Source organism: Ptychodera flava, chromosome 10, assembly GCF_041260155.1.
Source record: "Ptychodera flava strain L36383 chromosome 10, AS_Pfla_20210202, whole genome shotgun sequence".
NCBI lineage: Eukaryota > Metazoa > Hemichordata > Enteropneusta > Ptychoderidae > Ptychodera > Ptychodera flava.
In genome coordinates, this window is record NC_091937.1 from 10,236,683 (window position 1) to 10,308,771 (window position 72,089).

A 72,089-nucleotide genomic window follows, 5' to 3' on the forward strand; every position below is an offset into this window, starting at 1 on the left:
CATACAGTTATGGAATTCATTTCTTAAAGCTGTTCATCTTAACAAAAAGCACTTGTAAAAGTTATGTGACTTGACCACCCCCCAATTTAAAATCGCCCTGACCACTTCTGCGTGTAATAATTCAGTCAATGCCAAAAATTAGTGAAACCATGTGGCGCCATTCATGTTGATTTGTTTACTGGATCGCCCACTAGAAACATAATAACTTGCAACAATTACAGGCTTCACGACTGGGCACTCCACGTCTGGCTTGTGTACATGTAGTGTAAGCAGCTGTTTGTAAATCGTTAGCTCATGTCTCGTTATTATCTAAATCCCTCAGGCTGGCAAAGATCATCAAATTTGATGCAGTCATTTCTGAGATAAAGTTATCAAACTTGAGGCAGCCATTACAGATAACAAGACAGAATTTTAAAGTTCATTACAAATGCAAATTTCCAGTAGCTTAACATGAAATACCAATGAGCTTATGCATTTAAACTTACTGTACCTATATGGTGGTTTAAGCAACATCTGTACAAACTTCATAAAGCTTGATGTGGTTTCAACTTACAAATATCTTAAATTGTAAAATATTATAATTGAACTTGAAAATTGGCAATTAGCTGCCATAGAACTGCTAGGGGCCTTTCACCAAGTTATATCAAGTATTTTATTATATGTGACGAGTTTCATTGCTTTTCGCGGTCATGCAAAGTATGCATCCCTGAATGCAAATTAGCAATAGCATTGACATGAATCTGCTAAACGACACAGAAAACTATAACATGTTTAAATTTGTATAACTGATATGTAAGCAGGTGCATCTGAAGCAGTTTTCCGAGATTATTATTGGGCAAATTAACATAAATTATGCAACTACACCAACGAAAAGCTGATCAGTTATTACCATGTATGAGCAATATCTATATGCTAATTTGATTCTAACCTGATCGGTCATTCTTGACATAAGGATGACAATGGCAGAGACATACAGACCAATACACAAACACAGACAGACAGACAGACATGAATCTGTTTGACTTTATCTCCCCGTGTGAACACGGGCGCTAAAATGGGATGTACACATCAACTCTGTTCTAAAGGCAACCATGAAAACGATTCAATATGAAAGTTTCTTTGTTCAATTTTAAGAACAATGACACTGAGACAGTCTTCCACGTTTTCTCCATATTTTGCTGCCAGCTCCATTCCTGGGCAAATTACATGTAGTTAGCGATTATCAATATGTGACCAGCCATCTCTTGATAACAAGATATAACCGACGGAGTCTAAGGCGAATTTTGTAGTTGAAGATCAATTGAAATTTTAGTTTTGAAGGTTTTGAAAAGGTGTACAGACGAGTATTAAAACAAAGGAGCAAGTACCGTGTATTTTGCCTTTTATTTCTTCTTGTGGATTTTGAACAGTGTCAACTCAAGATTGAAACATGTCGTGAAAATGTTTGGGGTCTATTGCGCTCGTGGATTTACTGTCATTTGTTCTTTCCACTAAAAATTAAAAGTACAACTTTGACCTATAACATAAAGATAAAATCATTAAGATGTCTAAGCCGAGTACACTGAAAGGTAACATCCTGGTCGGAAAACAGAAACTTACCCCCATCTGAGTGCATGTGTGTGCAGTCTTCATAATGATAAGTGTGGCTAGGTTCACCAGGAGCCCAGTTTTTATAGCCATTGACTGACCCATCTGTCCAGAAAAATTCCCCTTCCTGCAATTGATGATTGAAGGGTGTTGGTTGTCATAAGAAATGCACATGTGCTGTCGGCCCTCCACCAAGCAGGCAATGGCTATGCGTGGACAACAGATACACAGAAGTGGCCAATGGCGGATGTGCGCGGTCAGCGCAGTTAACAGGACAAGTTAAAACTGGTATGAACCAGTTTGAATCCACCAGAAGTCTCAGAGTAGCACTTTTCCTTCTACTGTAAGGAATTGAATTGTGGGGATATGGAAGAAATGCAACATCACCAATGGTAGTAAACTGTTGTGGAGATTGTCTGCAGCAGCATCAAACAGAATAAAATTGATCTTGTTTGAATGAAAATCATTATCTCGTTTGATAATGACATAAATTGAGAAGATTTTCCTCTCTGCTCAACATATCGTATTACAATGGACTAGTTGCTCGCACTTGAAATAGCGGCAGACAAGATCGACAGCTCGATTATACTATTACTTTAGTATAAATTTCATATGTGGTATACGTCAGACTCTTCTTACCTTTGCTAGATCATCAAACCCGATCCAAGTATCCTCTGTCACCATTGAGAAGATAAAAGCGTTCTCTTCGTTCGACTGAATAGAAGTTAAATGGCCGCCAAAAACGTTGGTTCGACAGTTATGGTCACGCGTCACCATAATTCGATTTGGTCGTAAATACGTTATAGCAATAACCGTTCCATTCCTGGTATCCAAATGGACAGCCTGTAATTTACAGATTGTTTCAACCTTTTCATACTTACCGAAACGATATTTTGATATTTTGTATCATAACACTTACACATGCATACACTTAAACACTGGCGGATATTACATGCTATATATGCTAACAACCTGAAACCTTTGGGATATTAATTCATTGCACACCTAAAGTATGAGCAGATTACGATTTTTACCTAGGAATACAAGTAGAGTGACTGTAATAGTCACTTTGAGTAGCTGATGGCAATATATTTTTTCATTATAAACAATGTCCGTGTATAGCTGGTTAACACAGACAAATATTCTAGGCTAATTTATGTATCATGAGTAAATATCATAGCACCGTTATCAAGAAATTCTTTACTAGAAAAAATATCTTACTGACAGTATCAAGAAAAGGGATACCAAAGCAAACACATCAATAAAAGTATTTTAATCACATATGATCGATACACTACAGTTCTCAACTCCACTCCATTTTATAGGCACAACGCAAGATCAAGGGTTGAGGAAAAACTTTTAAGAGGTACAAACGCCAACTTAAGGCATTTATAGGTTGCCAAGTTGTAAAAGTTGCTCAAGTCTATCGTATTTATACGTGACACGATTGACAAATTTGTATTTCAATATCTGGCTGCACCTTCGATGTGATACAACGAGTGCTGATGGCATTGTTACCTACAAACTGTTTGAATATCTCGCATCTGGAAACAATTCTGCACTTACACATCGTACATGTGACTTATAAACACTTTAAAAATAAAATTCCTACCATTTTGGGCTTGCACGGAATATACTACACCAAGTATACCAAGAATGATCCAAATCATTTTGTCAACCTGGGATAGAAGACAAACCTTAATTAAGAGCATAGTAAGTCATTTTGGACTTTTTGGCATAATTGAAGATTGGTTTCAATAAATTTACATTATAGGTGAATATAAATGAAATAATGTGAAAGTATTACTAACCTTTTCACTTACAGTGTGCTTTGGATACGACGATGCCTTGGAAGGTGGATATTGGTGTCTGTTAATCACACGATACCGCAGATGAACATTCACCGCATACATCAGCATATATGTATTTATAGGCGTGAGAACGATACACCTGAAATTTTATCACACACTAGAATTTTATCTAGTACAAACATGCATATTTTATCTACTCGAATGTATAGCCTGCCTCTGAATTCATACCAGAAACAATGGCTGGAAATACACATATTTCAATGCGCGTTTGTGCACGTGGTCTTGTTTGTACCGCCCTTATTTTGAATTCCGGATTTCGTCCACTTATCTGATAGTTCCTATGCTTCACGATGCTTAGTTTGTGTGCGATGTTTGATAGTGTGTGTACGAGCGTGTGTGCTTCACGAACTCTACATCGTGTGGAGAGGGCGCAGTCAGAATTGTAACATTTTAGCTTGGTTATTGGACAAATCTTTTTGAGATTGGGGATGTGGCTTCTCCGCTAGGTGATTGGGTACCGTACGTTGTGAGTTCGAAACCCGTTGAAACCATCGTATTCAAAACAGTCGCTCGGTAAACAAGTTTAATTATCCTGTTAGGTCATTTTAAAAGTTTATAAGGAGGCACTAAAACAAGATTTCAATGAAAGATATTTCCAAGAAAAAATTAAATGACCACTAAGGATCACACCAGTGGTTCTTAAATACAGACTTTTAACCTGTTACAATAAATACATTCCCTCCAAATGTATAAGGCTAGGGAGTATTATTCTTTCGGTTTCAAAATTGCTGTTTTCAGAAGAAAAAAACTGTATTAAATTTTATGCAAAATATGAAAAAAGATCAAATTTCACAGCGAGCAGAAACTCAAGTTCCCGTAACACTGATTCTCACAATTTAACGTACAAACATGATATTATTTCATCATTTCAAGGATTTCGAACTTGAAATTAGTTTTACCCGTTTTTCAGTCCTTTAATCTATCTGCGTCATAAAAACTCATCTGTTTTATATGCATCAGTACATTATTTATCGGTCTGTATCAAAATATGGCCGAGCTCATACTTGTCTATACTAATAATTAATATTAACGGCCACTATTCAGTTCTACCCTGGCTATCAATTATTATTTTCAGCATTGTAACGACAATCATATCGAGTCGACAGTTACCTGCTGACGTTTCATAAACTGGAGCCGAGACTGTAATGCACGTCATTGGGCAACATAAATTATGTCAGGCAACGTTTTTTAAAGATTTTATCAACATATTTAAACAAAACAAAAACCAGAAATACTTTCAAATTAAACGCTCTTCTTCGCTCATCAGCTTTCTCTGCTCGCAACCCAGGACGAATATACTTTGCCAAGGAATTTTCCCATGCGTTAACTCAAATGCTTTGACAAAGACTCATTCAAGAACGAAAAAGAGTGTCGATGGCATTTTGACTTTTCGGGTGCTCAATGTATGGTAATGCTCGGGAGGAAATTTAGCGGCTGTTTATTTGATAACATGAGCATGCACTATGTACACAAATATAGCTTCAATGTGACAATAGCACATCTTCACAATATATTACACATGTTATTTTGCACGTATATCATTACATTCCATACGTTTACATTATAACTTTTTGTTTTCAATTTTCCAGTGAGCCATGACCTCATTTCAAGTATTTTTCCGATTGAAAATAGCCGTATGTTGTTTTACCATTGTTATTCATACCTTCTAATGTATATGGTAATTTAAACCAGACGATCATTTGTAAAATAAACACTATTTTAACACATGATTACCAATTTGTTGACAGCGAAAAGAGGTTGTTATTTTTACAGAGAAAATATAGTCCCTCAATTTTTTTGCATTTATTTCTAAAAAATTTGTCACATTTTAGATTGAGCTAATCGTCTCAGCTTTAAAATATTTTATTAATTGCTCTCTATCATGTTTCACGTGTTTTGCCAACTAAAAGCATTTTGCAAAAGATCACATGCCATTAAATAATGTTTACATAGAAAGCCATGCTTAAGAAATTATTTAACGCTAAATTATGCAAATAAGTTATTATCAGGTGCTATCCTCTTGTTGGTAAATATTGTTGCTTGCACGTGAACAACAATTAATATTGAAGCGTTGGGGTATTGTTTTTCAGGTACAAGCGACAATGTTTACCAACAGTACCCGATAATAACTAATTTGCATGATTTAGAGTAAAATAATTTCTGTAGTGAAACAATATTAATATTTGCAGAACTGTATTCATTTTGAACATTTGGAATCAGAATTTTAGTATCAAAGCGATTCTAATATCTGAACGTGGACAGAACAGAAATCAGTGACTACGATGGAAATCTACTGTAAGGTAAAGCCGTCGATCTTTGCAAGATTTGCTGCAGTCTCGACCAAGTCGACGCTCCAGTCAGGTTGCAAGAAAACAATACACCGTTATGAAAACGCACCGCGAAATTGCTGTTTTCGACGACTGGCGTCGGAAAATGACAACTAGATGGAAATATAATGACACTGTGACTGTACTTAGAGGATAAACTCTGCATCAATATATTTGCATATGAATAGAAAGTTTCCTTTTGTCAGTCAGTAAGCTCACAGCTGATGCAAAGGTCATTCACATCATATCAATGCGAATTATACAGAATCTATATGTAATATGTAATATGTAATATATAATCTAACTGTTTCTTTAAAGATAGATCGACAAATTTTGGGAATATGTATAATAATACCGGAACGCTATGACCTCGGAGGGCTTTCTGTGGCGTTCCGAAGTTATTCCATAAGGGATACAGTGTATTCTGCCGCCATTACTTTCCGAGCGAAGCTAGGAAAAGAAGATGTGGCAGAATACTACGTATCCTCGGGAAATACCTCTGGCACGCCATAGACCGCACTCCGATGTCATGGGGTTCTGAGATATTACTGTATAAACATATGCATATTTAACTTATGCTAATCAAGCAAAGTAAATTTCTTATAAGCTTAGTAAACGGTGTTCGAGTGCAACGTGTTGTGAGAAAAGTTACCGTTAAAAAGCGAGCGTTTATGATTTATTACATGCCATTGTAAACCTAGTGAATAAAAATGTAAATACTCGAAAGCGTTGATTATAGTCTTTCATTATAAAGATATACATCTGCATGTGCTCCCGCAAGCGGAACGGACACACTTTTTCAGACGTTGGTTTTCTCAAACAACAATAATGTCAAGTTGGATTGAATCTTAAGCTTCAACTAGTGACAAACAGCGCGGCCAGCATTATATCTTTAATTTCTAAGTACAGAAAATGGTTCACAATATCTTTATGCCCAACAGTTGGAAGATCATGCGCATCCGGTTGCATTTTGATATGTGCGACATCATTTGCACTGGGCATTTTACGGATTAATATAGTAGTTATTCAACATAAAGTCTATTCCATGAAGGCCTTTGACTGGTTATCTCTTTTTGCTACAGAAGGTAGGAAGTGTTAATTTCAATGCTTCTTCAGCTCACTTTTAACCTGCCAAAACAGATGACTGATGACATCCTTAATCTTACAAAAGTCAAATTACTGAGGGTCAATATATCTTGATCAAAACACAAACTCTAAACTATAAAACTCAATCAATGAGAAGAAACAAAAGCAAAAAAGGCACATTATTGAAGGCAAGAACTCACAAACAAACAAATGATCAGCAACGACACAGTGACAGCGTCTCCGTCACAGGCTTGAGCAAGTCAAAACATAAACATTCTAAAAACACTGTTAGAAGAACACAGCCATCAAATATGAACCTAGAATCAGGTAAAGTCAGGCGACTGATGGTCAACATATCTTGATCGAAAACACGAATTCTAAGATTACAAAACTCGATCAATGAGAAGAAACAACAACATTTAAGATACATTTACGACGGCAAGGCTTCACAAACAAACAAACGAACACCAAGGACGCGATGACAGCATCTTCAACGCAAGAAGAAAAAATTGAAAGAAAGACATTCTAACAATACTTTTAGAAAATAAAACACACAAACCAAATACAACATAAACTCAAGCGACTGATGAAGAAACATCTCAGGGTTCCGAAACAAAAACGACAAGGATCATTTTGTCTCAGACATAACCGATGCAGCTTCTTCTTGCCATTGCACGCTCCATACAATGATTACCAAAACACTATATACAATAGAACACAAACAAACAAAAAATAAACCTAAAAACTTGCATAGAAAACGGTACACGCCAAACATCATGCAACAAAGAAAAGACACTTAAGGTGAAGTACTACGAATTACGTCAAAATTAGGTTGTGGTGTCATTTTCTTGAAACTTTGCACAAATATTCTTGGAAGTTTTGCAAGTGCAAAATGAAATAAAAAATGGGGGCCACCACGCTCATTTCCATGGAAACGGACGTTAAAATGGCGTCGTTAGAAATATATAAAAATGATATAATTCACTTAAACTAAAGAAAGCAATTATAAACGCTTAGAAAAGGAGTTAATTTTAATAAATACCAAGACTTAAGATCATATCTATCGAATGTATAGTTTTCATGATGTTTGTAAAGAAATTTTAACATAAGTATCGATTACAAAATGACGATGTCGAAATTATATCACTACATAATTTTCGAACTTTCTTCCTGTCGCTTTGAATGGTGTCATTTTGACCAAACTTGGCGAATAAACTCCTGACATAATACCATTTAGTTTACACTTTTAATAAAAGGGTGTCACCACGCTCCTTTTTACAATATCTCCAGGTGAATGGGTAATATGCGCCATGTAAATCGGAGAGAAATGTTAATTTTTCGCTCATATTAAATAAAAACCAGCTTCCAAGGGGGTCAAAATATGACAAGGTCATAGGTCACATGTATTTTAAGAGACTGGGTCAAAAAATTAGGTAAAAATGCAATTTCAAAAATGACAGGTGATGTTAAATACATGCGCTACAAAATAACCCATTTGCGGCAGGCTGGAAATAAATCTGCGCAGAAACGTTCTAAAGAATGTGCGCGTCCAAATTCGGTGCACTTTACCTTAAAACTAAACACAATCAAGTACTTGATATGTGAAGCCATTTTCCCTGCACTTTCTTTTTCATTAACAACACGGTCCCATTTTGCTAACCAACCATTCAACCCAACTAGATACATGTATGTCCCATCTTTTTCAATCACTTCCTTGACAATTCCTTTGGTCCACCAGTTACCATCGTCAAGAGCCTCTACTTTAAAACCAACCAAGAAATTTTCCATGACGTCTCAAACGATGCTATGCAGTTGTAATACTTGTCAGTTTTGTGTAACTGAGACCATAGACATAAAAATACACGTCCGGGCCATAATCCAAAAGTGGCCAATTTTGTGTGGGTGCAGGGCTGGAATGATTGTGTTGACATTATTATTTCGTTCTTTTATTTACATAAATAATGAATAAATGAAATAAAATTAGAAACAGAATTAAAATGGAAACAATTGAAACATAATGAAAAAAAATGCAAATGAAACAAATGAAAAAGAAAAAATGTAAAATTAAATGTCATTTTTGCTCACGTGTTCACACATGGGCTTATGTCATAGCGATGTCTGTCTGTGTGTGTATGTGTACGTCTGTCTGTCTGTCTATTTACACTTGCAAAAACGGATTAGATTTTGGTTAGTGTGGCTGGCATGTTAATGAAGTTATGCAATGTCATTTTTTCCGTACAATGGTTTCCCTATGGAGGCGGTAATGACAGTGTCGACATATATCAAGTTAATACATAGCTCATTTGCATATTCTATGAAGTTTTATCATTAGTCATATAACTCTGATATAACTGCACTAAATTTGATGAAGTCTGCTGCAGATACTGATCTGAATGATATCTAACTGTGGTGTAAAGCACTTAGCAGTGTCAAATTAATTAAAAGTTCATTTGCATATTTAATGAACTTTATCATAAGATATATAACTCTGAAATTACGGCACCCAATTCAGTGAAACCTGCTTCAGATATTGCTCTGATGAATATCTAGTTGTATTGAAAGCATTGGGCAGTCTCAAGTTAATAAATAGCTCATTTGCATATTTTATGAAGTTTTGTAACTAGTCATCTAACTCCGAAATAACTGCAAAAAATTTGATGAAATCTGCTGCAGATACTGATCCGACAGATATCTGACTGTGTTGTAAAGCATTTAGTTATGTGGAGTTAATTTAGGGTTCACTTGCATATTTAATGAACTCTGTAATTAGTGATATTACTCCAAAATTACAGCATTGGAAATGTTTGTTTAAGTTAAAAACATGTGATTTTGGGTTTTTCACTTAAAAAAATATAAGTAAGAATTGGCAGCACCCCTAAGTGATTTGTTAACGGCACTACACAGCTGGATATACAGGGGGAAAAATCGTGTTTTGGATTTTTGAAATTCGCTTTTGTTTCTGCAAAGTGAGCCTTCGAAGTGTGAACTGTCGGATTTTTGCATATATTATCGGCTTTTTATCACGTTTGTCAAGTTATTGTCACTTCCGGGGGGGTTATCAAAAATCTAAAACACGGTTTTTCAGGTCTTATCATGAAGTGTTAGCATGTGAAGAATTTGGGAAATCCTCCCAATGTCCCATTTTTCACACAAAATCGCCGAAAAAGTCAGATTTTTATGTCTTTAAAAAAATTCATTCGATCTGGGTCTAGGTTAAATATGGGCATCAGATTGGAGGATTTCTGACAAGTCCTGAACACTAGTTCGGCTAAGATGATGAAAATTGTGCGTAGAAACGAGAGGCTGGGCAGCGTAAGCGGTGGATACTATTTACAAGATAAACACTAAAAAGATAATTCAGGGCATAATCTGTTTATCAAATACGTATCTAGCTTATTATTATATTAACTGTACACTGTTTGGTAACGGTTAGAGTCTTGTTACAAGACCAGAAAAGTCTACTGTCTATGGTCATATTTGGCGAGATCATATGGCATAGCGCAAGACAGCAGTGGATATGAAGGAAAGCCCCGGCTTCTTTCAGAGTCGTTATAACCGTTGTTTTTACAGTCTGGAGTATACTCTTTCTACCATTTCGCTGACATAGATGGCATTGCTGATGACCGTGAACCTAGTCTGTGGTAAAATTTCCTTAAGGTAAGGGAAGTTTCGGCGATCGTTTCTGTGTACTGTGTTTTCGATCGGATGGATGATTGTAGTCCTACGGACCGGCGCTACTCAGCCAACACGACAGAAAAAGCCGGCGCACGGTCCGCGGGCTACTATTGATATGGCCTGCGACCTTGAAATTTTGCACAAAGGAGCTTTGACGTATGGTTTACGAATGTTTTTAAACAGAACACAGCTGTACGACAGGACGTTGGAAGAAGGCCATCGGAAACTGACTTTGAAAAACCTTGTGAAAATCTTTCCCAAGAAGAGACCAGAATTTTTTATAAAATTCACAAGGTATGCCATCAACACCAGGTGTTTTGATTTGCAATGTTCTTGAGTGCAAAGGTGTACTCATCAAGACTAATGGGTTCATAAAGTTGAGTAACTTTGTCAGCAGGGAATTGAGGGAGATCATAAAGCAAAGTATTTTGTGCTTCAGGTGAAACAGGCTCAGCAGTAAAAAAGGTTTTAAAATGGCGAGTAGGCTGACGAATTTCTCTCTGATTTTCTGTAATTATATGATTTTCACGTTGGTGATGAGTAATGGATTTACGACAGCCTTTGTTTTTTCAAGAGAAAAGAAAAAAGCATTTAGAAGCAAATCTACACTGACGATCAACTGCTCCTTTGCACCAGAGCGTTTATTTTCTGGCCTTTTACAAAAACACTTGCATAAGCGCAAACACCACTTGTATAAGCCCAAACGCATATTTACCGGTTAATTGATCCCACCAGAAACGTGCTTACATATGTAAATATGGATACCTGAAGCATCAGTCTCCTAGATAATACATCAAGGCGAGTAAAATTAGGTCGTTCACATTACCAAAGACTGTTATGATTTGAATCCTGTTCTCAGGATAAAACATTAGGTAGTTGTAAATTATCCTTCGTTGCTGTTAAATGTAACCTTTGGAGACTGCATTTTGAAATAAACAGCAGTCGAGCTTGTATTGAAATATTGCCAATAATATATCTTGGTTGCCATGGTAAGGTAGAATAAAGAATCGAGAGAGAAAAGCAGTAGTTCTTCGGAAGTGAGAAGGGAAAGAAGCAAACGAAATAGCGAAAAGGGCAACTCATACGTATACCTTTTTATTCTCTTCTAAATTTAACTTTTGTCAAACATTGATTAGAATTGTGTATCGAAACGTTGGTTATGATTTCTTGCAGGTTCCTGGCTGCAACTAATTTTATTATCGTTAATGTATTTCAAAATTGGTTCTCGAACTCGGACGACAAAACAATGGGACCAAAGTTAAATATTGTCAAAATTTTCAGTCATCAATATGCAAATCATTAACGCAATAGAATTCAAAAATGAATCGCCATACATAAATACAAACATACCTACATACCTATACATATATACCTACCTACCTACCTACCTACATATATACATACATACAGACATACAGACATACAGACATACAGACATACATACATACATACATACATACATATATACATACATACGAGCAAATGAGATGGAAATTAATGACACACGTAATAAGATAACCTCTCTTCGGTATATATAGTATTACTTATATCAAATCTAAGTTAAAAATTAATACCGGATGCCAATATTGAGAAAATTTGACACATTACCTACATGTTCATTAAATGAATTCATCACTGTTTAAGACGTACTACAATTCATTTTTGCTATAAATGAAACGTGACCACCTCTAGTATAACAGTTTCTAAGGAAAAGTTTTTAAAATATTACACAAAAAATAACTAAAATGTTTTTTAAAATGTTTGACAAGTATAAAACGTCGAAGTGTGGAGGAAAGAGTCAGTTTAACTACAGCCATTGAAGTTCTGAATGGACTTCGGGAATACGCTCTGACAATAGTAGATGTGAAGAGCAAACAGTGTGGCAGTTTAAAACGGTTTCCAATCTTCAGTAATTTTTCGGAACACCACGTTTCGGACTGACATGTCTCTTGGAATGTCAATTTGACTAACCCAGGATGACGCCACACATCCGCCTATTTGATAACCTCCGCGACGCCGACAGCAGAGCTAATAAAATCTTCTGAAATGTACTGAAGATTGGAGACCAGCTGGACAGCCTCATTCGTTACTCTACACATCTAAAATATTTTATCATTATTATACTACTTCAAAGGGGTATTGCAAGACAGCAACAGAGTAAATTTGAAAACGATTCGACGGATGACATCTGAATAAATTTCTGACAAAAACAAACGATAAAATGAGCCACCTAGATTTTTGTATTAGAAATTAGCCTCACTATAACAATATGACAAGTATGGTCATCCCGACAAAGCTAAAATCATACTTGAAAGCTGTCAGATAAACACTATGAAAGAAAAGGTTTTAATGAGTAATAGCAAAGCTACCTAAACACATTTTTGAATATGCAAAGTGGACATACTTTCAATGAAGGTTTCTAAAGAAAGTTGAGCAATATTTAATCGGACTAAAAATTCTCAAGTATATCAGTATATATTTGCAGTTTTCTGTAATAGTAGGCTGATGTCTTGTTCTGGAGCCATGCAGCTACGCTGTTACAGTTGTTAAGTTGGTTGTATAACTACCTGAATGACTGGTTTTATGCAAAAGACTTTTGTTACAGATTGTAAGTTTTAGCACAATTACAAACTGAGTAATCAAGAAGTGAAATAACTGCTGATGACTTGACATGTCAGTCCCGAAACGTGGTGTTCCGAAAAATTACTTTTTGACTGGTTTGAAGTTGTGTAAATGAATTGCACGTTGACCTGTCTCACATAGACACAAGACAAAATTCGCAAAGAGATGTTTTGCAACGTTTGTCAATCGCATAAACAGTAAACGTACGATGATTGTCTGAATCTTTTGCAAAATTTCGCACTAGACTTGCGATAGCATTTGAATAAGCAAGACAAATTCTTGAGTCATCTCAGCAATCCATTAAAGTCAAATGCGATAAAAAACACCTTAAAACGGAAGTTTGAACCAGGTCAAAAGGTTCCTGTTCTTCTTCTGATGGCTGACAAACCACTTCATGCCCGTTATTTCATTTACTATCTAGTTCATAAGTAATTGAGGGATCTAATTTAAAATTACATCTTAATAACTCCTGACTAGTTGCTAACAAAAGAATTGTGCCACATAAATATGCTTAAGCCATATTTAGATATGGCTAAACCTACTATAACACAACCTATCAGTGTAGTAAGTTCAAAGCATTATAGAGGTAGTAATAGTGAAACTGACTCAATCGGAAATTCTCTAAATTCAAAGCGGGATCGGTCAAACTCCAGAATCCAGAAAACCTGGATGTTTGGGTCTAATTTGGAAAATCTCAAGCCTTGAATACAATAACAGGTAAAAGAACTGATCAATGAATATGAACACTTGTTTTGAGATGTTCAAATGAACACAAACATCATTTATAATGATGTTGTTGTCAGCGACAGTAAGCCTGCGAAACAACATCCATATAGACTGAATCAAATAAAAGCAAAGTACCTCCAGGAAGAAGTCAAAGATCTGCTGGACAATGAATTTATTGAACTCAGTAACAGTAACTTGAGTTCACCATGTTACTATGTGAGAAAAAACTGAAGTCAGCAATTTTCTTGGAAATGTATTACAAAACTAAAACTAATCACTAAGTTAAGGGATAAAGTACAAACTATAAAAGTTTACAGGCTAAGTCTCTCATTTAAGACAGCACAAAGCTCCAGAGTTGAATCAGACAGACCGATGAGTCAATAGTTCTTTGGCTTGAAGGCTTGAGGGTGGTCTATACAAAGTCCACAGTATAACTCATGCGTGGCTGTGAAGGTCATAAAAGTCTTGAAATTAACACTGCTGGAGTGATCTCAAAATCTTGAAGTAAACACGTCTGTGACGCGTTGCCAAGTTTCTTTCTCAAAAACAGTTTATACTCAATGATTCTATCGAACAATCTATAAGTTCCATTGATATGCTAATTACTGTTCTAAAAATCTTCACTTGCAGTAAATACGACATTGAATTTCCAGAAAATTCTAAACATGACTGATTGAATTCAAGATCATGGAGGAGGATGACCTCTAAAGTGTTCTGAAGTAATTAAACTCAGGTCATGAGTGGAAAAAGACCTACATAACAATGCATACTTGTGCCAAAACTGATCGACGTGTTTATCTGTGTACTGACTACAGAAAAGCGAACACGCTCACAAAGACAGACACTTTCCCAATCCCGAGCATTGATGACTGCGTCGATCAAGTGGAAAAGCAAAGTATCTGACAAACGTTTTCTCAAAGGATTCTTGAAAGTGACACTGGTGGATCATGCTCGTGAAATATACTCCTCAGTTAACACCAGACGGATTGTTCCAGTAAAAGGTAATGCCATAAATATTTGAATGAAAACTGACAGACATTTCTTCAAATGCTTAACGACGTCATATTTGGGTTAGAAGAATGTGAAGCTTACGTTGGCAATTTTCCAGTACAGCGACACCTGGGGGGAACACACCAAGTTTTTTGAAAGACTGAGCAAAGCAATGTTGACTGTTAACCTCGCCAAATCTGACTTTGATTGCAATTAATAAATGTGACCTACCTTGGATATACCGTAGGATAGAGTGAGGCAAAACCTGTCTATGCCGAAATCAGTGCCATTTCAAGGTTTCCTATACCAAGACACAATAGATGCACTTTCTCAGTATGGATGGCTACTACCAAATGTCTCGACCATTACTGAGCCTTTGACTAACTTACTTATAATGAAAGTATTACAGTCTCTTTTGTGAGAACAATGCCAACAGACATTTGATACACCTAAAGCCATACTTCAAATTGCTCTAGTATGGTGGCCTAGAGTTGTCACTAATAAAAATACGTCTATATTATTATTGTATTTTGTTTTATGTCAAATATTATTTAAATGGCGATTTTTTACAACCGAATTCGTGCGTAATAAGTGATATCGAAACAAAAACAAAAAACTATCGCAAATAAGTCAAAATAAATTTGAAAAAAAATAATGTTTTGTTTCTTGAAAAGGAAAAAATCAAACATTAGACATTGAAAACAAAATCGTTTACATTTTCTGCCATCTAGCCATTGAATCTATGTATGTAAACATGGCCAATACCAAGGGATGAACCATCTGTTCTCCTGGGGGTCTGGAACATTGTTGAAAAAGATTATCGGCAAATGTCAATCAAACATCAGCCAGAGAAGGCTTGACAAAAAGAAAAGGTTGGAATTTGGGGAAAGTAATATTCAAAGGACTAGGTAAAAACATAATGCTACTACCTAATCAAACTTCTTGATAGCCAGGATATCAAATTGTCCACCACTGTTGTATTAGTGCACAAATTAACAGTGAAGTTTTTCTAAGTTGAAGTTGTCAAGTTAGGTCAGAATTTGGAAAGACTAGTCAAGTTCACTACAGTTAAAGTTCTTCTGTTGATCTCAATGTCACCATCCTTGTGTAATTGGTTTTGTAAGTTGTTCCAAAAGTGTTCTAAACCAGTTGTACTGAAGAAAACAATGTTTACTTTCCATGTAGAGTTTCTGAGTTAATGGTTATATGTGAAATCTCTCCATGTACCTTGTGTATGGTCAAAATGTAATGTTATGTATTTCAGTCATCGTCATCTATAGTTCATGAAGAATCAAGAAAAGTTTGATGTGTGCCATAAAAGATGACATATTTGTTATTACATAACCTGCCTTGTTGATTGATTGTCTTAAAATTATCACAGAAGTAGAAAGAGGACAAGCAACTAATGACATTGATGTAACATACTCAGCCTGAGTGCCTGTGTATTTACAGTAGTTTGCTTTGAAGTATTGACATTAGACAAACTAGACACATTGTCTAAATCAAGGTGTTGCCAACACTGTCGGTGCAAATAATAGCTAAGCGGTAACATGAGTCGATCATAAAAAATCAAACCTGCAAAAGTTGAAACATTGTCTAGCAGACGGTATGACGTAGTCTAAACAACCCCACCACATATGTCCAAGCACTATCCAAGTCTTATCACTTGCGTTCAGGTTTAGCTGTTTTGTTTCATCTGATCCAATTTTGTATTTTTATGGGAATTTTTGCCACATTTTTCAAAAATATTGTTCTTCGAAATCTGCTTGTCTGATAGTTATGATATCTGGGAGACATGTTCTTAGGGATGATCTTAATCATAGTCAAGGTCAGCCAGGAAGTGTTATCCTTCCTGCCACTCAGCCTGAGCAGAGTTTCTTGGTCTTTCATCCTAATGGGTCCCATATCTTTCTTCACCTTCATACATAGTTTAAGGCTGTGAAAGATTTCCAACTTCTTCAAACATGTGTCACAAATAGTTAAATCTGTACATAATACAGCCAGCTCTATCTGCCACTAGGTCGCTTGTTTACAGATTGTGGTGAGATTTGTATTATTGTATTTCTTGGGCAATTTTCTTCAGTTTCGAGTCAAAAATCTATTCTTTAGCACTGCTCTTTGACAGCCTTGAAATTGATTCTAGTTATTCTGTTATTCTTCATCAGCACTTTCTCACTTCACGCTCCTGTATTTTTTGAACACTTACAATACACAGTAAAACCTGTTGCAGTAGTTTATTTACTATCATGAGAAATTTTTACTCACTTTATATATATTTATCAACAATCATTATTATTATCAGCACGTATGGATTGTCAAGTCATATCTGATTACCTTAATTGTACAACCTTGTGAAGAATGTTCATTTTGTCAATAATAATCGTAATAATACTAAGGGCATTTTTCTGCGTTATCTCCTTGACAGGTTACCACTTTAGCCATCACCCTTTCAGTGGATAAAATACCATTCAATTGGAGCCTCTTTACTGTCTTTACAGGACTTTGCAATTTCTCAGCGTGTAGTGTACCGATATAGAATACCATATATAATATAATCAACTCCAGCTTCAAACACTCAATTTAGAAATGCTTGTGACTTTACGCCGTGAGTTTGGGCAATATCAATAAATTATTGAAATTTCTAACCTCAGTGGGTAATATTTAGCTCACGTTTGGTATATGTATATATACGAAATAGAGCTTAAATGTTGGATCGGCGGCGTGTCTGTCTGTCTGTCTGTCTGTCTGTCTGTCTGTCTGTCTGTCTGTCTGTCTGTCTGTATGTATGTATGTATGTATGTATGTATGTATGTATGTATGTATGTTTGTATGTTTGTATCTATGTATCTACGTTTGTATCTTGGTATCTATCTATCCGTCTATCTGTCTATCTATCTATCTATCTATCTATCTATCTATCTATCTATCTATCTATCTATCTATCTATCTGTGTATCTATGTGAATTTCTATAAATGCACAAGTCAAAAACATGCAAATGTTGTAAAAAAGGGAAATTCTCCAAATAGCTAAAACTCTGCAACCACAGGCTACATTCGGTTGAAACTTGGTATGAAGTTCTTTATGGTGAATTTACTTAGTTTTTTCAAATTGTCGTGAAATTTTGATGATTCTATTTTAGGGGCAATGTTTTCTGTGTTTGGTCAAAAATCTTTCTCTAAAAGCTCTTTTCCAATAGTCATGAAATTTGGTATGCATGAGCCTAGGACAAGCCGCTGTCTGATTTTTTTCAAATTGTGATGAAATTTCATTTTTCCCACATTTTGGTCAAAAGTCATTTTCTCCCAAAGTTCTTCTTGGACTGTTCTGAAACTTTATTCGCTTAATATTAGGGTTGTCTTCCGTTGGAGTTGTAAAAATTGTGGTGAAATCTCTATTAAAAGTATTTGTTTTTGGGGGCAATTTTTCGCTTTTTTGGTCAAAAATCATAAACTGAATTAACTGCTTTGATTGCTATGAAGCTTGGTATTCATGTACCTAGAGGCAGCCATAGTTGAGTGTCTTCAAATTGTACTTAAATTTTCATATATCATATTTTTTGGGCATTTTTCCCATTTTGGTCATTTTTTCTGTTAATCGCTTGTCCAATGCGTTGAAACTTGGTATGCATGTTCCCAGGGGTAAACTTGGTTACGTATAGTCACTCTGGCCTGCAATAAAACCGAATGCGAGCCAAGTGTCATCGACACTATGTTTCCGTAGGGTAGAATAGTCCACAAACCAATTTAAAACAGCACAGTAAAGTACTAATCGCCTTGACTGACTTTGTGTGTGATGTTTGAAGCAAGTTATGTGTGACTATGTAGGTCAACTCGTCTACTGAAAGGTTTTAGTGATATGAAGTTATTATTATTATTCAACTTGTCTTTGTGCTCTGATAAACACTTACATCTCTAAGGTAATCAAGCTCTGAATTCGAAGCTCCGCCAAGTCTATGATTCCTTTTCATAATGAACATAAATATTTTTCATAAAGGTTTTATTAAAAACGTGACCTCCTGTTGGCGTAACTCTTTTAATGGCATGAGTGGAGCTCCTTAAAGCATCAACCTATGTGTAACCCTGCTGAGTAAAGCCTCATTGGTGAGCTATCTCACTAAAACTTGTTTAATCTGGTCAGATCAGAACCAGATCAGTACTGCTTTAAACGAGTCAACTAATCTGGACCGATATACATCCCTTTGCCGAGTTTTGTTTCTCATCTTCTGATGTAGAGAAGCCAAGTATCGTTTTTCAAGACTCGATTATATAAACGAGGGTCATATATAAAAATTCACGGGTATGAACAATACACTTATCGTTATATTGCTATGTATAAAGCATTACCATGTGGCGTATTGGTATTAGCATTTCTGTTTATGCAGTTACTGGACTCTTGTAATAGACAAACAAACTCAAATATGCATCATTTGTATTTTATTTGATGTAACCACATTACAAGATGATCGATAGAAACTATTGACACCTACATCGGAAAGATCATAGCCCTGAACCTGTCTTTCTTTGACAAAAACGCTGATTCTTCATTTGATTAATTTAACTCCTATTTACCAGAAGATGTGCTCACTTGAACTTTACAAATGTATTGATTCTCAGTGTTACAACTTTTATCATTCCATCTCCCTGGATAACCTGCAATGACAATCAGAGTATACCTGATATTATATGGAATATTGTGCAGTTCTTTTGTAAAACTTATCGGCGTATACTGAACAGAGGCATTCTAAGGAGACATTCTACAAGCACAGGGTCGCCGTTAATGTGGCGTTACATAGCTGAATCTTCCTCTAAATCATCCTTCTAAAAATGACATTCAAGTTGTCTACGAATGTGGGGCATTAAAACATTGAATTACATACATCCTATTCCACTTCCAATGGTATATATGTGTTTAACCTGTGTTTCAATTATATTTGGATACAGGTTCAAAAAGATGCTTTGCGTATTCTGTAACTCAAAGCTGCTTTTTTTAGAGTCAAATTAGGCGAATATAATATACTCAATTCTACCGATAACCAGATATGAACCAGAATTAACTGAACTGAACCATGACTTTGTATATGCAGTTTCAGCAGTTATCTGTAAACTGTCAAGTCTGGTTTCCCTGGCAACATGCCTATGCCTTGTTATTATCTACATCACTGGCAAAGATCATCAAATTTGATACAGTCATTTAGGAGATGAAATTATCACACTTGATTCAGCCATTATAGATATGAATATAATTTTAAAATTTCATTACAACTGAGAATTATCACTTGTCTTACATGAAATAGTGATGGACAATTCCTTTCAGCTTACCTATATGACGGTATAAGTGGCATCTGTATAAAGCTTCAGAAAGCTTGATGTAGTTTCAACTTACAAATATTTTCAATTGAAAATATTATTGAACTTGAAAATTTGCCATTAGCTGACACGGAACTGCTAGGAGCCTTTTGCTGATGTAATATCAAGTATCTTAAATATATTGACGACTTTCATTGCCTTTCATGGTTATTCAAAGTATGTTTTCCTTAATGTGAAAGTCTCTTTAATATGCAAATTAGCAATATCATTGACATAAAACTGCCATACGACCTAGAAAACTGTCACATGTTTGTATAAATGATATGTAAAGCAGGAATCAGTGCATCTGCTGCAGTTTTCCGTGAACATTATTATGCAAATTAACATACAGTTATTACAAGGTCTGAACAAATCTATATACGCTAATTTGATTTTAACCTGATCGTTCTTTCTTGACACTGGCAGAGACGTACAGGCCCATATACAAACACAGACACACATGAATCTGTTTGACATTAGTTCCCTGTGTGACAACAGGCGTTTAAAACGGCATGTACACAACAACGCTATTCTAAAGGTAACGATCAAAACGGTTCAATATGAAAGTTTCTTCGTACAGACTTGGTGATGATGACATTAAGACAGTAGTCCACTTTTGCTCGACATTTTAATTGCTGCCAGGTCCATGCAAGGGCAAACTTCATATAGTTAGCGATTATCATTTTACCAGCCATCTCTTTATTACAAGATAAAACCGACGGAGTAGGGCATTTGGTAGTTGAAGATCGAGTGAAATTTTCGTTCTAGAAATTTAAGATTTGTCACTTGAAACAAGGGAGTACAGACGAGTATTACAACAAAGGAGCATTACCATGTATTTTGCCTTTTTATTTCTACGTGAAAATTTATGTGGTCTATTGCTCTAACGGGTTTTTTCCACTAAAATATTACCTACAGCATAAAGATTGGATCACTAAAATTTGTCAGCCGATGCCAAGTACACTGAATAGTAACATCCTGGTTGGAACCAGAAACTTACCCCCATGTATGAAAACGTGTGTGCAGTCTTCACCACCATAGAGTTACTTGGTTGACCAGGACCCCAGTTTTTATAGCCATTGACTGACCTATCTGTCCAAAAAAATTCTGCTTCCTGCAATTGATGATTGAAGGGTATTAGCTATCATTAGAAATGCGCAATTACAAAATATCGGGATCTCAGATGGTGACTTTTAACAGTTATAAGACTGTCTAATCGTTTCCAACTATAGCACAGGTAATATCGCAAAAGCTACAGCCAGACAAAATGTATTCTGTTGTAGTAGCTTTCACTTTTAAGGTTAGAACTTGATCAGGCGCACCCTAGAGTCACCCATGATTCTATATGTAGAGCAAAAGAGTAAGATATGATTTTTTCTGTAATCATTTTATAAAGTACTCAAACCTTTTGTGTGACCACATCGTCCAGTGACGGAATATTTATTGATGCCGCAGATAGTCTTATAACATGAAAAGTCTATAAAAACACCGACTTATTCACCTCTCTTTAAAGTTGATTTTCTAGCATTCTCTGATGACAAAGATCAAGAAAATTGTACAAGTTATCTTTATTGCCTTGGACGTTTTTACCCCTCTTGTTGTCTGGGGTCACTTGTCATGGTTTTGACTTCCATGTGATTTTACTTGAAGAATCGTAATTATCAACAGATATCATTTTGTCCATTTATGCCTGGAAAGCCCAAAGAATTGTTCATACTTTTTTGTATTTTTGTCAACAGCAAATTTAAGTTCATGTGTTTGATTGGCAAATTCTATTGACATATCAATTTAACTTGACAGTTATATTTGTGAGTTTTTTTGTGTTAGACGACATCAAATATGGTTTTACAGCTCACAATACTTTCTAAGGCAATTATATTTTCCAACTGTTTTTATTGATTTGTATGCAATTACGATTTTATATTTGTCCCAGGAGTATTAGTGCACGAATGTGATGTGAAATATTGGAACGGACTGGTTTGTGACCTTACTGCACCTATGCTAAGAAGAATTTGTATTTTACCCAATTTACCTGCATTTTAATGTGAGCCACTCATAGTTTTACTATTACCTGTTAATTTCATTGCAGAGCTAAGGGTACCATTGAGAGGTTCTGAAATCCCGAACGTAGCAGATTTTATAAGCCTGCACTAAATTGCTTTGCTGCCAACATCGTGCTCAGTAGCTGTTCTGAGCGAGAGTATTTTACCGTGTTTCTTTTAAAAGTTTGGACATTTCAATGATCTTACTTGGGATAGAGAGTTGATGCAAAAAGCCTGTTGTAGAGACTAATATTATCTACAGTTTGTGATTTGTTTGACTTCTTTGAGAAGCAGCCTGTAATCAGCCAGTATAGCATCTAGCCATGGCTCTTTCTTTGAACTACAGTCATTCATTCCAACCTCTAGGACAACTTCACTTGGATGCAAATCCCAATCTCGTTATCACGCAGGTACATGCACAGTTGCAATGATAACATCGGGTATGCATATCATCTGGGAATTAGACTTGGTCGCACTAACGTCAGGTATGATTCAGTCGCCCAGAAATATGATGTCATCTTGAACAGCAGATGGCAACGAATCAGTGATTCTGTCAGAAATAGTTGCCCGCGAACTAGATCAATTGAAATCAGTGGTTCGAAGAATTCTAGCACCTGTAAAACTACTAAGGTTTGAAACTTATGAGTGGCAAAAGGTTTGGTCATGAACACCAGCTAGTCTATCAGAAGGCAAAGAATTTTCTTGCTCGAGTAGTTGCACCTGCTTGCGAAGCGCTATGCATTCTTCCTCGAGTCTTGTACAGCTCTGTTTCAGATCAATATTTTCAGCTGTGTGACAAGGTCCGCGTTTAGTGCTTGCAGGGCAATAAAGTCAGTTTTCATGGCGGTTATTTCAGAAACAACTTTATTATAAGTAGCACTGGTATTCTGAATAGAATTACATAGCTTCTTTACAGTTAATGGCAATTCACAAGATTTGTTACAGGGCCAGAAAAAATGGTTCTTCCTCATCATTGATTTCAAGATATGATACCGGTACATACATCAGCCGCACCAAATCATATCATCACGGTCAGAATGATTATATTTACAGTTCTCAGTGCAGTAATTATGTTCTTTGAACTATGACTGGGTTGGCGTGGTATGGGAAACTCTCTTACTGTTTCTTGTTTGTTCTTTGATTTATTTTTCTTTTTTTTCTTTTATCACTGGAGCCCTTCGAATCATTCGAATCGTAGTTGTCCAAGTCATTAGACATGCTCTCAGTTGAAGGAATATCATATGTGGGAGTAGGTTCATCCGAAATATCTCGCAAGGGTGCTGCTACCAACATTGTCAACAAAGGTAACTTTGTTCCTTCTCTCCACTTGGTTTTCGATATCTGCTGATCCCAGGTGCACGATTATGTAGAGTATTTAAAATACAGTGGCACGTTGTTTTGATAGTGTCATCACTCAAGTCCCGGTGCAGTTCGGTCAGCTTCTTTTCCATTTTATGTGCATAGGACCACTTTGAGAACGATCTGAGTTTGGCATCAGGCTGGTTGTTTATGATGTTCAAATACTTCGCTTTGAGATCATTTCCCAGCAGATGAGACGAGCCTTTGTCAGTCGGCATTGAATAAATTATTCATGCCGAGACCTTGTAGTTGTCCAAGTCATTAGACATGCTCTCAGTTGAAGGAATATCATATGTGGGAGTAGGTTCATCCGAAATATCTCGCAAGGGTGTGCTGCTACCAACATAGTCAACAAAGGTAACTTGTTCCTGCTCTCCACTTGGTTTTCGATATCTGCTGATCCCAGGTGCACGATTATGTAGAGTATTTAAAATACAGTGGCACGTTGCACTTACGATTGATACAGTGGCACTTACGATTGATGATTGATCTTCCGTATCAAAAAGACCCTGTAGGACAAGAGTAACGGATTCACTGTCGCAGACGGTGAAATCGATACCCTAGCACGGTGTTGTGCCCCTGAACAAAGCACTTTGCTCCTCAGTGCAGGAGTCTATTCATTAGCGAGCTAAAGTTGGGCTTGTGTCTTTCGCAATATAAGTTCAAGACTTACGATTGATGATTGATCTTCCGTATCAGCTTGTAACCATCATATAAACTAACTGGCAAAGGGAGTGCTATGCAGCTGGTCTGCCATACCTCAAGAATGCTCTATGAAAAAAGAAATTACAGTTAACACTTTTTGATTTGGGATTTTTTTTATCTTGGTAAAAGTAAGAAATTTTGGTCCAAAATAACGTCGTTTGCAATGCAATTTTGTAAAACAATGTTACTTTTCTGAATAAAAATAATGACAAATAAACGGGGAGTTTGATTAAAAACATAATTTATGATTTTTTGCTGTATATAATACTTTCCTAATCTGTATCAGCAATGTTATCATTTTTGCTTTAGAAGAGTAGATGAATTATGCTCATTATAATACCCAAAATATCACAAGAAAAGTCCAAACTTGATTGGACTAAAACAGACTGGAGGATAAGGTGTCCTATAATTACCCCGATTTCATTTGGGTTGAGGATTGCGATGTTTTTATTCACCCTGATCTCTTCAGGATATAAAAATACATGACAACAAGAATGGACGAACGAAATTCGTTCTAATCTATTACCGTAAGGGTATTCATTCTAACATAAATCCCTTGCTTGTCTATAAGCCCCTTTCCTACTTTTATAAGCATTAGAAAGTTATGTACATAGGTATAAAAAATAGCCCTTAACCTAATTGAGCTCAAATAAGGAATTCAAATACCAACAATTCAATATATTCTGGATCGATGGGATATGTAAATTTACGGCCGATTGGCAAACTATTGCGTTCAGTGCAATATCACCAAAACGATGCGGCGATGGAAGTAGTAGCCTTGTGGCAAAGTCGAAAGAAAATAGTCATGGCCAAAGAGCAACCATACTGGATCATGCCATGAAACAATACTTTATGCATATTTAGTCACAGCGTCGAGTCTCTGTGTCAAGTTTGAAAGAAACCATTCAAGAGATGTCTAGTAATGGCTGTAGACATGAACATTGGAGACTAAATGCCAACCGCAGGCAGCAGAAGTTGCAACTGAAAAATGATCTGAGGGCAGCGCTGCACTCAGTGCAGCTATGTGGCTCCGAGGGGAGTAAACGTGCACAACATTCAATGACTTCACAAATTGTTTGAAAATAGTACCCTATGTCTGTCTAGTATGTCTGCCCTGAGGGCAGCTCATATATTGCTGCCCTCAGGGCAGATTGGTAGATATACACTGTGCAATGCTGTAAGGATAGAAAATGTGTGTCTGCCCTGAGGGCAGCTCTGATATATGCTGCCCTCATGGCAGATGAGCAGATAGGATAGGAAATTTATGTCTGCCCTGTGGGCAGCTCTGATATACACTGTGCATACTGTAAGCGTCTGCCCTGAGGGCAGCTCTGATATTTTGCTGCCCTCAGGGCAGACTGGTAGATAGGATAAGAAATGAATGTCTGCCCTGAGGGCGGCTCTGACATACACTTTGCAATGCTGTAAGGATATGAAATGTATGTCTGCCCTGAGGGCAGCTCATATATATTACTGCCCTCAGGGCAGATTAGTATAGGATAGGAAAAGTGTGTCTGCCATGAGGGCAGGTCTGATTATATTGTTGCTCTCAGAGCAGATTGGTAGATATACACTATGCAATGCTGTAAGCATAGGAAATGTACGTCTGCCCTGAGGGCAGTTCATATATTGCTGCCCTCAGGGCAGATTGGCAGATAAGAATAGGAAATATAAGTCTGCCCTGAGGGCAGCTCTGATATTGCTGCCCTCAGGGCAGATTGATAGATACACGCTATGCAATGCTGTAAAGACAGGAAATGTCTGTCTGCCCTGAGGGCAGCTCTGATATGCTTCCCTCAGGGCAGATTGATAGATACACGCTATGCAATGCTGTAAAGATAGGAAATGTCTGTCTGCCCTGAGGGCAGCTCTGATATATTGCTGCCCTCAGGGCAGATCGGTATGCGGACTGGGACTATTTTCAAATAATTTTTGATGTCATTGAATGCTGTACACATGTTTACTGATTCCGCTCTGAGCTGTCCTGAGGGGAGCGCTGCCCTCAGGTCATTTTTCAGTTGCAACTTCTGCCGCCTGCAACCTGGCTGCCATATTGGATTGTACCAAAATCAAATTGACGTTCATATGTACGCTATAGTGTGTTATCTTGTGCCAAGTTTGAAAGAAATTGAGCCGGACATGTCTTAGATATTTGTGTTGACGAACGGACGGACGGATGGACGGAGCGCAATCTATAAGTCCCCCAGACGAGACTAACTCTAGCACAAGTTAAAGCGTTGCCTGTTCTTTAAAACAATAACATCGACAAATGTGTCTTACAACAACAACTCTTAGCTTCGTAGATTAGAAATCCAATGAGACATGCTTAATATAATTCAAATGACTCCTGCCATCGCAGTGTCAAATGTTGTTATTGCGAAATCATTGGACTCATTGTCATGTGTGGGACAAGGAATATTTTTATGGGACTGCTAATAGAGGCCAGGGGCTGCTTTTGTTAAACAGTGTAACTGCGATACCCTTAGGATAATTCGGTTACATGTTTGCTCCACAGACATTGGGGGGGGGGGGCTGTTATTTGTGGTGCTGTGCAATTCCTAGTAACTTCAGGCTAGGGTTTACCACGGGATGTCAATCAAGACAATCACACAACATGTTCTCAAGTCAAAGACATTGTAGTATAAAATTTGCGGTTTGCTGGAGACTCAACCTTCATCTGAGGACGGACCCAATACATGTAGCAACTTCAGTAAAGTCAGGGGAGTTTATGTATTCGGCATTTTTGCTCACCCGGGGATAAACTGAAACCAAAAGGGGTAGGATCATTACTCGTTATAGTTACATTCAAGATGACTGCAGCTTAGTTCAGGGCAAATTGTTTCAATCGAGTTTGTACTATCACAAAATGAAGATCACGTACCAATCCTGCCAGGCGTTATGCTCTGATTAACTTTAATATATTAAAGATCTTTGAGCCCTGGATTCAAAGCAACTCAAAGTCAGTTCACTTATATATAGTATATAAATGTTTTTCATAACAGTTTCTTAAAATGTAAGTCTTTAGGAACAGCTCTTTACTAGTAGCCCTGCAGCCATGTTCAACAGATACGCAGAAATGGTTAATGACGCATGCGCAAGGTCAGCGCAGTTACCAGAACTACTTAAACAGGTATGAACTTGTTTGAACAAGATAGAAATCACAGAGTACTGGTAATACTTCTCATTGCATTGTGGTACAGAAGGGATGTAACATCATAAATATAGCTGTTGTAGAGACTGTATATGTCAGCAACGTCATCAAAATATCCGATTGCCAGAAAGAAATTGATGTTTAAATAATTTATCTCTTTTGATACTAAGATAAATTGAAAAGATTTCACTTCTGTTCTCATCACATCGTATTAATATGGATGAGTTTGCGTGCACTTTAAATAGCACGACACAAGATCGACAGCTCGATTTTACTACTACTCTGGTACAAATTTCAAGTGTGATCTACATCAGACTCTACTTACCTTTGCTAGATCATCATAACCGATCCAAGTATCCTCTGTCATCATTGAGTAGATAAAAGCGTTCTCTTCTTTTGACTTGATAGAAGCTAAATGACCACCAAAAACGTTGGTTCGACAGTTATGGTCAGCGTCCCCATAATTCGATTTGGTTGTAAATATGTTATAGCAATAGCCATTCCATTCCACGTATCCAAATGGACAGCCTGTAATTTACAGATGGTTTTTAACCTTTTCATACGAACCAATGCGATATTTTGATATTCTGTATCATAAACATTTACACATGCATACACTGAAAAGGTAATAAGGACTGGTGGATATTAAATACACTGTATACGATGTGAAAGGTAGCTCTGTTGATCTACGTAGATAATCATTTGGTTTTAGATCAACTGTAGTTGACTTTAGCATGAGCTTTCGAAGACAAGGAGACTGTTGTTTTCGAAAGGTCATGCTAAATTCAGCTACACTTAAGTTGATCTCAGGAAACTGTGTAAGCTAACAAAATGAAACCTTCGGGATATGAATGTTTGTACACGTAAAGTATGAGCAGATTAAGATTTTTTCCGGCTTTGACATAGGGAATACATGGAAAACCTCACTGTTAGAGTCACTGTAAGTAGCTGATAAAATATATATGTATATATATATATATATATACACACATATATATATATATATATATATTTATATATATATATACTTATATTTATACTTATATATATATATATATATAAAATGTGGAAACATATATATATTTATATATATACTTATATTTATACTTATATATATATATATATATATATATATATATATATATATATATATATATATATATATATATATATATATATAAAATGTGGAAACATTTGAGTAAACCACAAGCTTACATTGATGTATACCGTACTCTCTGTGCCCATGTTCAGAGGTTGCCATAAAGCCATTATGGTGATAACCGGGAGGGCACATTGTATACATTTTGTATATATATATATATATATATATATATATATATATATGTATATATAATTTCTTTCAAATTATGAATATTGTCCCTGTATAGCTGCCAAACACGGAAAAGTATTTTAGACTAGTTTGTAATGATGAGAAAATTTTTACTACTGTTAGATCAATTTCAAATGAACATATCCTTTACTAGGAAATATCTTACCGATAATATCAAGGGTTAACACTACTGGCGGACTACATACAACACTTAGAGTCATAGGGAGGGAAAGGATACCAAATCTAACACATTAAATCATTGAAAACATTTTTGATCACATGTGCACGATACACAACTGTTCTCAACCCAACTCCATTTGACGGGCATAATGACAAGTTCAAGCGACAAGGAAAAGTCTTCAAAAGGTAAAAACGCCAACATACAGCATTTACAGGTTGCCAAGTTGTGAAACTTGCAAAAAGACTATGGACTTGATACGTGAAACGATGGACGCATGTGGAAACATTTGAGTAAACCACAAGCTTACATTGATATAAACGAAGATTGCGTTTTCATGAGGTCATTATTGAATACAAACTACTGTACTTCGACTCTTGAGGACGTATGCCTATGAATGACATAGTGTTACATCACTTTTAGCAGCGGTGACGCTTGTTAAATTTTGACTGCAACATCGAGGTACTAAAAGGAGAGCAGTTTGCAATGTTTCCCAAAATCTGTTTGAAATACCTTGTATCTGGAAACAATGCTGCACTTATACATCGTACACATGATTTATAAATAGATAAAAAGGAAACTCCTACCATTTTGGGCTTGCACGGATTGCACTACACCAAGTATACCAAGAATGATCCAAATCATTTTGTCAACCTTGGATAGAAGACAAACCTTGATTAGGAGCATGATAAGTCGGTATTTTGGCATATTTGACGATTGGTTTCAATACATTTCCATTACAGAATATCTTAATGATATAATATGAAAGTATTGCTAACCTCTTAACTTACAGTGTGATTTGGATACGACGATGCCTTGGAGGGTAAATGTTGTAGTCTGTTAATCAAACGATACCGCAGATGACCCGCAAATGAACATTCACCGCACACATCAGCATATCTGTGGAACAATACACCTGAAATTTTATCACACACCTTAATTTTTATCTAGCAAACATGCATATTTATCTACGAGAATGAGTATACTGAATTAAAGCAGAAGCAATGTCTGGATATACATGTATTCAATGCGAGTTTGGGCACGTGGTTTTGTTTGTACCGCCCATCGTTTGAGTTCCGGATTTCGTCCACTTATTGACGTGTCCTACTTATCATAATGCTTCTAAACAGCTATATTGTAAAAAGGTTTAATTATCCTATTAGGTAATTTTAATGTTTAAACAAGATTCCTATGACAGGTATTTCTAAATAAAATTTAAATCACCAATAGGATCACACCTAGTAGTTTTTAAATACATACTTTTAAACTTTTGAAATTTCCATTTTCCCTTCATATGTGTTAGGTCTTGGAGAATTAGTCTTTAGGCTTCAAAATTGCTGTGTTGCAAATAGGAAAAAAACATTATTAACATACGATGTCTGACAAAATACAAAAATGATCAAATTTCGTAGCGAGCAGAAACTCAAATTTCCGTAAAACTGAGTCTCACAAATTAAATAATACACGATATTATTTTATCATTTTAAGGGCTTTCGAACTTGAAATTAGTTTTACCCGTTTTTCAGTAGTTTAATCTATCTGTATCATAAAAAAACTCACCCGTTTCAAATGCATCAGTACATTATTCATCGGTCTTTATTAAAATATGGCCGAGCTCACACTTGTCTATACTAACAGTCAATAATAATGGCCACTATTCAGTTCTACCCGGGCTATCAATTATTATTTTCAGCATTTAACGACAATCATACCGAGTCGACAGTTATCTGCTGACGTTTTATAAACTGGAGCCGAGACTGCAATGCATGTCATTGGGCAATATAAATTATGATGTCAGGCAACGTTTTCTCAGATTTATCAACATATTCAAACAAAACAAAAACCAGAAATATTTTCAAATAAAATGCATCTCTACGCTTATCAGCCTTCTCTGCCCGCAACCCAGGACGGCTTATACTTTGCATAGGAATTTTCCCATGCGTGAATTCAAATGCTTTGACTGAGACTCATTGCAGCAATAAAACAGCATCGATGGCATTTTAACTTTCGGCTGCTTAAGTATGGTTATGCCGGGGAGGAATTTAGCGGCTGTTTATTTGATAACGTACATGAGCACGCACTGTGTACCTAGTATTGATATTGTATAATTCAATGTGAGAATAGCACACCTGTACAATATATGACACATGTCATTTTGCACGCGTTTCTTTACAATACATATGTTTACATTTATAATTTGTTTTTCAATTTTCCATGAGCCATGACCTCGTTTCAATTATTTTACCAATTAGATTTATCTTGAAAATAGCTGTGTGTTGTTTTGCTGTTGTTGTTAATACTTTCTTATGCATTCCAATTTTCCTCACACAGAAACTGAACAGGCTGGACTAGTCACACCTCTCTTAATCCTACTGTTCTCGATATTTATCTCGTCAATATATCTATCGCACACTTCCTATCGCACACTTTTAGCAAATTTTCCCAGATTCTTGAACCTGGCCGTCTTGTTCATCCCTTCGAAATGGTTTGGTAGGTGACTTTGAAAGAAACATTGTAATTAAAAAGTTTAATAGCAGTTTAGTGAAACAGGAAAACATGACTAGTTGCATGTAAAATAAGGGAACGCAGCGGCACACATCGGCTATTCAATTATGCTCGGAGTAGTGTGGTTTGACGTTTTGTGATATGGTCTGATTGTGTAATTGTTCAGTGACTATTTGAATGTGGTATATTCATGCTGTGCACTGTGTTGTGTGTCGGATTTTTAATTGGTGTTAGAAACTAGCCATGTCGAAACGAAGCTGTTCGTTTGTTTGTTTGGTCTTGCCTACACTAATGTGTCTTTTTATATTTTTGTTTCATTTGTATGCGATTATTATTTGGTTAGGAAAGATTAGGGAGCGTTCAGTTATTATGGCCGGGGTGGGCCGGGAATTTCTTCCTGCACATAAGTGAAAATAAGTGAAACCCCTACCCATTGCAACAAAAAAAAATGACGACCCCTTTTAAGATGACAAAATTTCCATGACACCCCCCCCCCTCCGCATTGCTTGAGTAAAGCTGCACACATTAACATCTCTTGACGAGGGGGGCACGATAGAATCCGCAAAAAAAAGATTCTCAGATTTTTTTCAAATGATCCTCCTTACAAACTCACAAGGTGTTAATATTCAGATTTCCTCTTTGACTTGCTATAATTTTGGTAATTACCCCTCAAAAGGATTGGACAAAAATTACAGGTAGATCGCAACATTTTTGCGCAAGCGTATGTGTACAAATTTTGATATTTGGATTTAATGATAATCAGCTGTTGATAATGTTGATTCACTATACATGGTAGTCTATGAGAAACTATGTAATACTTTTTCAAAACAAAACTATATCTATGCATTTATAGATATTTTTAATTGACATAAGTGTACTTAATTGGAATGGGGTTGTTATGGACAAAAAAATGACTTAAGTATTTCTCCACAAATGTCCATCCATTATACATGGGAGTATATGATAAAATTGTGAGTAATTGTTTTCAATGAAAAACATGCTATATGCATATACAGATGTTGAATAATTGACGTAATTGTACTTGGTTAGAATACGATGGTTAAAGGTGCATATTATGTGCCCAAAATGTGATTTTGGAATTTCACTGAAAATGTTCATCCATTATACATGACAGTCTATGAGGAAACTATGAATCATTTGTTTCCAATACAAAAGTATTATTAATGTAAAAGTACTTGATTAGACTAAGATGGACACAAAGGATGTGACCGCCAGAAATTGGATTTTAGTATTTCACCGAAATGTAGATTCACTGTATATTGGAGCTATGAAGAAACTATGAATATTTTTTTCCGATACAAAATAGCTAAATCTGTGTATTTATGTACACTCGATTATTAATATTAATGTACTTGATAATACTAGGATGGTATACAAATGGACGTGTTCGCCAGAAATTGGATTTTGGAATTTCCCCAAAATATAGATTCACTGAAGAATTTATGGATAATTTTTTTTCCAATACAAAAATATAAAAATTTGTGTATTTATGTACTCTCATTATTAATATGAATGTACTTGATTAGACTCGGGTAGTTACATGGATATGTGTGCAATTAATTGGATTTTAGAATTTCACTAAAACGTTGATTCACTATACATGGTAGTCTATGAGGAAACTATGAATAATTTTTGTCCAATACAAACCTATCTAAATTTGTCTATTTATGGACGTTTGATAATTCATTTTAAAGTACATAGCTACATACCTTTTAGACACTTTCAGATTTTTATTTATTTCTCAATTGAACACGTCCCAAACCCCAATAAAGTATACATTTTCTGAAAGCCCTGATATAGAGCTATCCGACCAAGCACGGTACGCGGTCATTATTTGCATAAGAGTCACGTGACAAGCGTTTTGCTGAACCTTCCAAAAACCGGCTTTTTCCGCCTTATGCAAACACGCTGCAAGATTTCCGGTTGGAATTTCTTCATTGACAAGCCTTGACAATATCCTTCAAAACCATGTCTGCGATTTTTTCTCGGAGGCTCCATTCAAATTACATGGCGTGATAATTGAAATTCCTTGAAAAATACCTTCACCTGACACCTTTAAGAGCGCATTCAAACAAAACAAAGGCATATAAAAAATCGCAGACACGGTTTTGAAGGATATTGTCAAGGCTTGTCAATGAAGAAATTCCAACCGGAAATCTTGCAGCGTGTTCGCATAAGGCGGGAAAAACCGGTTTTTGGAAGGTTCAGCAAAACGCTTGTCACGTGACTCTTATGCAAATAATGACCGTCATTGTGCTTGGTCGGATAGCTCTATATCAGGGCTTTCAGAAAATGTATACTTTATTGGGGTTTGGGACGTGTTCAATTGAGAAAAAATAAAAATCTGAAAGTGTCTAAAAGGTATGTAGCTACCTTAATTATTCTAGGATGGTTAAAGATTGATATGTGAACAAGAAATTGGATTTTGGAATTTTACCGAAATGTTTACATGGGAGTCTATGAGGAAATTATGAAAAGCTGTTTTACAATGCTAAACTAAAGTAATTTGTGCTTTTATAGGTGTTTGATAATTAATACAATTGTACTTGATTCAAAAGGTGTATTTGAAAGTTCAGATGTAGACAGCAGTTATGATAATTGGAATTTCACCTAAAAGGATAATTTCACTACCCATGGTACTAGTAGTCTACAGGTAACTGTTAAATAATTTCCCTGACAAAACTTGCTATATCTCTAATATGTAAGTAATAGAAATCGTTCATCGCCCTCAGGGAGCTCATTTTACAATAAGACAAGCCTCAGAGTTGCAAGCTAAGATGTTCATACGACAGATAATTATACTTTTGTTCAGATTTACAGTTAAATGACTTCAGAGAATGAAATCATGCAGCGAATCATTTTATCTCCCAGAATATTTCCGAACACTAAAACTGCTTTTTGGCGGGACGGATACTTATGAAAATTAAGGTTCCAAGACAAGAAATGTGACCTTTTTAATCTAACAATTCTCAAACGGTTAATAATTCAGAACCCCGTAAAGTATGCATTTTCTTAAAGCCTACATATATGGGAACATTTTGGTAACCACAGTGTCACCATTGTTTACATAACTATCACGTGACAAGATAATTTGCATAACCTTTCAAAGTCGGTTTTCCCTCTGTTTTGTCTCAATACTTCAAAATATCTGACTCAAACTTGCTGGAATGCAAGCTGTCACAATGCTCTTTCAAAGTGTGTCTCAGATTTTCTATATCTTGCTTAGTTTTTTGGAGCACAATTTTAAAGAAATCAACTATGGTAAAATTCACTGCTCTGGAAGTTTTTCTGGCATAAAAAATGTTTAAGAAGGTTTAAAAAAATTCTGAGACACTCTTTTGAAGACCTGTAGAATAGCTTGCACTCACATGAATTTCAGCCACATATCTCAAAGCATTGAAACAAAACATAGGGAAAACCGATTTTTGAAAGGTTATGCAAATTACCTGTCACATGATAGTTATGTAAACAATGGTGACACTATGGTAACCAAAATGTTTCTCTATATCTAGGCTTTCCGAAAATATACAATTTACGGGGGTTCTGAGCTTATTAAACACTAGAGAATTGTTAGTTTAAAATGGTCAATTTCTTGTCTTGGAACCTTAAGTGATCCCCCTCTGAGCTGTTTGAAAAATACATGACTCCCTCCTTTGCAGTATTCAAATTTAAGATGACCCCCCTGGATTTTGCCGGCCCACCCCGGCGTTAATAACTGAACGCTCCCTTAGTTTCAGTATTTTATGGAATATCTTGGGCCGAATATCTTGGTATGATCTCCTCACCCACGTAGTTTTATTCAGTGAGTCAGTGAGTAATAATATTTTCTTCAAGAAGATTCTCGCTCCAGGGTCTAAGCTTACGCTGTGGTGTACTTCCGAAAAAGAAAAACGTTTACGTAAGAAAGTTCAGGTTTAATAGGTAACTTGTGGTCTTTACCAGTAACGTACCATGAGCTACTGTCAATTAGCTGATGCACCATAGTACAATGCTGTGTGGACCTCTGTGTACATGTTCGTTCACTACGTTACTCTCCACCACCGTCACAATCATCACAATGGAGGGAATCACACTGAACGAACACAAATCACCGTACACAGACTTTGGTTGCTGCAAATTTTGCCAGGACAAAAGACTACATGTAAAAAAAAAGAAGAACCTCGATGCCTGGCATCTACACGCAGGCTAGTCCGCTCTGTGCGGTAGGGCTATACGGCTTAGGCGTTGTCATAACCGAGCACTCTTGACTCATACTGCCGTGGGGCTAATAGCCTACCATCGTGCATAGGTTGATACCGTGACAGATCATTCCCTTAAGTAAATACCGTCAGTACCTCCCTGGTTTTCTGCTACCCCCATGGTTAGTCGCTTGCTACGTGTACGACCAATGAGGCAAGAGCGGAGCTAGTACCTCCATGTTCTACGGCAAGCATTGCGGAATACCTTGGTCTTTATGTGCTCACTGTGTTTCGAATGTCGTTACAAACGGTCTGCATAATTTTCCCTGTTGATGAACGTTAGTGTTGTATTTCTAGGGAATTTGTAAACCAACAAATTTGTATTGCTTTGTTCGGAACCATAACTGTCTTAAAAAGAGTAACCTTAATTGCAGACGTATGGGGTTGTCAACCTGATATCATAGCCATTGCCCAGATTTTCAATCGATATAAGTGTGTGCGTAGACAAAAAAAGTAAACTCATGAATTTTAATAGACGTGGTGGGTATGGTCGATTTGCCCCAAATAGGCCATACCCACTACGTCTAAATCTGTGTGGGGAAAAGCTGTCATGGTGTATAACAAGAATTTAATCCAGATTATCATTGACATAATAAACTATTTTAATGTATACACGTATGCATATTGAACTTGCTGCTAATCAAGCAAAGTAAAGACCTATTACTTAACAAACTTACTTATTAATTGCTTTCCAGTGTAAAATTTTGTTAGAAAAATGACTGTTAAAAAGCAAGCGTTTATCATTTATTAAATGCCATTGCCAACCTAATGAATAAACATGTAAATACTCAAAGGCATTGATTACAGTCTTTCCATATAAGATATACGATATGCATATGTTACCGAATGCAGACCGGACAAAATTTTTCAAAAATTAATTTCCCAAACACATGCCAAACCAAGCCGGCACAAACGTTGTAGGTTCATATCTCGCCTAATCCCCCAAACGGCGGTGAAAAACCGCCGTTTGCCGGATTACAGCCAAAGATGAGAACGAGTTGATCAACACAACGAACCTCCCGGAGAGAAATTTTGTCATGTACACCTTGAAAAGATAACAAAATATGGTCACACTTGACTGTGGCTAACTTATATTGTTAACACTTTATCAAGATTGACATGTTGAAAAGGATGCGCGGCACGCGTCACAGAATGATGGTATATTCTACGCGTGCCGACAAAGGAAAAAACGACACAACGATGAATGATACTCGTGAATGGATAAATTTATGTGGCAAGCAAATGCCTCAAAATACCTTAAAAACTCCACACAAACTCTCTCCGTTTTTCATCTATCGCATATAGTCTGCTTCTTGTGTGATATGTTATGCGTGGCGAATTACTTGGGTACGTTACTCAGTCCCTTGTTTTCCGATACGCGCTTGCCTGCCATGCTGCAGTAAACACCGCACACGTAAAGTTCGCGCAAGCCTGGCAGGTCAAAGGTTATGCTTTTTAAAGTTATTTTTCTCATTTTTCTATTCGCGCAGATACGCGCTGATAAGAACTCTGCCGTGCCGCAATGGAGAATGACCCAGTGTATGTGTGAGAGAAAGAATAACCATTTGGTGAGGCTATCATGTTTTTTAAAATCACTATTTAAGAAAATAACAGGATGCCCTTGATTCTAATCTAACCAAAAGTGTAAGAGGCTTAGTTTTTGGGACCAATATGAGACCAATTATTTTCTCCTAATTTTGTAATGGCATTGGATAAATTTTGATCTCAGCAACTACAATAGGTGTCGCTCTAGCCTCTGGTATTTGGTAGCCTAAGCAGTGTCATGCAGACATTCATCATAACGACCTTTCACATCATTAATTATAGAAGTAACTACTATAACGACAAGTGATAAAACTTCACTGGCCGCTGTCTGGTTATTTTTCAGTGATTTTGTCGCATTCGTTTTTCTGGTCCCGACCCATTTAACTACTGACATGCGCTGCTAACAATATAGAGGCAGGCATGGGCTCATGTTTCAGTCAAAATTTCAACTGCATATCAATGAGCACAGTCACCTGACAAGATCATGTGATCAGCACATCTGTACAGTGGCAAGCTCGGAAATTAGATGACGAAACATCGAACGTTGAAGTTGTTTGCACGGCTTCATTTTTAAGTCTCCGACTCTGTTCTTCTATGATGGTATTTAGTGGTGAAATGACGATTATCGTCTATGATTTTTTTCTCAGACGTGACCTGGTGACCATGGTGACCTTTGGCATGTACGGCAATGACTCAAAAATAAATGATTTTTCGTTTTTCATTCAATGTCGACATAGGATGCTTGGTTCGGGAAACTATGGAGGTAAAATGACTCCATGGGCATATGGGCATACGAAATACTACGCAATCACTTCGCTCGTACTATTGACAAATGGTTGCCATGCTTGCAATAGCCTGACCCTATTTTCGTTAGCAGCGCAGCCAGCGGTAGAAATGGGTCAGGGAACCAGACTACCGCATTCGTCGGCTTATCTTCGTTGATGGCGTCTAACTTTAGTCACGACAAAATCTTCGCGGTTGACTTATGAGTGAACAAAAAGCCATATGTATCCGAAATCAGCACTCCGAAAAGTCTATCCGGTCCTCTGCAAACAAACTAAAAGTACGCCTCTTTCATGTACTCCCATGATGATTGAGCACGCTGTCTTGCTTGTGTAGGGGAGTTAGATTCAGCTGAGCTATTGAAACAGTTCTGGCGAAGCGTTTTAGCGTTTATAAACCAGGAGGGGAGGAGAGAGGAAGATTGCTGTAACCAGCGTCTCCGAAAAATAATTTTAATCACTGGAAAAGCGAGTGATCTTTTTCTTCGGCTCACCACGCAGAGTGACGGCTTTGTTTTTCCTATTAATTACCAAGGAAACTTTGAGCTGGTGTATGATCCATAATTTACAGTGCGCAAGTTTTGCGTTCGACATTTTACGGTAAGAATTGCGTTGTCATGATTGCGGCATCTGCGTTACAATTTCGATTTCACTCTTACAGGCCCCCGTTAAAAAGGAATTTATTCTGGCATAAGTTTTGCAATAAGATTAGCAGTAACATTTATTTCTGTAAGTTTGAATTAAGAGCAAATTAACTTTGTCTCCCTCAAATGTTAGAAGTAAACCATTCCGTGATAAACACATTATAGATATGGGTTAACGTCAATAGGTTATACATATTGATTAAAATCAATAAAATTGTACTATATGATGGCGTGACGTGATTCTGCTATTTTGTCCTGTAACTGTCAACCAATTTTAAGTAAGCCAAGCTTTGAATAATTGTTGATGGATCAAAGCATAGTAGTCACGCCACTTCAAGGCCATTGTTATATGATCAGTTAGATTTAAAAGCGACATTTTGATCCTAAAATTTATAGGTAATGGCAGCACTTCTTTCATTTGTCACTTAAGTTTGAACTTTGATCTTAAAATGTATTTGGGTAAACTTTTGTGTCGGACAGGAATTGAAGGATATCCGTCGACATGGATACTCAGTGTGAAGGGAAAATCCGCCGGGGTTTAAAAGAATAGTAAACTCTGGTTCCTACGGGGATGCTGGAAAAAATATCTGCAAATCAATCTTCCTGATCCCCATGTTATTTCGAATAGTAAGTTCTAAGCCATCCAACGCCAAAGGGGGAAAGAGGTGTGAATAAACCAATTGTATCAGCAACCTCCCAGGCGCTCATTTGCCAGCCATGTTGTTTAAACACACGTGCCCAACACTAACACATCATTTGGTCACATTGGATTAACAAACTCATAGGTTCCCTACGGAATGTGTAAGTTTTCCTGTTAAAAACGATTTTCTTAATGACAGACTTACAAAGTGCACATGATCACGTGATCACGTGATAGATGTGTCGTTTGTTCTGTCACGTGACTGATTCGACCAGCAGTTCAACATATGTATCTGTGGGGTTTGGATCAATATAATGGCGCGATTTTACGACAGATTTTTCGTACACATCGATACTGAAAGTATGCCTCGAGAATCAGCCGACCAAGTGGTATTATGACCACCGTTTACTAACGGAAAAGCCGGATTTTAGCTGTGGGAAAGATGATATCCCGTTGATCTACTGAGGCAGGTGAAAATCGGGCAGGCGAATGTTTTCCGGCCATGAATGACCATAGAGCGTCGATTTTTCAGTGCCTTGTCAAGTGTGCACTCATTCTTTCGTCGTCAAAGAGCGCCGCGCTTAATCATCAGCTTATACATCATCCATATCAGATAACTTCATACAAATATTATCTTTACTTTGTTATTTTAGTTTTACTAGTAACCTCTTTGTAACACCTACTAGAACAAGTAAAACTGCCTCAGTTATTCAAAAATACGCGGTATTTCGATCATGGCAAAAGACTCAGGCATGAACTTTTCAGATGCACAGTTACAAGTGTTTAACTTATACTTTATTAGGGCAGTAAGACCAAAGTCAATAATAACAAGGCAGTATTGCTTAAGGCAATGAGTACTTGGGCCATGATAGAGTAATTTTGAGGACAATATATACTACTATTCAAATATGGTCTTGAATTTCCTCCTGTCAATTAGGCATTTGATTAACTGGTTATTAAACGAAGCAATGGCATGACAACGGCAAAATATGTCTAGCAACTTTTGTGGAGTTTGAGGCAGGGGTTCTTTATTTATAGTGGAAATTGCTTAAACTCCTTAAATATTCAAATACTGCAAATTTTTTTGTTCTCGATGGTAGATGTCTAATATTTAGATGGGTATATTTAGATTTCTACCCTGTAGTTATCCCTATATACCAAAAATCGGACATCCATCTCTATTGGCTTGCTCAGAATTAGATATGCGCATAATTAATGAGGTACAATATGTTGTGTCATAAGGTGTCCCATCATACCAAATATGAAGGATGTAGCACTTGTGGTTACTGAGTTGTGGACAAATATATATATTTGAGGTCAAAGGTCATTCAGGTCACGTCACATTTTGTCATAATAATTGTATAGCTAAGTTATTCCTATATACCAAAAATCAGACCTCTAGCTCTATTGGCTCGCTCAAAATTAGATATGCGCATAATTAATGAGGTACAATATGTGGTGTCACAAGGTGTCCCATCATACCAAATATGAAGGATGTAGCACTTGTGGTTACTGAGTTGTGGACAAATATATATATTTGAGGTCAAAGGTCATTCAGGTCACGTCACATTTTGTCATAATAATTGTATTGCTAAGTTATTCCTATATACCAGAAATCAGACCTCTAGCTCTATTTGCTCGCTCAAAATAAGATATGAGCATAATTAATGAGGTACAGTATATGGTGTCATAAGGTGTCCTATCATACCAAATATGAAGGGTGTAGCACTTGTGGTTACTGAGTTGTGGACAAATATGTATATTTGAGGTCAAAGGTCATTGAGGTCACGTGACGTTTTGTCAAACAAATTATATTGTTAACTTATCCGTATATACCAAAAATCAGACCTCTAGCTCTATTGGCTTGCTCAAAATTAGATATGCGCATAATTAATGGGTAAAATATGTGGCATCATAAGGTGTCCCATCATACCAAATATGAAAGGTTTAGCACTTGTGGTTACTGAGTTATGGACAATAATGTATATTTGAGGTCAAAGGTCACCAAGGTCACATGATATTTTGTCAAAATGTCTGAGATATTGCATGAACTGATGGACTCACTGATGGACTCACGGACGGATATGACCCAATCTATAAGTCCCCTGGACTTTATCTGTGGGGACAAAAACTGTGTCACTGCATCCTTTAGGCAATATGAATACGATGAGAAACTAAATTTTTATTTTTCTTGGCCTTATACATGGGAGTCTATGGAGAACTGCCTTATACATGGGAGTCTATGGAGGTGTAAACTAAAAAGTCCTCTAACACGGCCAAATTCGATCGCATTGTGAAACAAATCGACGTGCATCTGTATGGGGTTGGGTACTATTCTTGTCTGCAAAGTTTGAAAGAAATTGACCAGGGCATGTCTGAGATATCTGCGTGAACGGACGGACGGACGGACTGACATGACCAAACCTATAACTCCCCCAGGACTTCGTCCGTGGGCACTAAAAACAACGCAACAGTTATTACAGCTACATCGGCGGTAGGTTCATATCCGGAGCCCCGTACGGTCTGCCGCCGCACAGTAAGTGAGACTACCACAATTCTCCATGATCCGTACACACGGAGATCACTCACTGAACTGAAGCAAATTTCTTCTGTACACAGAACAGCTCGGTCCATATTTCAAAATTCTGGGACCATAGTTTTGATAATCATAATTCTCTAATTTCTCACTGTGAATAATGAGAAGATCAACCCCTTTTCCGCAGAGGAGATAGCAATTTTGTGATTTTGTCAACATAGATTTTTGACAGCCATATGCAATATTTTCAAGGAAACTAAGGGAATAAGTTGCATCTGTGTTGGCAAAAGAAAGGGTATTGATTTTTTTTGAATGTTTGTAACAAAGGAAATTTGCATGTCTGACAGGTGGTATGATGAGACCATCTTAGTTGCTGATAACTTTACCTTGACAAGTGTACAATTTTTAGCACCATCAAACGTTGAATTCTTATTCAATTTACTCCTGAATTTTAAACATAATCAATAATTTTGGACCATAGTTTTAACCAATAATTCTAAATTAAATTTTAAGTTTCAAATGTTCAAAAACTGATAAAAATTGAAGAAGGCTTTAGCAAATAAGTCTAAGCACACAAATCAAGGGGAATTGTGGGTAGTCTCACTTACTGTGCGCCGTCGCTTGAAAACAATCTCATAAACCTGGCCATATGGGCAACTGTGTATGGGCAGTGGATACTTGACTTCCCGGAGAAGGCGAGCTGTCACGTTCAAGCTCAGGATTATTTGTCGATCAAATTTCAGTAAATTTACCTTACCTAGATGAAATTTTGTTATAGGCTGATATTTCGTCGAAGTTTGACAAAATTGCATCGATTTTTCAGGTTAATATCCGACATTTTTGAGTTTTTAGTGCAGACAGAAATAAGTTTTGAGGTAACATACATGGCTGCGACCCCATGTTGACCCCAAGCCCTGTGTACGATGCTATGTGCTACAGCTAACACATAGCATCGTACGCAGGGCTAGCGAGAGAGTTGCTGACATCGACGGTTATTTACGAGAAGTGAATAAAAGACTGTCATTTTGAAGCGATCGAGTAGCTGAGGTAGGCTGGGATACGACTTGGGCCCAAGAACGCTGAATTTCGGCAGTAATTTGGCTTTTTACGTCAAGTCCCAAAATGGATTTGAAGTCACCGACCCTACGTACGGGTCTTTGCAGGGCTGTGGTGAGCGGGGCGATTAGCTGTAGCGGAACACACAGCATCGTACGCAGGGCTAGTTGACCCCAAGTGAAAACGTGTTCGCGATCAAATCTTCCTATATTTTTTTCAGAATTTTCGACAAAATCATTGCTTCGTTAATCTTTTGTAAAATATAAAATACTAAAATAAAAATGCGATGTGCCATGTTTCCAGATTTCTAAAATATCGTTCGTTGACCGTTCGACGGAATACTCATTTCGCAAACTTGTGACGCAGTTGAAATTCAATACTGACCGCCAAATAATCTTAATGAGACGAGATCATTCTAAACATCCTCCAAATTATCCAACCATTCGCGTTAGAGTTCAGCTCGCTTAGAGTATCATAACATTCTTCGGCCTTCATTTAGATCGACCCTAATCTCTCCCATTTAGGAAATAAATACACAAGCTACCTTGACAAAACTTCGTGCACCATCCAGGACCAAACGCACTACAAATCTGTCTTGACGTCATCATCTCCTTACATGGTAATCGGCATACCGTATTTTTTAGCAAAGGAGACACAGAATACGTCGGAGTATTCAGTTTCAAAACGTATTACATTGTGTGATGTTGTCAAAAAAGGTGATGTTACTGCAGTGGTATAAATTACAAAACACAAAAGTTCAAATCAGTTTATTTTGGACTGGCTTTACCCAACATTTCATATTGTTTCTTATGCCAGATTTGACCACGTGCTTACTGGAGACCCCTTTACATGCAAATTTTGTGTCAAATGGTGTGTTCTCCTGGAAAAACAAACGTACGATTTCTATATGAAGGAGGCGAAATTTGCCCTCAAAACTCGAACCACTCCCTTTATGGGGTGTACCTAGCTATTTTGAACGAGCTTCTCGAATCTGCAGCTCTATTTCGAAATGATGGTCTGGTTTTCTCAGCTCAAGGATAAGTGTTCTCCATCGCTGTGGGCATTACTATTCTCAACTGGGGGTAGAGTTTCCAGTCATAATGTTTTTCATTGTGTCCGGGATATAAAACCTTTCCTTTTCACAATTTTACTTTAATTAACACTAGTCCACATCTTGTCAGCGATTAAACATGTTACAAGTTTAAATGTTAAATTCTGGTCTCGAGCCCTCTTGTTCGACCAAACTGAAATTACCCCTCCCACTTTGGCTCGTCCAGTGGGTGTAGCAAGGGTCGTGCCATCGCCTAGGAAACGGAGGGTGCATTAATTGTTGCATTTCGATGCACATTTTGATTATATTCAGAAGATTTTGTGGCAAAAACTCAGATAGAGAAGCATTAATATTCACATCTCACTTATTCAAGACTGGCTGAGAGCAGCACTTCCATTCAGTTAACATCATTACGCCATTTATTATGCCAAGAAAGATGAAGCCAAGACATTTTGCCCTCCCTGGTCTCAGCCAGAAATGGTTATACCTTACAGAGTTTTTTCCCACGGAATGAAAACAAATGTACTTGGGCTGACGCCCAAGTACAACAATTCGATGACAAATATTTAGGCCATATTTACAAGTGTACTGTTACAAACTAACTATTTAGGACTTCAACATGCCTTAGGGAGTGTACAACAAGAAACGGTTGTAAATAGCTATAAATATTAAAAACTACCGGCGCTTGAAACATGATTATGAACTTTCAGAGAATTGACAAGGTACATTCAGAAATCATCGTGCATATCGACTCGGTCATTCGACCCGAAATGCCATATTTATTTTTTCATCATCCCGTGGCTGTTATCCTGGAGGGAGTGTAAGTTACTATTCTCCTTCCCAAAATCTCTCAGTTCTCCCTCTCAAAAAAGTATCTTCATTTTCCAGGCTGAAAAAACGCAATGAAACCAGGCCCCTTTCACTTTCAAGACGATTCCTTCATCAACATATATGTGAAATCACATCCCCTACCACCCATAAACTATTTATAATCATATTCGGGTAACCTTCCGGTTGCATCTTCGCAACTGTGCTGAAATTCTGCATTATGTGGCTAATAGCGCTATTACATGACGGAATTCGAACTAAGACTTTGGTGTGAAATGACAGTTTCATGAAATAGAGAACAAGAAAATTCACTACACCTATAAATATTGAAATAGACACAAAGCAGAATGCAAGCAGCAAAATTTAATAACTTGGGATAGAGGTAACAACAGGTTATGTCTCACGTTTAAAAGACAGAAAACTTTCTTGTAATATCGAGTTGTACACCGTTCATATGTGTAATCGGGGCCAAGCAGCTTACCTTGGTGCAGCCGTTGGCTTTATGCAAATATAAAATAACATGGTATGTCTCAGTTTTGACAAAGCTACATGTTGTATATAACACAACGAAAAAGAGTTCCCTTTTACGAAAACCAAGGCCTTTCGGAAATATATTGTGAAAAAACTGAAAATCTTAGAGAAATTGCAATAATTTTTGAATATTTTTCAGAAAAAAATTGAACAAGGTGAAGAGAAATATTTCCAAGTGATTTTTTTTCATTTTATTCTAGAAACAGGAAAATGTGATTGTATGTCTCCATAATAAATGTTTCAGAAAAATTCAAATTTAGATTGAAGATCTTGTCAGACTTTCATATTTTACTAAATTAACATCGAAGGGAATCAGCTATTTTGTCACCGTAGCTCCGTTCAATTCATCTATTCATAATCTATTCGTACGTTTGGTTTGAAATGCTATTTTCAGTATTATCTTCGTTCAAATCAAGTGTAACTCTGCATTCGATAATTATCACGATAACACGTTTGGCCAGAAAATGCCCTAGATTAAGGGACGGAAATGAAGATTAAAAGGTTTTAAGGTTAAACATTGATAAAAGCCCACCCAATCTGATGCCGTTTGTTTGCACTTGCTTCACTCAACTGAGCATTGCATTGAAACTCCAAATACGATCCCTGGTTAGCTACAGGACCTGAAAACACAATTACTTGGAATTTCAAACAATCTAATCGTGCACTTGCAAATGAAAAGCAACGTTAACGAGTACATGTGTATATAAAGCTGTTTTGAAGAGGGGCTTATTAAAGGAATTGTATTTCTGCGTGGAAAGCCTGTTGACTTTAATACAGTCATCTTTCACCAGTACGGCATCAGTAAGCAGATTTGTATGCTGGACTCTGCTCCTAGAAACCACAATGACCCTAAGTTGACCTTTGAGACCTCTCATTCCATCTTTGGGATTGAGCCGGACAGTGCCTTATATCTCACTTAGAATTGAGCGGTATACAAAGTGTGTATTCTGGCAAACAAGATAAGTTTTATTTTGACACTGTGTAAGGAATCGACTGGACTCACCATGTATACTGTACAGTGAAAAAAGTGACGTCCTTTATGAATGCACTTGTAATGGACGACCTGTAATTTATTTTGTAGATGGTAGTAAACTTTGTCCGCACTTGATTCAAACTTGTCTCAATGTAACGGAGTGTATCTTGCAGCGATACTTCTCTTGACAATAATGCTTTGAAATCCAATATTATTATTTGAAGAATAAAATCGTTGCCATTGATCTTCAAGCGGATAGTGACATGCAGAAGATGGCAAGATGGCATAAAATATAGTTGTTACTGTTACAATGGAGTATTAGTTACATGTCAGCGATAGTATTTCATACCGTACATAAATTATTTGTTTGCGAGACTAATTTAATACGACCGCACGTGTTAAAAAGAATGAGAACATATGCCACTTTTGTGGAATCCAAATTATGCAAATGCAAGACTGCTATGGTCGATCAATTGAAACACTCTATGACTGTTCGCATTAAATACAATGTTGTATGATTAAACACCTTTCCTTATTATATCTCTATCAGTAGATTCCCAAATCCACGACATTGCGTAATTATCCGACCCCTCTACTCTTCTTTGGTGGTTTCATCAGTACAGTAATGAAGTTAATCGACTACGACAGACGCACGACTTGTACACACAGATCACTTTTATTCGACGTAGTCACGTTACAAGATAAATGCTAGGACATTAAATTATTGAAGATTATACAGGAGAAAATCACGGCTCTGAACTGTTCCGTCTTCCATGAAAGTTAAGCCGCTCTTTCGTTCGATGTGTAAACATTACTCTTGTGTACCGGCAGAAGATATAGTCAGAGGAACTTTACAAACGTATCGAAGCTGAGTGCTGCAACTTCTATCGGTCCATTTATTCCAATAATCTGTAATGACAATCAGAGTGTCTTAATTATCTGACGTAAAGTTAATGTCGTTGAGTTCTGCTTCAAAGGCTTACAGAACAGAAGCTTCTGAGAGAAACAATTCACAGATCGACGTTCCACTTATCAATCTATTTGTATGAAATGATGAAAGCGGGCTATCAGAATATAGAAGACTGCATGTCAAATAGTATGTTTTATGTTGACCCGGGCTTGAGTTTTGGACTGAAGACAATTTTAATTGCCGTTAAAGGCAGAATGGGGCTCGGAGACAGATTCTTGGAGTAAGTAAAATTAACTCCCTGTATATTTTTAGCAAATAATTGAAATTATTATACACATCTATAGAGTAACTACACGGGTGGCGGCATTTGAATGTCAAAAATGGGTAAATATTGAGTAATTTGTTTCGCTAGTACCATATTTCCACGACAACCGTGATGTTATCCTTTATTTTGAAATGGGATGGTTTAAGGTATCCTTACAGCAAGTTTTCCAATTTTTCTCTTCTTTCAATTTCCCTAAGGGTGTGTGCGACCAACATTTTTTCCTTACTTTGTTCTGAATTTAAGATTAACATTGGATATTTACGAAATTTGCAAAATAAAATCATATATCACCAGATTACTTTCGTTTTTCGCAAGGAGTTAAAATGCAGTCGACGTCACTTTTCACGTCACGAAAACAGAATTCCAAATACTGCATAAAATGTTAAGTCAAAATTTTGGAAAGTTTTCATCGATATGCCATCCTGACAATTTGAATTATCATCTCAGTTTATGTCCACTCCGCTGTAAATTGACATTTGCGTTAATTGATTTGTCCTATTCTGTCAATAAAAATACTTTGTACAATATATCATACTTCCAACCAAATTACTCTTCAATATAATATATTTTGGGCTGACACGTTGCACTTGAAAAACCCCGAATAAAATATAGGGTCACATCCTATTTATGGAGTTTCACCCCAATGTTAATCTGTATCGATTTCAAAGCAGAATATTTTCTTCTGCAGAAGCGAGTGTTTTTCGCTAATTCTGCTTTAAAGATTTAAACGTTTCCTTCCGAGAAAGCATCTAGACTCAATTTGCACTATGGCGGGGTTTCACAAGCAGCTCTAGTGGCAACGTATTTAAGGACGCATTTCAATGAAACTGAATATCTTTCTCTCACAGCCAAGTCGGCGTATTTCAAGTTACGGTGGACACAGGCGGGTCGTACGGCCAGATCCCTTATTTAAAAACTTACTTCCTGCACCGTACACAGTCTTCATAACGACCGGAACCCGTGTTGCGAGGTTCACCAGGAGCCAAGTTTTTAAACGCGGTGAGCGAACCGTATGTCCAGAAACACTCATCTTCCTGTTGATAATTTACATAGAGTGTTGTTCGTCAACTATATATGTATACAGTTCAATACATTTTAGTTCATTTAGTTCGACTAAGGGAGAAGATAACTTTCTAGACAACGAAACATCCCTCTGATAATGTCAATCACACTCGACTATACGTGCACCGCCTTAGTAATAGATGCAGAGACCGGCCAATTGCAATTTATCATTGTGCATGGAATACTTCATAAGCCAAGAGACAAAAGATCGCTTTCAGCTCCTGTGGCCTTACACTTTTCAACGTCAGAAGTTAATGGCACTAGTGTCGGCTGTAGTTCAAAAGGAGAATACAAATAATCTTTATGTTTCCCAAATACTTCGTTTCACAGCATTCACATCCAAGAGCGAACAGTGCGATTGGTGTTGTCAGGCGTTTTACTGATGCTGAAGATAAGTTTTACATTTTTCTAATTACAGTTCAGCTCTTTAATGATTAATGCTGACGCTGACAAATAGAGGACAGACTGCAACGGGTATTGTTCACGGTGTGAAGCGGTTACGTAAGTCCTTCATGTACGCCTCGCCTCAGGTAGCTCTCGCCTCTCCTTTCCGAAGAGTACTGACCATGATCCCTTCGGTAGTTTCCGAATTTTCTCAAATTTTTATGCGAAAGAATGTACAGGTTGTTGTCGTGTGGCGCTGAGCGGAGTTGGCGTGCTGGCGAAAACAGGAAAGTTTTGAGCTTCGGGGAGGTAAGTTTTAGCACTTTAAAATTCCTCTCACATTTGTCACATTTGTGTTTTATATAACGACTGTGTTTGAACCAAATTTGAAAGTCTTTTATCGATACTGTCTGGTTAGTTCCACTGTCAGCGACGCGGAGCCTATCAAATAGGTTGCTTTCCATCGTTGTCCATCGTCCGGCGTCATTCGTCAACAATTGCCTTCTGCTCTGAAACCGCAAGTCCGATTGCTTTGAAATTTTATATACAGTTCACTTAGGGTAACTTCACTTAGGTTTGTTCAAATCGTGGTGAAATTTGCATATTTGTATTTTTGTGCGTTTTTACTGTTTTTGGTAAAAAAATCTGCTTCTCTGAAACCGCTTGTTCGATTGCTTTGAAATTTGATATGCATGTACTTAGGGTGACCTTAGTTAGATTTGTTCAAAATAGTGGTGAAATTTGTATATTTGTATTTTATAGGCAATTTTTGTCGTTTTTGGTAAAAAAATCTTTAAAAATCTTCCTCTTCAAAACTACAAGTCAGATAACTTTGATATTTGGTACATAGGTCCCTACGGATGATCTATTTCAGATTTGCTCAAATTGTGCAGAAATATGCAAATTTGCATTTTTAAGGCAATTTTTGTTATTTTTGGTCATAAAATGTGTTGGTTGGAAGCGGCTTTGAAATTTGGTATACAGGCTTCTGAAGATAAACTGAGTATTATTATTGAATTTCTGATGAAATCTGTCATTTTGTATTTTGGGGGCAATTTTTGCCATTTTTGGTCAAAAAATGTGTATTTCCAAAACTACACATCTGATAGCTTTGAAATTTGGTATACAGGTTTCTATAGATGAACTAAATGATATTTATTGAAATTATGATGAAATCTGCAATTTTGAATTTTTGGGGCAATTTTTGCCATTTTTGGTCAAAAAATGTGTTTCTCAAAAAGTACTGGTCTGATAGCTTTGAAATTCGATATGCAGGTTCCTACAGATGAACTAAATGTGATATATTGAAATTATGGTGAAATCTGCAATTTTGTATTTTGGGGGCAATTTTTGCCATTTTGGTCAAAAAATTTGTTTCTCAAAAACTGCAAGTCGATAGCTTTGATATTTGGTATACAGGTTCCAAGGGATTTTAATATATGATATATTAAAATTATGGTGAAATCTGCAATTTTTATTTTTGGGGCAATTTTTTCCATTTTTGGTCAGAAAACTTCTTTTTCAAAAAACTACTCGTCAGATAGCTTTGGTTGACATGTTCTTAGGGATGATCCAATGTGATATATTCAAATTGTGATGAAACCTTCAATTGTGTATTTTTGCAGCTATTTTAGCCACATTTTTCATGCCACTGAAATGAGTTATCAAAGATTTCCATCTTCTTCATCAACATGTGTTAAAAATAGTTATTCTCTACATAAACACAGCGGAGCTATATCGGCCGTTAGGTAGCTTGTTTTACTGAATGGTTACAGTCAGTCATATTATCTTTTACAAGTTTGTCATCGAATGACGTGTTTATGAAACTGCTGGAGTGTTATGTTTTGATTCGCGTGAAGCAGCGTTTCTGCCCTGAGAGCTCACAAAGTAAGTATGGTTGCTACGCGACTGATGGCAGCACGATGCCATCTCGTCGTACTTTTCGCATAATCTCGTGCAATTATCAACCACAAACAAAGTTTCCAAAAGTCTAACACCTGTGAAGCTCATTTTAATATGAAAAGGCCATAGTTATTGAGATGGCCATGAAACAAAAGGTGTGATGCGTTGCTAGTCTGACCTCTATTTGTCTGTGATGCTGAGCAACTGATTATATATCATTACTGCGTTGTTTCGCCAGGGTTTTGTTGGCTATCAACCACGATTTAAAAATTAAATTTCCACACAATATGATGTTTATTATAATTTTGGGTGTAACATTTTATATTTCTAGCATGTAGTAAATTTTAGCCCGTGTAATTCTTGAGGATTTATTTATTTCCACTTTTTGCATCTTTCAAAAGGCAAAGGATAAACTCCTAATAATGACGTGATATCAGGATATGGTCTTCGGTCTTCAATCTCCCATATGGCAGGCGCGTACTGGTCAATAATACTAGACATGATATCACTCATAGGTTTTATTTTCACTGAAGTTATTGTCAAATCTCATTGCAAAGTGCCGAACTGTAGCTATAATCAATATGCAGGAGGGTTTTGCCTAAGAGGCTTGGGGCGCTGTGTTCTAAAGGCACGATATCATTTCAAAACACCTCTCTCATTTTGACTCCGAGAGCTTATCTGCAGCATCTACAAAACACCAAATGACCTGGATGTAATTGGTCCCATTTTTATTTGGATACACTGATGATTAATATTGAAAAGGGTACGCCACATCTCAACTGTGTTCTCAGCATATCCAACTACAGGGGGTGAGATTGCCCGCACTTTAAACAGGCCTGGAATACACATAACGGAAAACTAACTTCCACTATTTGAAATTTCTAGCGAACTCCACACAACTGCTTACCTTCGCCAGATCATCGAAACCAATTAAGTGTGTCGTTGATATTTGAGTATATATAGGTGTTTTCTTCGCTTTAATGAATAGAAGCCAGATGGCCACCAACAATATCGGTTCGGCAGTTACGGTCCGCATCGCCGTAATTCACCCTATTTGTAAATACTCTGTAACAATTGCCATTCCATTCTTCATATAGCATCGGGCATCCTGTTAATCACACGTTTTATCATTATTATTGCAATAAATCGATATGTATAGATTGCTTTGAATGTTATACATACATACATACATACATACACACACACACACACATATATATATATATATGTGTGTGTGTGTGTGTTTAAGAAGCTGCATATTTATACTCTGTCTGATGTTCACAATAACTTGTAAATTTTATATGTACATACATAACACACACACACACACACACACAACACACACACACACATATATATATATATATATATATATATATATATATATATATTAAAAATTCAATTGAGGATCTGCTTTTTGTATACACAATCTCTTTGATGTACATGATGACTCTTAAAAATTACACTCTTTTTACACTAACAAAATGGATTCCGGGGGTTAAGTTAAACTAGGCACCGAATGGCAAATATATAACAATGCAGACGTTTGACGTTTGACAGCTTTACGTGGGAAACACAAGAAGAATCATTGTCAGTAGCATAGCTTATAAAAAATTGTCTTCATAAACTAGAAAGACTGTCCATCAAGAGGCGACAAACCTGGGCTCACCGTGACATTCTATGACTGGTAATTACATGTACACTTGGTAGATATAACAGCACTGGTTGTCATGTACAAATAAACAACGTCTCTTACGTTGAAACAGCCGGTCGGACTAATGTTTCAATATCAAATATTAAAAACCTACAGGTGGGACTCGAAAACTTTTTTCGTCATTTGCAGGAAAATCCATGACGACGACATTGATCAATGCGAGGTCAAATCAATTATACATGCACGATACAGACATTTGGAGACACTACTAAATTTCAATAAGCACACTGAAAAGATCTCGTCTTGAAAACTGTACCGAATATAGCGAACTTAGATTGACACGGCATATAAATAAGTAAACAACCACCTTGTGCTTGCACAGACTGTATGACGCTGAGCACACCTAAAATTATACCAATCATTTTTCAGCCTTGTAGAGAAGACGAAAATAATTAAGTATTAAGGTGATAACCAGGATTCGATTTGAGGCATTCTTTATCATTTATTAAATCTAGTACCAAGCGTATTCCATTGAAATAACAATGAGAAAAGATGATAATAAATAAGGTATTTATGATTTGTAACTTACCGTTGGCTTTTGTAATATGATGTCTTTAGAGAAAAATGGATGTCAACAGTCTGTTCATTAACGACACGGGATGTGAACAAGGAGTACACACACCAGTTTATATGTATTCATCAGAGTGAGAACAAAACACCTGAATTTTTTATGACACACTAAAACTGTATTTCAATATATACACTTCATGTATCTACACGACCTTGCCATATTCGAATGTCAACGTGTCCTCGTTTTCGTTTTATAGGTCCAATTCGATATACTGTGAAAGATCTTCAATTGCCATGGCAGGTCATGCTTCAATGACAAACTAAACATTGATGTTTTAACCTACTTTTGGGAAAAGAACAAGAACGTGCAATCAGCACACAATCAAAGCTTATAGCTACTAGCTTTATACACGCACAATTCACCCAAAGATATACCAAGTACTTTTTCGCAAAAACAAGACAGATACCAGTTTTCAGGTCACAGACTTCTGAGCTGCATATCAACTTTAATTTAATTACCGTGAGTCTCCTGATAAGCGATATATAATCGGTTGCTGATGTACATGTAGATATGATACAAAAAAGAAACGTGAGCCAATCGAATAGGAATAAATGAGGTTTGTAAATAAATGACATAGAAATCGCCGGACAAGCTCTGGCACTGTGCTGGAGACATCCCATGAGTCATCCTAATATGTACCCACCGAGAATCCTCACTGGACTTACATGTCTCCCCATGTGTAGACAAATTAGTAGATTTGTTTTGGATATTCTGAAAATTTTACTCGATTCATGTTTTTAGTAATTTGAAAAAAATGCTTGAATGAGAGTAATGACATAATAATTGTAAATTGTTTTGACAATTGTGTCCTCAACCATTGGAGGGGTGGGCTAGTCGCACCTGTTTTGTCAGTCTAAAACTATTATTTTTTCCAGTGGATATGACAAAAGAAATTTACATTCAGCTTTTCTGAGAGTGTGACCACTTAATCACTTGTTCCCAAAAATATAACAGGTAATTACATGTACGCTGGGTAGATAGCACAGCACTTGTTGTCAAGTACAAAGAAACAACGTATCTTACTTTGTAACAACCGGTTGGACTAATGTAACAACATCGAATGTTAAAACTAAAGGTGGAGTCGAAAATATTTTGCGTCATTTGCAGCATAATCCATGAAGACGACATCGATTAATGCGAGGTTATGTCAATCATACGTAAACGATCCACGCAGTTCTCAACTCTATTAAATTAGAAATCCTTCAACAAGAGATCATCCTTTGAGTAATATCTTACCTCTGACAATTACAAAGAAAGCAGTGTTTGCTCATATGACTCCTACATGCGAACCGGTATCCACGTTTTCATACGGCGCGTTCACTTGTTTTCATGTCACAAACTTTGCAACTTTGTACGATCATCGACTTTGTTCAGTTTCATATGATTGGCTAAATGACCGATACGTGCAGCCTCTCAGCCAATTACACTGTATGTTCGATAATGCGACAAAATATGTGCCCCCTATGTTTTATTTGTATACCTTCGAGCAGACTATGTGCTTGCGTCGCGTCCTTCTCTAGATATATTTTGCTATTAGAATAATATGTAAAAGTTGATCATAGGCTAGTTGTAGTCAGTGTGTATTAGTTAATGTTTGGGGGGGGGGGGACAAATGTACGTCTTTCTCCCCTCTTCCAACTTCAGCATTGGGGGCAACTGCCCAGTATGATACACATTTAACTTTATCTCAGATAAATATGTACTTGATTTGTCTCCAGCCTTGCCATAATCGAATGACAACGTGTCCCCGTTTTCGTTTTAGAAGTCCAATTTTGGTATACAGTGAAAGATCTTTAATTGCCACGGCAAGCATGCTTCAGTGACACACTAAAGAGTTGATGTTTCAACATACTTTTGGGTAAAGAAAAAGAAAGTGCAATCAGTACAAAATCAATGCTTATATCTATACTGGCCCTTTAAACACACACAATTCGCTAAGCTTAGTCTTTATTAAACGATATATACGAAGAATTTTTTCCACAAAAGTAAGACACACTAGATACCAGTTTTCAGTTGTAAATTTGCTCTCTCAAACAAACTTCTTCTGGACCACACTATCAAATTTAATGTAATTACTGTTGGTCTTCTGATAAACGACGATTAATCAATTGCTGGTGTACGTGTATATATACGACACAAAAAAGAAACACGTGAGCCAATCGATTAATAGGAGTAAATGAGGTTTGTAAATAAGTGACAAAGAAATCGCGGGACAGATTTCACATGATTCAACCATTTTTGTACCTTCCGAGATTCGTCACTAGATTTACAGGTCTCCAATGAGTTGAAAAAATGTGGCCAAATACTAGTACGACACCTCGGTCACTCAAATGATTAGCGACAGCATTCCCAACTTTTACTTTTTACAGTTATTCATATACTGTATCACTTCGTACAAAGGCAAGTTTTGGACCAATCCTGAAGCATGCTAGCAAGGTACGCTTACCCATTCCGGACACCTTGTACCACCACTAACTATTCGTGGTTGAGGGTGGCCCTACTTAACTTTGTAAATCACGAACATCCCACAGTACTGAAGATTTCCCATAATTCATCATGATTTGTACACACGGAAACTCCTCAGTGAAATCTACTGTGTCTCCCATGTGTAGACAAATTCAGAGACTCAGTTTTTACATTCTGAAATAGTACGCATATTATCAATACCGATTTAAATGATTTAGGAAGTATGATTGATTGAGAGAGGAGATAGCATTTTTGTATAATTTTCCACTCATTGTGTCTTCAGCCATACAGAATAATGTAATGAAAAGTAGGGAGACTAGTTGCACCTGTTTTATGAAACAAAAGGATATTGATTTTTTCCAAACAGAAAGACAAAAGAAATTTGCATGTTAAGTTTTCTCAGAGAATGACCCCTTCAGTTTGTCATAACTTGCTGCCGAAAAGTATGGTATTTGTAGTACCTTCATAATGTGACTTTTACGGTTTTTTAATAGTTTCTTTGAAATTTATACTGAAATATCTAATCGTACTTTCAATAGATATAGTTATTTAAGTATCTAGAGGTTTTATATTATTGCTTTCAGGCAGTACTTAAAAAGTTATAAAAATTTTGTGTACAAAGCAAACTGAATAGTGGGTAATTTATTGTACTGTGCATCCCATGGACCTGGTAATGTATTACATTGAATGGAAATGATTATTGGATCAAGTTAGTGCCATATTTGAATGGCGTACAGTTACCATGACACCAACAAACACGGCCATTGGATCATGGATCGCAGATTACAAGCACTGCATAAAAATGAGTCTTTGACTTCTTGTAAGATATTTTGCCGATAAAAATGACTCGCAGACCAACTTTAAAATGTACCAAAATTTGAAAGTATGCACGCTCTTTTTGGATATCGATGTTGGTGATGAATTTCACCTTATCCCATCATGTCAAGTTACATCAGCAATTTTGGATCTGATTCTGAGTGGCGTCATGTTGACACAGTTCTAGTGCCGACTAGAAGAGTCACGAGAAGCTGATTCTGGGATTGGGGTGACGTCAATTTACGCTCCTCAACGGTTACGACTTCTACAAAATGTGGGTCAAAATGTCAAAGGTCGATCTAGAGGCAAAAACAGGGAATAATTGAACATTTATCCTAATTAAATGAGATGAAAAGAGGGATGTCAAAATTGCAGGTGTGAATACTCCTTCAACAAGATGGGGTGGGGTGGGGTGGGGTGGGGCTAGGGGCTTAAAAGTATTCACTTCTCAATAATTTTGGCAGCGCACGTGCTATAATTTCTTTAATAGTGGAAGAAAAAGTATATCTTATACACAGACACTGCTACTACATAATCAGGAGCTATTTCATTCATCAGGGTACCTTGGTATTTTATGATAACGAATTGGATGACAGAACATGACTTGAGTTTGTTAAGTACCGTGGTAACAGATTACTCTGCGTATTCTTGGAAGACTAGCAATGGGAACTATTGCTGAGTATGATGATCCGATAAGAACGGCTTAAAGCTGGTCGCAAAGAAACAGGCACAGGTTTTACACCTTAAAAAGAGTTTAGTTTGGTAACCTTTCTGCTGTCACAGGAGATAGGCAAATCACACTTTGGTAGTGATAATATCTCCGGAAAGAAAACTGAGGATTTCCATGAAAAGGGCCTAGATTCATCTTTCGAAGGACACGTGTCATAAAGTTATGAATCAAAAATCTAATTCAGGAGTTTTAGCCTGCAACTGCACGCAGTAAAAGGTCAGATACTCAGCTTTCTGACAACATATGGTGTGCAGGGGTTTCCCGGCCATCTTAAAAGCGTAATTATGTTTTGAAAAACGTGCTACGTGATGCTGCAGTCTGACTTTGCAAAATTATTGTCTCAGCATAGGAAAATGGCCCAACAGCTTCAAATGTATATACCTAGATACTTTGTTCCAAAGATATGATTTTTACGTCCTTTTTCCTAAATAAGATTTTTTTCAACAGGCGTCGCCTTGGCAACGACCCTATTTAGGCATGATCATGACCTTAGATGACCTATATTGTGATCGCAGTCAACTGGCCAACTTCAAATACATATTGCTAGACACCTATATTGTATTTTTATGTTGTTTAGTTACAATTATATGGCGTTTTCTGAAAATGCCGTATATTTACCACTGCATTGCCATGGCGACAGGGCTGACGGTCATATCCACCACCAGATTAATGGCAAATAAGCAGATAATGATAGCTGAATGTCCTAGCTAACTGAAAAACATAGAGACAGAAAATGCCTAAGGGAGACGAAGGGCTGTGGTGGTCCATGGATTATATGATGAATGGAAACAAAGCAGCTGTACTGAGTCACTAGTCAGTTCACATATCTGACGTGCCACAGAACTTCAATGACATATATATGAGTATTCACTAGCTGCAGATTTTATTGTATATTATGTTCATGTGGATTTCTTTTGTATGCGATGATCGGTTGTTGTGGAAATATTTTATCAGGCTATAGTGTTTCGTCTTTGTCTATGTGTTCCCAGTTTTCGCACATTGCTGCTTTTATAGCTTGTGTTCTTATATATATTATTGCTATAGTTTTCGTTGTAAAGACTATAGTGTTTTCTTTATTTCTTCGTTGGTTCGCTTGTGTTCTAGTTGCATAATTCGTGCGGCGAACTGTGCTTGCGATGTGACTGGACATTTCCTGTTGTTTTTGCCATTCGATTAATCTGCATTAAGTGTATTGACCTTTGAAACAAAGTTATTTTTGTGTTTCAAGTTCTGATGTATCTTAGTGTTTCACCTTTGATCAGGCTTATGAAGCGTAGATTTCAGGTGGCCTGATGTTTTATGTAAGAATTAAATCTGTCGATTTGTTTTCTTAGTTGTTTGTGGAGTCCATCGAGACTTGTGTTTGAATTTGTCTTTTTTGGTCAATTTGTTTAGCATAGTGTATTTGATTTTCTTCTCCTAATGTTTGCGTTTTATATGAGATGAACTCTGTGGGGACGATTTGGTGTTGGGATGAATTTCAACCTTGCCCAGTGCATTGATTTTTGCTGCTCTTAACTTGTGCAATGATAGATTTTGATGAATCTAAGATTCGTGTTGTTTATTTATGTTTATGCTACGTTCGGCATTTGTACGGTGTTTCACTGTGTTTGAGATAATATGGTGTCTCCTCTTGTACCGTATTTTCTGGCAGTTTTGTTGTTTTTCCTGTTTCTATGTTTGGTGACACGGTATTGTGTAGATTTGTATTTTGTATTTGTATTACGGTAGTTCTTGTTTGGAGAATTTGCTGGCCTTGAAAAAGGCCGTCTGGTATGGGTTTCAAAGACAGACCCGATTCTGTTCGTCCCTTTGGACGTTTGTGTTTTGAGTTGTGTATAGTCTTTCGTTTGGCCAATAAATCATATCGGCTCTGGAGGCATTTGGCTGTCTTTCGTGTTGTCTTTTGTGTTGTGTTATAGGCTCCGTCTTAAGTATGACCTAGTGACTCTATATTATACATTATACACTAAGCCCCCCCCCTTGTCCAATAAGACGAGTCCCTTGAGCGTAAGGACAATATTTTATTTTGAATCTTGCAATAAATGTGTTCTCTACTGACACTGAGAATATCATGTCCCCCTTCGTGGCATAATTTAAAGTTATAGGCCCTATCTATAATATGGTGCTAGTGCCTATATATTATACATCATACATTAGACACAAAGCTCCTCCTCTGTCCTATATCATAAGTACCTTATGCCCGATGACAATAATTTTACTTTGCATGTTTCTATCAAACTTTTCGCTACTCACGCTGAAAATATAATGTCCCCCCCTTCGTGGCATAATTTATAGTTATAGGACATGTCTTCAGTATGGTGCCAATGCCTTTATATTATATATATATACTATGGCCTCCCCTTTCGACCAATAACATAAGTCCCTTATGCAGGAGGACAATAATTTAACTTGGCATGTTTCTATCAAACTGTTCGCTACTAACACTGTGAATATCATGTCCCTCTTCGTAGCACAATTTAAAGTTATAGGCCCCGTCTTCAATATGACCTAGTGACTGTATATTATACATTATCCACTAAGCGCCCCCCCCTTTGTCCAATAACTCGAGTCCCGTGAGCGGGAGGACAATATCAATTGTTCTCTACTATCACTGATAATATAATGTCCCCCTTCGTGGCATAATAAAGTCATAGGTCCCGTCTTCAGTTTGGCGCTAATGCCTGTGTATTATACATTATACACTGTGCCCTCCCCCTTCGTCGAATAACATAAGTCCCTTATGCCGGCGGACAATAATTTAACTTTGTATGTTTCTGTCAACATGTTCGCTACTAACACTGTTGATATCATGTCCCCGTTCGTGGCATAATTTAAAGTTATTGGTCCCGTCTCCAGTATGCTCTGGTGACTGTATATTATACATTATTTACAAAGCCCCACCCCCTTCGTCCCATTATATAAATCTCTTAAGCCCTAAGAGAATATTTCATTTTTGCATCTTGTTATCAAAGTGTTCTCTTCTGAAACTGAGACAATCATGTCCCCCTTCGTGACAAAATTAAAGTGATAGGCCCTTTCTTCAGTATGGTGCTTATCCCTTTATACTAAACGATATACACTATGCCCTCCCCCTTCGTCCAATAACATAAGTCCCTTATGCCTAAGGACTATTTTTCATTTTTTATTGTTATCAATGTGTTCTCTACTGACACTGAGAATACCATGACTCCCTTCGTGGCAAACTTTAAAGTTATGCTCTATGCTCTATCTTTAGTATTGCGCTAGTGCCTATGTATTATACATTATACACAAAGCCTCCCTCCCTCGTCCAATATATTTTTTAAAGATTAAAATGGCATTTTTCAGAAAATCAAATATAGCGGCCAAGAACACGTGACCGCTAAGAATTTTATTAAGCAAGTTTAAAGGGCATAGTACAAGCATGCCACACACAAAATTTGGAGATGATTTGCCTTGTGGTTTTGTGAGTAGTAGTGACTTATAGATTTTCATTAAATTAAATATGGCCGCCAGTTCACGTGACTAATTAAAAATTCAAGGATTAGGTGCACCACTTCTCATTAGTCCTGATCACTGTGCCAAGTTTGGGAAGTGTACATGCAGCGGTTTTCGAGATCTAGGCTGGCAAAGAATTGACGGAAGAAGAAGAAGAAAGAAGAAAGAAAAACCCCAACAAAACCAAATGGGCCCAGCCCCTACGCTGGGCCCCTAATAATCAAACAAAAAAATTCAAATCAATGAGACACATATGTCGTAAAATAAACCATTGATCTTCGGCCTCTTTCAAATCTACTGAATTTTTTCCTGTTGCAGAAATGTAGTTGCTCGATTCTTATGATAGACAAACAAACCCGATATACACCAATTGTATTTTATTTGATGTAACCACATTACAAGATGATCGTTAGAAATTATTGACGGCTACACAGGAAGATCGTGGCCCTAAACCTATCTATCTTTGTCAAATTTGACAAAAATCGTAGATTCTTCATTTGATAAACTTTACTCTCATTTACCAGAAGATGAGCTCACTGGAACTTTACAAATGTACTGATACTCAAGGTTACAGTCGTGATCATTCCACATCCCTGGATTACCTGCAATGACAATCAGAGTATCTTTATTACCTGATATTGTGTGGATTATTGTACACTTCTTTCGTAAACTTATCACATACTGAAAAAAGCAGCCTTACGGAAACATTCCGCAATTACAGGGTCGCCGTTAAGGTATGGTTTCATATTTCAATTCTTCCTCTCAACCATCCTTATGAAAATGACATTGAAGTTGCCTATGGATGTGGGCGTTACAACATCGAAGGATTACATGTATCCTATTTCACTGTAAAGGGTATCTATATGTGTTTAGCTTGCGTTTGAATTGAATTTGGAAGCAGGTTCAACAAGATACTATAGTGTGTTCTGCTGGAACACAAAGCTGCTTTGTAATAATCAAATTGATGCAAATATAATATACGCAACTTGACTGATAACCAGATATGAACCAGAATACACTGAACTACAGCAAAAGAAAGTCAGACGTGCAGAATGCGTAGTCGTGCCGCCTGTTATTGTTGCAAGTTATTATGTCTTCTGGTGGACGATCCAGTTAACATGAAAGGCACCGCATGGTGGCACAAGACCACTAATTCATTTGAAGTTGTGATAGCTGCATGGATGCTTGTTTGGTTTGAACTTTAATTTAAAGTATTTTTGTCGAGATGTGTTCTGTTTGAATCAAAATGCAGACTGTCATGAATGATGGCTGAAGCATTCTGTGGTGATATGAGAAGATATAAGGCCCATAGAAATCATAACAATGAGCCTGAATTTTGTTTAAAACACCATTGAGGGCACTATTTTCCACAATTGTGCAAAATTTCCGTGGACTTGCCCACAAAAAATTCATCAGTAGTCCAGCTGACATTGACATAACACCTGTCAAGAGGATTCGTGCCGCTGAATGTTTTGAAATAGGAAAATTGAGCTCAACGGTACTGTGGTGGCCTATGGGAAAATAATAAGTGGTCTTGTGCCTTTTATTAATTAGTGGTCCTCACTGTTTTTGCTGGCGACTGAGTGATTACATGTAGAAGAGGCCAAGATGATTTTTTAATTATTAGGGGTGATTAGGTCACACAACATTAACAGGTTATTTTAGTGAAAACGAGCAACTTTAGTAATGAACTCAACTACTGTATTTCATTCAGTCAGTGAACAGTTGTAATTTAAAGCCAAGTTTTGCAAAGTTATCATTAAACTTAAGTTATCAATTATTCAGTATAAAGCTTCCATGACAACTCCTTCCTATTTTTTGGTATAGCCAATCAAAACTTTCCCACCGTGCTGCACAAAATGTGCGGCGGGAAATCGGCGGTATTCTGTATGGTTCTCGTTGAAGATGGTATACCAAATTCATGTCTGATAACCAACAAAATTCGGCAGTTCAACCTAAGAAAACAAGTCGGATATGCAGAGTTCTATCCAAAGATTGAAAAGTTTGCAGTTTCCAGCAACTACCTGTTCTCCACTTTTGGCCTGACCTTACATGATGATGTTCTCCGTCAACTTATGCAAGTTGTATCCTACCATTTCATTGAGAACCTGAGATTTCAGTGATGGTTCTGTTTCCTTCGACTGCTATTGCATCTAGTTGTGGGCCTACATATTTCAGTGAACCAGTGTGAAGATGACACTCGCATTTGCATATCAATTGACTTCTCCCTGACAGATGCATCGGAGTTATGCCATTTGAAAGAAAATCACTCTACACCTGTTTTACCAGCTATGCCAATACAGTATACAAGGTCAAGTTTACTAGATCTGAAACATTCTGCTTGTAAGAAACTCCCCATTGATGTTTTCAATTGCTTGAAGGAATATAAGATCTTAAAACGTACTAGAGGGCGTTGGGCTGGTAAATGTACTCGTCGTAGATCTTCTACAGGTAAACCAAGGGAACTAACTACTGTACAAGCTACTGTACAAGCTCCCCAGGAGAATGATCTTCTAACACTAGCCACATGGAATGTCCAGTCATTGGGTAACAAATCTGCAGAAGTTGCTGATTACTTCGAAGAGAAAGGTAGTGACATTTTCTATGTTACAGAATCATGGCTGAAAGAATCTGGGGATGAACCTATTATCAATGACTGTACACCGAATGGATATTCTTTCCAACACCTATCCCGTAAAAGAAGTCAACCACTGGTGTTACCCATGGAGGCATAGCTCTTATTTATAAATCGACCTTGAAATTAACTTCTTGGAAACTGAACATAACATCAGTACATTTGAAGCCTCAGAAGCAACCTTTCAATACAATGGCATCTCGCTCAAAGTTGTCATTGTTTATCGTCCCCCTCCAAGTGTTAAAAACAAGCTGACAGTCACTCAGTTCCTTGGTGAGTTTGGATGAACAATTGAAAAGTATGGTACATGTGCATCGAATATAGTTCTTATTGGTGACTTTAGCATCCATGTGGACAATATAAATGATACAATGCCACGAAATTTACAGATCTTCTGTCTTCATATAACTTCACTCAGTTTGTTGATCAGCCTACCCATAAACACGGACATACATTGGATTTGGTAATATCCAACACCGACTCACTCGTATCATCCCTCTATGTAGATGGCTTCCGCTCCTCTGATCACAATCCAGTTGTTGCAAAGTTATCTCTCCCGAAACCACATCGTCTCAAAAAAGAATTCACATATCGTCAACTGAGTAAACTTTCAACTAAGGATTTGTTGAAAGACCTTGACAGCATTGCAGTATTCTCTGATCCACCAAGTGATCTGAATGATGCCGTTCATTCCTATAATTCAAAACTCTGTGAACTTCTTGACAAGTATGCACCCATAAAAAAGTGCATCGTCATTGTAAGACCAAATTGTAATGGCATACATCCGAAAGTGCAGTTGCCAAGAAAACTAGACGCTCTGCTTAGAAACAGTGGCGTAAGACCAAACTTGAAAGTCACCGACAAATTTACCGTGATTCCTGCAAAAATACCAATGCCCTCATCCGAAACGCCAAAGTAAACTATTACAAAGATCTCATCGAAAAGAATGCTCATGACCAGAAGTCTCTCTTCAAAATTGTATCATCAATTTCATCGTCACCAAATAATAATTTGCTTCCATCCCATACATCTGCATTGGAATTAAGTAACCGTTTCAGTGACTTTTTCACTACAAAGATCAGAGACATCCGCTCAAGCCTTGATGCTCGAAGCTCATCTGATGACTTTGGTGATATGGAAGTCATTTCTCCAGTATCCTTTGATCATTTTCAACCAATATCAGAGGAGAAAATCTCTGTGCTCATCAAGGATTTGCCGAATAAAACATGCAGTTGGATCCATTTTCAACATCATTTGTCAAGCTGTGTCTTGATAAGCTACTCCTGATTATCACATGGATTGTTAATCTGTTACTGGCATCTGGCTTTTTACCCCATTCTTTGAAGTCTGCAGTCGTCAGGCCGATCATAAAGAAACCAACCCTGGATCCAGAAATTCTCAAGAGCTTCCGTCCAATCTCCAATTTACCTTTTCTGTCGGAGGTAATTGAAAAGGTCGTTGCTGCTCAGCTGAAAGACTTCTTGAACCAAAACAATCTACTCGATCCACTTCAATCTGCCTACAGACAATATCATAGTACAGAAACAGCACTCCTCCTTGTTCATAACGACATTCTCACTGCTCTTGACTCTGGACAAATTGTTTTACTGGTTCTATTGGATCTATCTGCAGCTTTTGATACCATTGATCACGACATACTTTTACAGCGTTTATCAAATCTTGGAATCAAATCTACTCCTCTTAAATGGCTTCGTTCATATCTCACAGACAGATCCTAGTCAGTTACACTAAATGGACAAAGATCACTGCCTCAAATGCTGCGATACGGAGTTCCTAGGGGTCTGTCCTTGGACCTCTCTTGTTTCTAATCTACATATCACCACTCGGACAGCTCATCCACCGCCATAAACTCCAGTTCCATCAATTCGCTGATGACAATCAGCTGTACCTGTCTTTCAAGAAATCAAATACCACGTCTGCCGTATCTTCTGTTGAAGAAACTGTTAATGATATTATGAGTGGATGACACAAAACAAGCTGAAGTTAAACAACTCTAAAACGGAGGTCATTTTAATTCGCTCTAAATTTGACCATTCACCAGCGCGTTTCACTGACATCAACATCTGTTCCAGTGTATTGAAACCACTTTATTTGCGAGGAACATCGGTGTAATATTTGATGACAACCATACATTCCAGCAACATATTTGTGCCATTTGCAGTGCTATTCACTTCCTCCTTCGCAAAATTGGTCGTATCAGAAAGTACTTGTCCAGAGATTCCTGTGCCACCTCGTCCACGCCGTTATATCTTCAAAGCTTGACTACTGCAATGCTCTATTATATGGCTTGCCCGATACACAATTACAGCGGTTACAACGTGCCCAAAACACAGCAGCTAGAATTGTTACTAAGACCAGGAAATCCGACCACATTACCCCATACTTATGCTACTTCACTGGGTTCCAGTACATCATCGCATTGTCTACAAACTTTTGCTGATTACTTACAAAGCTCTGAATGGACAAGCTCCACAATATCTGATGAATTTAATAACACCTTGAGCCTCATCACGTGTTCTTCGTTCATCTGATAAATGCCTTCAGCACACACCTAGATGGAATCTGACTACCTATGGTCGCCACTCCTTCTCTGCAGCAGCTCCTGTCCTTTGTAACTCTTTGCCACTAGACATAAAAACCTCTCCTAATGTCAACATTTTCAAAAGACGCTTAAAAACTTACATCTTCCAGAGAGCATTTTCATTGTAAATCTAAGTGCCACTGAGCATTGTTTAACTTTGGATATTTGGCGCTATACAATTTTTCTAGATAGATAGATAGATAGATAGCTTTATCAGACGAGTTTGACAAGAGTGACATGTACCGGTGCCAAGAAAGGTAGTGACTCGGACAAAGGGGAGCATTCTGTATCACCGCAGCCGAAAAGACACAGGTCCGATAAAAACGCGGGTAAATGAAAGTTAGGGAACGGCAACTTTTGAGTCCAAGAACTTGAAATACAGCTTAAGACAAGAGAGGCGAACGAGTTAAAGGTCGAAAAAGAATGTGTACAGAAAGCTATCGACGAAATTCAGACAGATATTCTACAGGTTCAGGGAGATTCGACTCGAACACTATGTGGACTGTATCATATGCAATCGAACCATACACGTGATAAATGTCCGAACGGCCGGTGTGTATCAGCGAAAGTGTGCGGTGACATAAACCATAGAGATCATATTGTTGAACGAACAGAATTAAATAAGCTTGGAAAACAACGTGAGCATGTAGTTAAAGAGTTTGCTGAGATTGCTGTATACTCCAGTTTCGAACGGCAAGTTTGAGGCCAATTTGATTAATTCAGACAAGAGCCGGTATTTGGTGATGAAGCCAATTGGAAGCCAGCTTCGCCGCTACCCCTTAAACGGAAGTATAAGCATCCTGAAAGCTCACTTTCACGATAAAGTCTCAAAAATCTTACAAGGGACAAAACGAAATTCCAGACGATTCTGCAAAGTTACCGTAAACGGCACCAGAAAAAAAACGACACATTTCTGTGCTGGACTATTGGAAAACAATACCAAAAACAATTTTCGATTTCCAACATCGTCGTCCTGATCACGAAACGATTCAGAAGAAAGTACAATTGCGAAACCAACAGCATAAACTGTACGTCGTACAGAAACTCCAGGCGACGAAGAGACACCGATTGGCCACGGCTAGACACAGCTGCAATCTGAAAGTCAGTGCAGTCTCTACTCCAGAGTGGAAGAGACTGCATAACACAATCATCCTTTAACGCCGTTTTTCGAAAATTTGTGGTAATTTCTTTATCAGTCGCCTCTAACTCGTCTTCAGGGGATAAATTGTGTGGAATAATCGATAGATTGTCTGTATTCCTATGTTGTCCCACTTGAAGTTTGTTCCTTCCCTGAAGATATTATGATGTCTAATTTGTTGTACTGTGTTCAAGGTAGTGTCCGTATTGTTTTCACTATATTGAAATGTGATATATGTTCTCGTCAACATGTTTTGTGTCGTAAGTTTCTGTTATAAGGTTGTATATTGCTCTGTTATTTGTTTTGAGTCGTCTGTCATAAACTTGTGTGGTATCACTGGTTGACGAGTTATTTTGACGCTTCCTTATCATGTAATTATCAGTGTCTTGAATTGCGTTCCACTTCCTTTATTTAACGGTTTGATCGGTACCTCGCATTCTTCTGATAGTGTTCTCAAAGTACTATATTCTGTGTTTCGGAAAGGAAACCTAGTTTCAGGAAAGTATGCAATAACATTATACTAGTGTTATTAAAGTTATTATTTATTCAGGGCATTGATAAACAAATGATCCATATACAAGTTCAAGTTTATTACATTTATGGTTGAGTTTTATTACATTTATGGTTAATTTGTTTATTACATTTGTGGTTGCGGGTTGTTACATTAATGGTTGACTGTTTTATTACATTTGTGGTTGATTTTATTACAATTGTGGTTGATATTACATTTGTGGAGATTATTACATTTATGGAGGTTACAGTCGTCTGCATGGCTTCGTGGCATGGCTTCAAGTCAGGAAAGATGAAATGTGCTGTGAAATGTGCTGTGAAAAGTGCTGTGCCGAGCGAGCTCAGGGGACACACTGTGCAGTTATTGTGATTTTGCATATTCTCAAAAATGATTCAGGCTACACAGTGAAAATCCATTTCTATTTTTGACTGGTGGAAATATGGGCTTATATAGCACATTAGCAAAGCATGCATGATAATTAAGGGACTGGTCAGTTTCTTCGGCCTAGGGGGCGGGGGGGGGTGATGGATTCATGGGGGGTCACCCTGTTCTTGATTTGATGATAGGCTTCACCATGTTTTTGAAATGCCCAATAGGGGTCAGTGTGTTTTTGGATTTTGACATGGCTACATAATTGCGTAAAATGCATCGTGTCAGCCATAAATTTCGTCATTCAGTTGCATTTTTCGGCACGCCCTTCGAGCGCGTAACTTTAATAATGAGACATAATTTTCAGCACACCCAACTTAAATATATCAGACATACATATATCAGAGATAAATCATATCTGTATGTTCAGTGGGCTCTTTGAGCGCATTACTTAATTAATATATCAGACATTTTCAGCACGCCCTTCCAGATCATGTCTTAAACATATAAGACATATATATCAGAGATATCAAGATATTTCATATTTTTCGGGTGCGCCCTTCGGGCGCCGTACTTTAATTAATCAGAGAAGTATGTCAGAGATATCTTGATGTTTGCGAAGTGAAAGTGTACCATTATGAAATCTGCAGTTCATATGAAAAGCATGACAAATTCCTGATACTTTTCTGTTTTCTCTATGAGAATTCAGTATGAGAAAGCAACATGCATAAATATATCACTATATATATTTGATACAGTGACATATTTTAGAAATAGAAAAATGACAAGATTTTTTCGTTTTCATTGATGCAGCTATTTCCTTTGTGTCACAGGTTTCTGTAAATAGATGCTTTTTCAATCAATCAACTTTATTCAGTACTATAATAGGCCACAATAGATGCTTTTTATAACTACAATAACAGTTCACAAAAGGCAGTTTTCGTCATTATTAGCTGTGCTTTTATAGTTTCAATGTTAAAAGAAAAGGTCCTCTCAGATACTGCAGACATCAGACTTGGCTAAAATAACTAGCTATGGCTTCTCAGGAGATTTAATTTGATGGCTAGCAAGTCTTAACACCCATCAAAGATTTTGATTTACTTCTTTTTCCTCTTTGATATTAATGATTGACATTCATTTCTGTGCAACAATTCAGGACATCTGATTAAGTATATGTGAAATACATTCACAGCTAATTAAAATACTGTAGTAAACTTTAAAATTGACACTTTGAAATTTCTATCTTACAACTGACATGTCAACAATTTCATTAAAACACAGAGTGACTGTTTAAAATATAATATATATATATATATATATTATATATATATATATATATATATTTATTTATATTCCACCTTTGTTTTACCAATGTCGCGCGCAAGCGGGTCATCCTGTTTTCGAAATTCGAAATAGGGGGGCAGCAACTTTTGATGGCGGCAAAAAATAGTCCACCACCCCTCCCCCTGGCCGAAGAAACTGACTAGTCCCTAAGGAAATTTGAAGCTTCAACAGAGAGATTTTTTATTTCAGTGACACAATATCTCATGAAAATAGCAGTTTCTTTTTGCTGGCAATAAATGTGATAATCCAAAACAATAAAATAAAAGAAGCTTATGACAGTAGTTATATGTATGAGTGAGACTGTATTGTTTTACAGCAATACTTTCAAGTATTGCAAGTTTAAACACTGCGGCCCAAAAGCATGTCCGAGTGTCCAGTACTCCGCGAAGCAAAATTCCTACCGCACAGCGCTATCGGCGGTCGCTATTGATAACGGCGAACATTGTATCAATTTATTTTCAATAGATTATCGATCGAAATCTGCTTGGGTGCTGCTCGTGTTATTCAGGTCACGCCATGAATATTTCCAAAATAACCCGTATATTTTGACTTATTTATCATAACATCAAGGTTTTTGGTTGGTTTCTTGTACTTTAATAAAATTGACGACACTTTTTCAGGTTTGTGATATTTTTACGTTTCAGTGTATTTTGGCGCGCTTTGGCCTAGTTTGCTGCCACTGTGAGCCGGGAACGACTGGCGAGTATGCAACACAACAATGTATCAATAATCGCAATCATACCAATCCATAATCCAATAACACTAGGTCAGAATTTGTAAGACAATAGTTGTAAACATAGACACAAAACAGCACAGAACAGACAGCAAATAGACGGTACATAAACAAAGTCAAATTCATGAAAGAAAGATATATGGACCTCTGGCCAAAAGACCAAGAAGTGATGTCAGGTGTTTCGAAAATAGTAAGCGCATCCTGCCCCACATGTGGCACCCGCCATATATCAATCTGTAAGTCAGATAGGTAGTGGTCACTAACTAAGGCCCCATGTCACCGATGCCATCAGTGATCATTTGTCGAAGAGAGATATTGTATTTATCTACCAGCTTGCAATACCTGCCAAAAAAGCGTTTGAATGTAGAGACAAGTCTTGCTCTGGTGTAACCTTGATTTAACAGTTTGTAAGAGAGATGGCCATCCCGACAAAAGAATATCGATCGATAACGTTCACTGCACGATTGCAGTGGAGACCCTGCGTTCGTTTGCCTCCGGTCTGTGTTATTTTTACAGTTTACTTGAATTTTCATAGTTCATATTCGCTAAAATTTTGTGTAAATTACGACAACTTTACAGGTATTTGGTCTGTACAACTTAAGAGATGCTTACTGATTACAATGCGCCAATTTGAGACCCTTGTTCTGTGTATGTAAACGCCGTCAGATCGCCATTTTATTCCGGGCAAGAGTATATTTCAGTGATCGGAATAAATAAAATGCAAATAAAACAAGTTTCGTGAAGAAATTCAAAAATCTAAAACCACAGGAATTTTGTATATCAATCAAAGGATCGCCGTGCCGCTTTTCACCATCATTGGTTCAGATTTGAAAAATTTGAACCTGAGAGAAGTGTGCAACCTGTTCGGTACATTAGACGCCATTGTTTTCTATGGGAAATCGAGCTTATTCGCCACATCGTAAAATGAAAAATTACATCTGAAAAACCCGCTGACTTAACTTTTTCATTTCGCTGTTATTTCTTACAATATTTCAGATTACACATCTCTTGAAGGTTAACTAAAAGTCTATGATTTTACTTTTTTGAGTTTCTCTCTTATTTTTCTGAAATGACGAGTTAACGATCGTTTGGCTGTTGACTGTGTTTTCACCTTTTTTGTACATGACGATTATCGCTCGGGTATTTTTGAAATTCCTCGTTGAAATTCTTGCCAAAATACTATAATGAAAAGGGCAACATGTAAGGGAAATGGAATCTGCAATTCTTTCATAAATATTTACCTTTGCTGTGAGGAAATTTGGCGAAGTTTTAACATGACGTGGAAGGTGGATTCGACCCTCTGTACGCGTACTTCGCGTATGTGTGGTAAGAAAAGTTGGGGACGCTTTCATTGGACAAAATGAGGGGCTTTGGGCTGCAGTGAAAGCCCTATGAGCAGCAACGTTTGGCAGAATTTTCAAAAATTTACTTTCAAACTAATATTACTCCATGCAGAAGTACTCACTGAAACATCTGAGTATAAGTTACATGAACCTCTGAATGTGAGCACATATGTAACTTTTAAGCAGATAAATGATAAAGTGGTGCCACACCCAAATGTGGCCGCCCTATGTGAATTTTCAAACAGACAGTGAAATCAGTACATAAACCTATAAGAATTTTTACAGACCAACATGATTCCATCCAATAGATCTCATGGGACTGAATATACTTCACTGAGACAAGGTATTCTCTATTTTCATTGTACTATGTGAAGTATTGGAAAATTGTGGGAAATTTAAGATTAACTTAAACTATGTAAAAATTCCTGACTGTTTTGTAACAAATTATTGTTTTCATGACAGTTCAAGGTAATGTCACTTTATTGGTAGAAATAAAATAATATCTGAAATTATCGGAAATATTTGAACTTGAACAAATTCAATGACATTGCAGCTCACGGGCCGTTAATACTTTTGTTTACTAGTATTCTACTTGACAACTGGTTGGCTTATTTGGTTTTTGCTCGCTGCATTATTCCCTAACTATGGGTCTGATTTTGACAAAAAATCCCTAACAATGGGTCTGTTTTGACAATACACATGGGTAAAT

At 37.0% G+C, this 72,089-nt stretch overlaps 2 protein-coding genes across 2 annotated transcripts in view; both read right to left on the reverse strand.

Annotated features, from left to right (window-relative positions):
- Positions 1–1,068: 1,068 nt before the first annotated feature.
- Positions 1,069–29,893, reverse strand: LOC139142995 (alpha-N-acetylgalactosamine-specific lectin-like). The gene is made up of 5 exons (XM_070713187.1): positions 29,787–29,893; positions 29,583–29,649; positions 27,813–28,015; positions 1,600–1,714; positions 1,069–1,193 (listed from the first exon to the last, which is right to left on the reverse strand). The coding sequence occupies exons 2-5, from the start codon at positions 29,638–29,640 to the stop codon at positions 1,069–1,071; spliced, it is 501 nt and encodes a 166-aa protein (XP_070569288.1). The 5' UTR covers positions 29,641–29,649; positions 29,787–29,893.
- Positions 29,894–61,079: 31,186 nt separating this feature from the next.
- Positions 61,080–72,089, reverse strand: part of LOC139141416 (alpha-N-acetylgalactosamine-specific lectin-like) — a 15,989-nt gene continuing 4,979 nt past the window's right edge. The window contains exon 5 of the mRNA XM_070711041.1: positions 61,080–61,307. Coding sequence (XP_070567142.1) covers positions 61,219–61,307 — 89 coding nt within the window. The 3' untranslated portion in view covers positions 61,080–61,218. The remainder of the gene's footprint in view (positions 61,308–72,089) is intronic.

Excerpts from the sequence above, each read along its gene's own strand:
- LOC139142995 (XM_070713187.1), bottom strand. The coding sequence starts at position 29,640 with ATGATTTGGATCATTCTTGGTATACTTGGTGTAGTGCAATCCGTGCAA. Across the intron at positions 28,016-29,582 it reads ATCCGTGCAAGCCCAAAATG|GCTGTCCATTTGGATACGTG; the intron begins GTAGGAGTTTCC and ends TGTAAATTACAG. Across the intron at positions 1,715-27,812 it reads GTTATGATGATCTAGCAAAG|GAAGGGGAATTTTTCTGGAC; the intron begins GTAAGTAGAGTC and ends CATCAATTGCAG.